The sequence below is a fragment of the Diabrotica undecimpunctata genome, chromosome 5 (assembly GCF_040954645.1).
Source record: "Diabrotica undecimpunctata isolate CICGRU chromosome 5, icDiaUnde3, whole genome shotgun sequence".
NCBI classification, from domain to species: domain Eukaryota; kingdom Metazoa; phylum Arthropoda; class Insecta; order Coleoptera; family Chrysomelidae; genus Diabrotica; species Diabrotica undecimpunctata.
This window is the reverse complement of record NC_092807.1, coordinates 82,427,227-82,493,807: the sequence shown is the minus strand read 5'-3', so window position 1 is coordinate 82,493,807 and position 66,581 is coordinate 82,427,227. Positions and strand designations below refer to the sequence as shown.

The window sequence follows — 66,581 nt, the reverse complement described above, 5'->3', positions numbered from 1 at the left end:
AGAAGTGAGCAAAATTTATAAATGTGCATTGAAATTAAAAGGAAAATATACAAACAAAAATGCACAAATTGAACCTTACAAAGAACCTTGCAAAGAGCAGTTGAAAGAAAGGGACAGAAAATTAAACTGCTTTTAAATTCAGTTTTTTAATTTAAGTGTATAATATATAAATACAACTGTCAAATAACTGTCAAAGTGTTTGGACGCGTTTAAGAGTTCCTTGGAAAAATTTGTATATTTAAGTAGTTCTAAAGATTTTTTTTTCTCGATCTGTTGTGAAGTGCAGAAGTGTGTTTCAAGATATAATACAGAGTGTTTAGCCGATTTTGTTTGTTTTGCTTTATATTTTAAGTTCTGTTATTCTGTCAACTGTACTGTAAGTAGAAATTTTTTATATACTTTTTGTTAAACGCCGTGCCCCGTCATGTCCGCGGGCAAAAATGGCATTTCTGGGAAAGATCCACCAGATCCTGGTGTAGAGGACATTGAGTTTACAGATGGGAATGACATAATTATAACTACAAATGCTTTGCATATTAATTCTCAGGTTGACTACTCAAACAATATTAAAAACAGAATTGCTACAAGCTTGCCATCGACTTCAGCTAAAACAAATATTCAAAAAAGTCAGGAATTTAATTCATCTAATCGATTCAGTTCTAATGATTATGGTCCTTTTTTATATTTGTTCAACATATGAATTTAAATATAGGTGGTTTGCATCCAATGAAACTTGAAAAGAAACTACTTTCGTTATCTAATTATGATAAAAATATTATTGAAATTGTTAGTGTAGGTAAAAACCGTATTAAAATCCAAGTAGATTTAGGTTCTGTTGCTAATAAGTTAGTTACTGAAGATTTTTTTGAGAAAAACAATCTAATAGCATAATATATTATTTAACAGAAAAAAAGGTCTCATTCGTGGAGTGGATACTACTTTAAGTTGGAATGTACTGCTCAACACTATTAAGTCTAATATTCCTATTAAAAAAGTTTATAGAATGACTAGATTAGTTCAAAATAATGGTATATCCGAAAGAGTTCCTAGACAAATGGTAATTGTTAGCTTTGAGGGTAAATTAATTCCCCAGTATATTTACATCAATAAAGTTAGATGTCCGGTTGAAATATATGTTAGTCCGGTTATGTTATGCAATGTTTTAATTGTCTTCGATATGGTCATTCAACAACCCAATGTAAGTCAAAAAAAAAATGTAAAAATGCGGTAATGAAGGTAAAATTGGTTGCCCCGATAAATGTACTGCATTTTGCGTTTATTGTAAAAATAATAACCACGAGTCAATTTTTACAGAATGCCCCGATTACTTTAAACAAAAGAAGACTAAAGAAGCTATGCCTAACTTAAATATTTCGTTTAAAGAAGCTGAAAAAGCTATTGAAAATCCAAGTTATTCCAGTTTAGTTCAAAAAAACAAATTTGCACCCTTAACTATCTGTGGCACCGACTTCCCTCCATTAAAAAACTGTTCTTCTAAGCCTTCGAACTCTAGCACTGCTTACAAAAATAATAATACTCACAAGCACAATCCTCCCCTACAGTTAGTCCCCCCAAAAAAAGAAAAAATTGTGATACAACTCCAAATTTTCCTCCTATTCGTAGAGAATAGCAGACCAGCTTGTGTTCAGGATCTATATTTCAGTTTGGAAACCCTGAACCTCTTAATGAATTCAATAAGTCAGCTCAGTGCTTCACTCAAAAATTTGATTCAACAAAGTATCCAGGATTATTGCAATTCTTCCTCAAATATAGAATCTAATCTTAAAATTTACAAAATTGAAATAGAAAATAAAATTAAAGATATTATAGGTAACATTTTTACATAACTTTAATGGCTTCTAAAAGCATTAAATTTGTTCAATGGAATATTCGTTCGCTAAATGCAAACAAATATTCTTTAAATCAATTACTTTTTGAAGAGCGTTTTGATATAGCTCTTTTATCAGAAACTTGGTCCAAACCATGTGATACTGTTTGCTTCAATAATTTTAATGTATTTAATAAAAGTAGAAGTAAGGGATATGGAGGAGTTGCCATAATTTTAGCAAATAACATTATTTTTGAGCCCATTTCATTCGTTAACAATTTCAATCCTAATCTCGAAGTTTGTGGTGTAAATATTAATATTGACCAAAAAAATTATTCTATTGGAGTGTGTACCGTCCAGCAAAAGTTAGAGTAACTACGCAGGATTACGTTAGTCTTTTTTCTCAAATTAACAATGATTGTATTATTAGCGAAAATTTTTGATGCTCACCATGGATTATGGGGATCCAATTTATGTTCCGTCGATGGTAATATACTAGTAGAAGCCTTAGATGTATTTTCTAATCTAGTTGTTGTAAATGACGGATCGGCTACTACAGCTACTCCTCCAGGACATATCAAATCGGTTGTAGATCTTACTATTAAGCTATAAGCTTTAGTTTATGTTCAGCCTTTGCCTGGACCGTTCTTCCAGATACCTATGGATCCGGTCACTTTCCCATTAGACTTTCTGTGCAGGATATGGAATTTGAAAATACAATTTTTACATCTTCAATTAAGTGGTCGATGTCTAATGCAAATTGGGAAAAATTTAGAGATTCTGTAGAGAGCATCTTCAGATACGAATCAAATATGTACAAACAAAATCAATGAAATTATATTCTTCTTATTAGATTCTATTACAACAGCAGCCAATAAATCTTCTAAAATTGCCAAACCTTCAGCCAAATCTTTCAAAACGCCACCATGGTGGGATGATGAATGTCTTACTATTTCGAATTTGAGGAAAATTCTTTTAAAATGTATAAATCCAATCTTACCCTTTTAAACTTTATTGAATATAAGAGGAATGAAGCTATATTATGTAAACGCACTTTCGGCTTAAAAGCCAAATCTAGTTGGGCTCGATTTTGTTCCTCACTTAGTAGGCAAACTTCACCCTCAGAGCTTTGGAAAAGGGTAAACAAAATTCAAGGTAAGAAAAAGTACACCGCTAATGATGAAGACATAGTAGAAAGTCTTTTTACAAAAATCTATCCGGATTATGTCCATCTACCAGTATTTATGCCAAGCTTCTCCACTAATGATCACTTTTTACTAACCCCCATTTCAGCTGACGAAGCAAATATTAAGAGTTCTAAAAATACAGCTCATAGTATTGACGGCATTAACTATACCATGCTATTAAATTTTCCAGTAATTGCCATACATTATCTGTGCAAAATATACAACCATATTTTACTTAGAGGAGACAACTGTGATTCTCTTAAACACTGCTTGTTTATTCCTATACCCAAAGTAAACCATCGTACTGCCCTAAGACCTATCTCTTTTATGTCTTGTTTGCTTAAAACATTTGAATACATTATGAAAAGCAGATTAGAATGGTGGTGTAAAAACAAAAATATTTTCCAGTGTGTCAATTCAATTAACGACTGATATTCAGTTATCCTACTCAAATAATAATTATCTATCTGCAATATTTCTTGATATTTCAGGGGCTTATAACAACGTCAATTTAAATCTACTATTGGAAAAACTGAACCACATAGGTATTCCACCTTTGTGTTCATATGTGTTGTAAACTTATTTCTTAATAGACAGGTATTCATTCAATGTAATGATAGATTGATTAGCCCGAGAGTAGTGCATCAAAGTCTATTACAAGGCTCTGTCCTTAGCCCCTTGTTGTTTAATCTATACGCTATAGATCTTCACAGTATAGGCATTAAATGCAATATATTACAATATGCAGACGACTTTTACTTTTACTTTGTAAATAATTCATACCAACAAAGTATTAACTCAATAAAAACGATTATGTGTGACGCAAGAGTGTATTTCTTTAAAGAAGGGTTTGGACTTACTACGAAGAAATCAGCTGTGGTATTTTTTACGGGACATTGTTTACCAGTTATATCCAGCATTATGTTTAACAGCCTAAGTATACCCGTTCACAATCACTACACTTTTCTTGGTATTACATTGGACACCAAGTTAACATGGGATGAACACATTAACAAGTGCTTAATGAAATGTGAGAAAAGTTTAAATATTCTTAAAGTAGTTAATCGCTATCGATGAGGTGCCGACCCTAAGATTAACTTAATGTTTTATCGTGCGCACACCAAATCCATTCTCGACTATGGAAGCTTTCTATACGGATCTGCCGCAAACAGTCGTCTAAAAAAAACTAGACCGCTTTCAGTATAAGGCTCTGCGATTAGTTCTACAGAGAATCTTCTAGCCGAATCTATGGAATCTCCCTTAAATTTAAGACGACTATTTTTAGCTAAAAAATTTATTCTCAAATGCCAGTCTTACAATCAAAATGAGCTACTTAAAAAAATATGTGATATTTCTGTTTTTTCATCTAGTCGACAAATAGTGGCATAACAGGAATTCTCCTATCCTGGCAGAGGCATATCCTAACGTTTCTCAGCATCTAAACACTCTGTGTGACTTAACTTTCTTTCAATCAAATTCCAATATTTCTTATCCCAAAGTCAATATTTGGTATCCCAATTTTGACAGTGAGAATCCAGTTGATTTTCAGAATCAGATAGCCAAGTTTAATAATCCATGCAAAATGTTCACGGATGGTTCTAAATCAAGATTAGGAGTCGGTTGTTCTCCTATATGTATATTATATTTCGGATCACAAAGAACCCTTATGTTCAAGTTAGATAAATAATGCTCTATATACTCTGCAGAAATGTTCGCAATTCATAAAGCTCTAGAATGGGCTGTCAACAAAAAAATTTCTAACCACCAAATTGTAATTATGTCAGATTCAATGTCTGCCTTATTAGTTTTAAAAAACTCACGTAAACATTTATATATAAAAATAGTCTTGTCGTTAAAATTTTAGAAAACCAACTAAAGCTGCTGGAAGAACATACTACTGTTAATTTCGTTTGGGTAAATGGACACTTTGGTATTTCCTGTAATCTTAAAGCAGATTTTTATACTAAAGAGGCAATCTCAAAACAATCAGAAAAAACTTGGCTAGATAGAAGCGATCTATCAGCCACTTGCAAGAAAAGTCTAAAACAAAATTGGCAAATTGAATGGTATTCTTTCTGTAATCGAAGCAATAATCTGTATACAAAAATTCATCCAGTTTTACCTACTGAGCCGTTTACCGTAAGAAGTTACCCCAATAGAAATATTTATTCCATGTTTGTTAGATGTCTCTTTAACCATGCCACTGTCAAGACATACCTCTATAGACTAAATCTATCCGAATCAGAAATTTGTGATTACAATGGCTATGTTGATGATAGTAATCATTGGCTGTTTGGATGCAAGCATAATGATGATGCAATTTGATGCACACTCTGGCTCAAGAACAAATACCTTTACCACAAAATAAAATTTCTCTCTTATACTTGTTTCAAAGAAACTATAAAATACAACAAATTATTTGGGAATTTTTAAAAAGGACTAAGTGAAAAATCTAACTTGTATGAATAAGTCGGCTTGAATGTGTTTAGCAATTATTATTTTTCGTGTTTATTCTTATGTAATATTAATTACCTCCCTGTAAAATATGAAAATTGTTATTTAAAAAAAAGAAAAAAATATGCATATAAAAAGAAAAAAATATTTAAAAAAAAACGAAAAAAAAGGAAAAACAGAGAAAAAAGAAAAAAGAAAGGAAAAAATAAAAAATATATATATAAATAAAATTTAAAAAAAATATATATATATAAATAAAATATTAAAAAAAAGTCGTATTAAAAATAATTTAAAAAAAGAAAAAAAAACATTCACAAAGAAGGCCTAAACCTCCGAGGTGTTGAACCGGGTTTATGTCTTAGCGCTATGAAAAAAGATTACTATTTATTAGTATTTAGTATTAGTATTTAGTATTAGCATTTAGTATTATTTGTATATTTCTTATTTAAGTTGGTTAGGGCCCTGCATGAAGAGTATAAATAGAGGTCAATTTATTGTTTCCACTTCCTTTTTGTATTTTTTTTATTTTTATTTAACAGTACCTTTATAATATGTATGTGCGTGCATAAGTGTGTATATGTGCGCATAGGTATAATATAGTATCCGTATATTTAATATTGTAGCAAACAGTATTTATTATATATCGTGGCTGAATGGATCAATAATCCAAAGCCATTAAAATATATACATATATATATATATATATATATATATATATATATATAAATATATATATATATATACATATATATATATATATATATATATATATATATATATGTAAATATATATATATATATGTATATATATATATATTTATATATATATATATATATATATATATATATATATAAATATATATATATATATATATACATATATATATATATATATATATATATATATATATATATATATATGTAAATATATATATGCATATATATACATACATATATATATATATATATATATATATATATATATATATATATATATATATATATATATATATATATATATATATGTATATATATATATATATATATATATATATATATATATATATATATATATAGATACTTTAATTTTATCAGGTTACTGTTTAGCCGAAATCCAATCTACTTAAAGTGAGAGCTTAAATAGATAAAGCGCACTCTGTCCTGAAGTAAATATATTTTCTGATGTGCATGTAGTATTTAACATTTAATATTTAGTATTATATACCTGCTTCTTCTTTTAGTCGTGTCTACACAAAAAGAAGAAGAAGATGAAAAAGAAGAAAGAAGAGGAAGAAGGTGTTATATGTGGTATATTTATTTATTTAAATACTCGAAGAATTTCATCAGAGCTGTTACAAGAATCTTAAGAAGAGCAATTGAAAGAAAGGGACAGACAATTTAACTGCTTCTAAATTCAGTCTTTTAGTTTAGGTGTATAATATATAGATACTTTAATTTCATTAGGTTTTTGTTTAGAAGTTTAGAATTATCTACCTAATATTTGGGGCTGATTGAATATTGTTATCAACTCATTATATTAAGTAAATTATACCATTATATTAAGTAAATTATTTTTTTCTCGTCCAAAGTATGTGTTCTTTTCGGCAAAAACACAGGAGCAACTCTTTTCAAGATAAAATTCTCCTAAATTAACTTAGCTGCACCGTACTGATGGCAAACAGTCAGAAATACTTATTTACGGTTACCTTCCATCTTGTATACATATTTGATTACTTTTTTTCCTTATTAAGAGCTATGCCGATATTTTCTAAATTTATTTTATTATGAACTCGCATTACCCTTTTCTTGTTACTTTAAACGTTCTAAACGTTTGGAATTCTTTTTTTCAGGTAGCTGCGGATATGTTAGTAGTTAATGGTGCATAAATATATTAAAACATAATACATATTCAGTCGGGTGAGAACAATTTCGAGGTACTACAGAAGTAATTTTAAATGAATGGTAAATATGATATTTGGCGCATTAAGGTAGATTTTCACAGGTCCGATATCCGACGGTACGATGATACCATATAAATTTAAGCGAATTTCATTGGTTAAAAAATTACAGGTGGGATTTTCGTACGAAATTAAAAGTCATCGGAAGAAGTTAAAAATATTTTAACTTTTGCACGAAAGTCGGATGAATTTTGACGTTGTTTACATTCTAACTTGAACCTTAACCTTACTTTTGTGGAGTGTTTATGTTTACTATTTGAAATATATTTAAATCGAACAAAGACCTAATTATTATATAAATACCATGAATAAAGCGTTGCTTTTGGGTCTTCTACACTATGTGAGACAAAAAAGACGAGAACGTAGCTCAATATTATATATATATATATATATATATATATATATATATATATATATATATATATATATATATATATATATATATATATATATATATATATATATATATATATATTGTTGTGATCTGCTTTATGATGTTTTATTATTGATTAAGACTAATTTACTTAATCCAATTATTTAATTAATTAGTTCACTAATTTATGCAGAGTCATACAATTCAATTACTATTAAAAATTCTCAGGGTGCCTTTTTAATTTTACTTTAATCAGTTTACTTTATATATCTCTTTTAGTGGGTTCAGTATCTTCTAGTTGTATGGATGCATCAGTTTGTAGTATGAAAGGCAAATTGTACATGGGATGATATATTTTCGTTCCTTTCGAGAATTCCTCTTTTAAAATTTGAAAAGCTTTCTCTTGTTCTTCTTTCCAATTCCATTTAACACCCTTCTTCAATAATTTGATCAGAGGAATTTCCTTCTGGCTTAAATCAGGAATTAGTTTTTTAAAATACTTGATCGTCCCGAGAAAACCTCTCAATGTTTTTAAATTCGTTGGTCTTGGGTATTCATCTATGAGTTTTACCCGGTCCTCGGCTAAACTAACTGTTTGTGTGTCCAATTTAAATCCCAAATATATCACTTCTTTTTGAAAAAATTGACATTTTTCAATATTCAGTTTTAATCCGGCCTTGTCCAATTCTCCCAAAATAATCTTTATGTGTTCCAAATGTGATGTGATGTATCTGGTGAAAAAATGAGTAAGTCGTCGATGTAGTGCACTATGAAATCTTCATATTTATTTAATATTGTATGGAGAGCTCTTACCAATGCTGCACACGCACTTTGTAATCCAAAAGGTACTACTTTAAAACGGTATACAATACCATCGATTGAGAAAGCGGTGTAATTTCTACATCTCTCTGTGATTTGATCTTCTAACATTTTTTTAATTTCTCCTTTCACCTCCTGTCGGTATTTATATGGGATCGGATGAGTTTTCGATCGAAAATTTCCTAAGTCTTTAACCTCAAATGAATGTTCATACTTTTTGGCTACTCTGTTTTCTTCATTTATTAAATCTTCATACTTTCTCAATATTACACGCAATTCCTTTTGCTTTTCTTCTCCACACATCAATTTTCTTTCTTTTTCCTCAATTTCTTTGCACATATTTATCTTGTATTCTGCCTCCTCCATTTCGCATACCTCTTCAAATACCACTGTTTCAATTGTACCTCTTTCGTCTTCTTTTGTTAATCTTTCTTCTTTTTCTTCTTCTGGGCTCATCTCTTCTTTTGAGGACACCCACTTTTCACTTTCATTTGCCAATCTCCTCTTTGTTCTCTGTCCTTGCTTCATTGCCAAATTCATTTCCACCGTTTGTTCTTTATCTAAATCAATTTTCCGTTTCTTATTTTCCTTTTCCATTTCCTTACTGTCCTGTTCTTCTTCTTTTTCCTCTGTGATTTTCATCGTGTTATTTTTGAAATCTATCACCACATGTTTTTCTGACAACTCATCCACTCCTACGATCATATCATGCAACATGTTTGGCATCACAACACATTGTAGTGCATAAAATTTCTTATCCAATCGTACTTTTATTCGTATTCCTTCATTTATCGTTGCCAAAGTCCGTTTATTTGCGCCCACTAAATTTACCTTGGGAATTTTGTAAATCAAATTCGTTAAATTAACTTCCTCTATTAGTTTTCTGTTGATCAGTGTAATTTCCGATCCAGTATCAATCATAATTTTAATCGGTGTCTCGTTGATAAAACCATCTGCAAATTTCAGATTTGCTCCACTTGTTTTGTCCTTATTTTCTGCCAATTTAATAAATTCCTTCGGGTGACAAAAAATTCCTGTTTGTTTCTTTGTCTTTAGTGAGCGCCTTTCGTGAAAAGACGCTTGCTGTTCTTGTTCGCTTCTACTTTGGTCGCTTTGTCTCTCATCCTCACATTCCTCTATGTGTGTGTTGTTGACCGCTCTTCTATTTTCTCTTGGTCTCTCGGACCCGTATCGGTTTCCGCGATTTTCCGGTTCATTCGTTCTATTATTATTTCGGTTTTACTGATATGTGCGAGTGTTGTTTCTATTCTGGTTCTCTCGATATCTGTTTTCGTTCCATTGCCGATTTCTTTGTTCATAGTTTACTCTTCCGTTGTCTCTACTTTCGTTTTCCCTCCTCGGGACAAATTCTCTTCTCGTGTACTCTCTCCTAAAGTTTTGTCCTCTATCTCTATAGTCTTGATTTTCTCGTTGTCTATAATTTTCTTGCGTTCTCCTCATTTTTCTTTCTCTTAATTTTGCTTCTCGTATTTGTAAGAATTGACATAAACTGTCAATATCTTTGTAAATTTTTGTTCAAATGTTTGCCAATTTTGCAATTCTTCTTCTTTGCTATCAAACCATAAACTTGCCTCATCTTTAAGATGGTTCCTTATCGTTTCCTTTGCTGTTTCGAAATTACCGATATGTCGTACTTTCTTTTTTAAATTGTTGATGAAAATTACTGGGTGTAATTTTTTTACGTCCCCGCCAAACTGTATTTTTACCTCGCTTGTTCCATGGATAACCATTTCCCTTCTTTCCCCGGAATTTTGTTCCTTCTTGATTTCCTCCATTTTTCTTTCTATTTCTCGCATATCTTCTTGTAACGCGTTTTCAAATTTTGTTTCTAATTTCTCTAGTTCCTTTTTCTGGCAATTTCGTATCTCCTTCATTGTATTTTGGATATCTTTAATCTCTGTCTCTTGTTTTGCATTGTTTAGGGTTATTTCTTCTATCTGTTGTATCAGTTCTTTCTTTATCCCCTCAACACATCCTTTAATTTCCTGTTCATAGTTTTCCAGACGCTGCTCTATATTCCTGTTGTTTTCTTCCATTGTTTGTTTTGTATCTTGTTGATTTCTATCCATTTTATCCATTTTCTTTGATGTTTCATTCATTGTTTGTGTCTGTATTTGCATCATTGCTAATAATTTTTCTAACATCCCTGTTTCTTTTCTTTCCTCCCTTATTGTAGCATTTCCTTCATTATCCGATCCTTCTTCAACAATTGTTTCTTCTAATCTGTTATCCTCGTTTCTTTCTTGCATTTTGCTTTGACTCCTTGTGGTCGACATGTTGTTTCTTTTTGTTACTGTTTTTTTGTCCCCGCCAAATGTGAAATTTTACAACACTCTCTATGTTGCAGAACACGACAAATATTTCTCCCCCAAATATTATCAATTTATCACATAAATTTTAAATTCATCAAAAAATTAAATCAATCAAAAATAGAATAAATGTAAAATTGTACCTAGATAAATTAACTCAAATAATTTCATAAATTTTCAAATAAATATATCAAATTCTTTCCGACGGGCAAATAAATTCTCTCAATCACCTGTTTTCCGTTTCTGATCCTTCAAATTCATAACTAGAGATACTTTTAAGCCCCACGTTGGCTCGCCATGTTGTTGTGATCTGCTTTATGATGTTTTATTATTGATTAAGACTAATTTAATTAATCCAATTATTTAATTAATTAGTTCACTAATTTATGCAGAGTCATACAATTCAATTACTATTAAAAATTCTCAGGGTGCCATTTTAATTTTACTTTAATCAGTTTACTTTATATATCTCTTTTAGTGGGTTCAGTATCTTCTAGTTGCTCATAATCGGGATAGAACAGGAAACGGAACTAACATTAAAACAACATAAATATGCACACAAATTATTATTTATTTTTAATAAGCAATACGGTGAATGTTAATAAATAACTTTTTGTGGGCAATTATCTTTCCCAACAAATTCCTATACTCTAAATTTAATTTTAATTAACAAACTATTTATTGATCTGTTTTATAATAATATCTACTAAAAAATTTACCATATAAAAAATATAATTTATTCACAAAAAAATAACTCTTTAAAACTTGGAATCTTAGTTCGTATGCTTATATTTGATTTTATCTTTAGAATGTCTTAAAGTTTTCTTTCATTCAAATTATTTGACTGACCTTTATTTTTTTTACACCAATGATGTCTCCTCTCGATCAAACCACAGTTCCTTCCTTGATTGATTATGTCCGGCTACCATCAAATCTTTTCCGTTCCCAGCATCGATCCAAACCGCATACCAGCAAACTACTCCTCCGAAAACACAAGCCCAAGCCTCTTTTGACCGGTACTCTTTATTCACAAATTCTCCTTTCTTTCTCAATTAGATCTCGTGGACTATGCAGACTCAAAAGAGGTATTAATCTTCTCGTTTTTGATTTGCTCTCAGCTTCCACCTTTTTCACTAACGAACGAAAAACACTCTTACTCCGATTGACTACACAAAAAAAAACACGTCTTCTCTTCTGGTCTGCCGGTAACATAATACCCTTTTCAATCTCCCCAGACAACCTTCTCAAACTCTCTCATCCCCCATCATTCCTTTTTAACCAATCATAAGCATTCATCTTTCCCACTAATTTTCGATTCAGAAAATTTCCAACATAATATTTAAAATAAATAAACTAATTTCACTCAAATTACTTTTCAGAAACCATTAACAATTTTGCCTTTTTCAACCGAAATAAGCTTCCAAATTCTTGTTATCTCATATCTAAATCTAATTCTTATTTACTTTCGAAAAATGTCCACCGCAAAATACAATTACAAAGTTTATTCCTTAAATATATAATTACACGAATTCCATTGTCCTTTCACTATTCACTTAGTCCTTCAAGGAAAAACTAGTCCGTCACGGAAACAATGCCTTTTCTTATGCTAACGATTACAAATAAGTACAGGGTTGTATTTTAACTTATATGCCCGCTATATATTAAAATAATAAAAAAAACTCTTTATTCTATTTTTGATCGATAAACTGATCCATAACAATATATATATATATATATATATATATATATATATATATATATATATATATATATATATATATATATCAATCCAGTTTTACAACCGACAACTTCAAAGAACAAAATAAAGTGCTCATAATTGTCCTGCAAAAAAAATAGATACACACAACACTCTTATAGTACTTGCACAAAAGCAATATGAAAAGAACACTGGAAAAACAACATTGGTTTGTTGGTAAATCTAAATTACTGCAAAAAACTTAAGTTACTTATATTACAAATATAATAGATTGTGCTTAATCTAATATTGTTTACTTTTGACTAAACCTTCGAAAACTAGCCCACATAGCTCAAATTTATAAGGCCATTATTGATTTTATACTTACTTTATTTAGATCTTAGACCTGAAAATATCATTTTTATGCTGACTGTAATTTTCACAAAGTGAGAAAAAATATCTACACGGTACCTATGGCGTAACGTAACTTAATGGGGCCTATTCCGGTTTAATGATATTTGCATATTTTCTCTTTGTTTTGTGATTATCCCATTTTTTTTATTCAAACATAAAAACTGGCGCCTTTTTTTTAAGAGTTGTTCTGTTCCCTATTTATTCTTTTTTATATATTATTTCTTTTGTTTCTTACGTCTATAAACGACCCCACCCCTCAACTACTAAGAATGAGCAACGGTGCATTTGAGCATAGTGACTCAGTGTTCTAAGTTTGATTCTTGATAGTCTAGTTCACTTATATACTACAGTCCCATTATAGTCTTTTATTTTGTGATTCGGGATTTGATTGACTCCATAACAACCTAAATTGGTAATCATCTATACGTACATAATTTTTTAAACAAGATATTTCTAAATCCGGCTAATACATTACATATATTCAATACATTCAAATGAAAAACTGACTGGGTTTCTGATACGACTTTTTTCATTCAATCTTGTCAGCATGCGCTCATCATTACTTGTAAACCTTTAATTTATACTTTTAACTAGTATATATATATATATAAATATATATATATATATATATATATATATATATATATATATATATATATATATATATATAGTATTTAATCCTTTAATCCTACACGTTAAAACTTTGTTTGTACAAATCATAATACACATACATCTTTTATAGCAAAATGAATTGTATAGGGACCAACTTGTCATAGTTAACTGTACAAACTAGTTGAACAAATATGTTACTACGTTTAGGGGCCCCTTTATTTACACAGCATAGAAATTCTAGTTTTACGGCACTGAAAAAGTTATATTTCAATTATACATTAAAAACTGTAGAATTTCAATTTACATAGTCAAATGATATAAAACAAACATACTAGATCGAGATGGATGCGAACAGTCCAGGTAAAAGAACGATGGAGGAAAGGTAGAGGGCGTATGTCCAAAATAGCAGCTTTGGATTAATTACATGGATAAATATAAACAAATTTATTGGTATATAAATTATATCTCTTGCAGGTACTATTTTTATTAAATCTAATTTATTGTCTTTATTTATCATTAAAGGTTCTACACTTATAAGTTTATTTAAAGTCTTTATTTGTACAATATAACTAATTTATTTCACATTAATAATTATATAATTTACTTACATTTAAAAATTGCGTTACATTTTAAAAATTCGACGCGATGTTCAAAACTAACTGACCGTCCTCAACAAAATTCCCTCTTTAAATATAAAATGCCGTTAATCGAGAATTCCGGCGATTCCCTTCGAACAGACAGATGTTGACCTGAATTGGGTCAAACACCATGGAGGAAGACCAGTGTCATCGTGGCTCGCAGAGGTGTTGATCTCTCTCGAAGAAAAGGGGGTGCCAGACTGGTTTTAGAGAATCTACGAGAACATTCTTGTTAGAATAATAACACGTTTACAGGTTAAATATGAAAACATAATTTATCGTAGCACTCTTATAAAACTAAAAATAGTAAGTTCTGTCTCTAAAAAAATACTAAAATATTCTGATATATATGTATATATATATATATATATATATATATATATATATATATATATATTTATATATATTTATATATATATATATATATATATATATATTTATATATATATATATATATATATATATATATATATATATATATAAATATATATATATATATATATATATATATATATATATATATATATATATATATATATATATATATATATATTTATATATGTGACTTTACACTAAAAAGATGAAATAAACAAAATGGCTAACAAAAAAGCGTTAATTATTCTTCGGGCTATGTCTTCATATAGGAATAAAACTCAAATAATTAGAAATTGTAAAGATAATCTGTGAAAAACAAAAGCCAAGGAAGAAAACTACATAGATACCATAGATAACCTATATTACATTAATTTCGTTAATTTACCTGGAACAGAACCAAGAACCAATATTCTGATTTTTAGCGGGCTCTCATAATAAAAAAAACTTTTTAGAAACTGGGACAAACAAAAATTAAAAGTCATTGCATTCTTTATGATATATTTAGTATTCTATTTTTTTATTATTAGAATAATTCATTTTTATATCGAGGAAAGATAGACGCACCAAAAATAAAATATGTATTAAACCTTTCCAATATATCAAGATATTGAAGATGTTCTAATAAAAAAGATAAGATTTAGTTCGTAATATATACAGTGTGTCCGTAAAGTATGCAATAAATTTGACATTTCGTAAATAAAAAGGCTTTTTAAAAAAATCTAAAACACGACATTTTACAATAAAATTTCGTTATAAAAGATGATACACGGCTCTTTTTTAAAGGTAACACCCTGTATTTTAGGACATTTTTAGATCGATAAAAATGAGCTGATTTCAAAAAGATATAATACTCGGGTCTAATGGATATAATTTGAAAGATATACGCTTAGAAAATAAATTATTTATTATCAATTGCAAAAAAGTAGCCTAATTCTAGTTTTTGATAAACTGTAATTATTTTTAGTAACGTTCAATAACACTTAAGTAGTGCAATAAGTGTATTAATTCGTGAATGTTCTGTATTATTGCTTAGAATTAATTTTAAGTAGAAATGAATTTGAGTGTAAAGCAAAGAACTGATATACTTCTGATGATTGGGTATGGAGACAAATCGCGAACTCAGATGGAAGTGTGTAATTTATTTAATGATAAATATCCAGAAATACCCATCACGCTGTCAACAGTAAGTAAGATTGAAAAGAAATTTCGAGAAAGTGGTACGGTTGAAAACCTCAAATCAGGTCGTCCCTCTGTAAATTATGTTACAACATTAGATGTTCTACTTGCTTTTGAAGAAGATGTGCACACTTCTGTTCTTAAGGTAAGTAGTGATTCCGATGTTTGCAAAACAACGATACACAAAGTACGTAAAAGTAAGTAAAGTAAGTAAAATGCACAGTTGTATAGGAACTAAACCAGGATGATCCAGATAAAAGAATACAATTTTGCGAAATAATGTTAACAGCCACCGAAACCCTCTCTTGGTTCAAAATATTTTTTTCCTGATGTGGCTACATTCAAATTAAATGGCGAGGTCAACCGTCAGAATTGTAGATACTGGGCAAAAGAAAACTCCAACTAGATGCCGGAACATCATACACAATACCCGCAAAAGGTAAACGTATGCGCTGGCATTGTAAGAAATAAAATGATTGGACCCTACTTTTTCGAAGGAAATTTAAACGGGCCAGCATACCTTTAGTTTTTAAGTGGGTATGTCGTACCTACTTTAGTTAATTTATTCCCCAATTAATATATATCATCAATACAATTAATCTTGGAGGTTTTGATAAAAGTTTATGCTTTAGATGTTCGAAGGTACCTAAATGAAATTTTTCCGAACAGGTGGATTGGAAGACGTGGACATATTGAATGGCCAGCGAGGTCGCCAGACCTCAATCCTTTGGATTATTTTATGTGGGGTCATTTAAAGAATTTAAACCTGCAAATATTGGAGACTTAGAAACAAGAATTTGTAAAGAAATAAACAATCTTTCTCAAGAAAGCATAAACAAGGTTCTACCAGAATTTGTACAACGTTTGGGTTACTGTCAAATACAACAAGGGCTACAATTGGAACATTTAAGATTAAGTCATGTATTAATTACTGGATTACTTTCAAGTTATTTATTATAATTTATTTATAATTTATTAATATTTTAATTCAATAAAAATTAATTTTCTAAGCGCATATCTTTCAAATTATATCCGTTAGACTTCAGTATTATACTTTTTATGAATCAACTTATTTTTATCGATCTAAAAATGTTCTAAAATACAGGGTGTTACATTTAAAAAAAGAGCCGATGACGTCATCACTGTAATGTGTATCACCTTGTATAATGAAATTTTATTGTAAAATGTAGAACATTAAATTTAAAAATCGACGTGTTTTAGATTTTTTAAAAAAGCTTTTCATTTAGGAAATATCAAATTTATTCCATACTTTACGGACACACTGTATATATCAGCTGTAAAGGGGACTAGATGAAGATTTTCGCTGGTCACGATGTCCTTCAGTTTACAGCCGTAATAAAATATATTTTTATATTTAACTACATAATTTGGTAATATTTTTTCAAGAAACATATAAACATTAATTATAAATTAATTTGTTATAAATTGATTATTATTCTATTATTTGTGTCACTACGAAATAATATATTTTGTTTATTTGATACATTTTAAATGTTACTGATTATCGAGTCGTCGGCAATTCTTTCCTAATCATATCGTAAAGGTCACCGCAAGGTTGGTCTTATAAAGTCTTGTAACGTAAAAATAATTGAAATTTTTATTTTTAATGTTAATATTGAAGTTGTATTTAAGACTGTGGAATCATGACACTAGGGTTGCCATTTTATCTATTTTTAGGTACGTTTTTTTATGTTCTTCTTTTCTTGATATATATATATATATATATATATATATATATATATATATATATATATATATATATATATATATATATATTGTGATGATGTATTATTTGTGAATGATGTTTTAATGAGCAATGAGTGTTTTTTAATAATATATTTATATAGGGTTTTTATCGCGGTTCTCAAAGAATTAGTTTGTAAGCACTTTTTGGAATTATCTTTATTATATCTATTATGAAGCACACATATATATTTAACATAGCCAGTGTTAATTTAAAATAAACTATCTTTAAATTGAAATTCTTATGAAACTAATTAAATTATGTAGACAATGTAAATTTTAAACAAACTATCTTTAAAATTGAAATTGTTATGACACTAACTAAATTAAATTAACAAAATTTTGTACCTTTCTGTCACAGAATGCCTAAATGAATATGTTCTCCACTATATAGATTTTAATTACCACCCAATGTCTTCATTCTCAGCTTCGGTTATCCTTGTTTTTGTGAAATTACTTTTACCAATTATCAGCTTCCACCAATTTAAGATATTTTTCTTCTTAATAGCATTTATATTTATTCTTCTCTTTAATACGCCAATATCCAATCACCATATAATTATTATAAGTTGATTTATACTAATCTCCAATCATAATATAATTTTTAATTTCTTCCAATATCCAACCAATATTCGTCTAATATACTTTCTAATACTATCAAATTTTAATACTAAATCACTGATTATTGCATACTTTATACTTTCTTCCTAATTGTGACTGATCAATTTTGAACTTACTGAACAACTGGCTTCACTAACTGTAACTAACTGTGTCTGTCTTCTTAATAACTAACTGTCTGACCTTATATTGACTTTATAGTAATTGACCTGCTGACTGACTGGACTCGATTGACTGAACCATAATGATTTCATTCTAACTGTAACTGCCTGACTGGCCTGCTGACTGAACTACTTGAATCCAAATCACCGAGTATTTATAACTTTTCAATGTTCCAGAACCATATAGCAAGAAATCCTATTCCAATTTTTCTATATATGAATGTTCTCGAAAAAGTATATCTTGAATCCACAGACATAACCATATTCGAGAAAGTTCTTCCGTAAACAAAGGTTAAATTCTGTGTTCTAGAGAAATCTTTACTTTTCTATCTAGAATTTTGTTGACATTTAGGCTTTTCAGATCAGAATGTAAACTTATATGTAATTTAAACAATCTAAATTAATAAATTACACTACCTCAAATCCGTAACTACATATATGTAAACTAAACATTTTAAATAACAAATAACCCCACTTTATATTCGCAACTATTATTTAAATGTCTGTCACTTTCAGAATATGTATAACTGGTTGCCTATGCACATGGCTCACCTAAATATATTTACAATATTATAATTATTAAGAAAAAACTTTTTACACTTATTATATGCTAATTTCTTAAAAACGCCCTCACATAAATAATTTTTATAATATTCCCTAGTACATATCATATTAAAATAACCAAATACTTTTTATATCTAATATTATCTAGTGTGTAACTTATAAATTATTTTTAATCACTATTTTTCTTTCTCCTATATAAAATATCATTTCAATTTATATATATATATATATATATATATATATATATATATATATATATATATATATATATAAATAAGTATATACAATGTATATCATATTTACTATATTTAGTTTTAATATTATTAGTTTTTGGCAACCTTCACTGTTACTATTTAATATTCACAAAATATTTTCATTCCTGCAATCTTCAGTTGTTTTTTATTCACTACTCAGTGATTAGTGCCAAACATAATTTATGTTCTTTTGAGAGACTGAAATTAAGAAATTTATAGACTAATCAATTTAAAAGCCTGAATGGAGAGTTATTAAAGGCAAGAAAAGTCGAAATAAATTGATGGGTGGAATATTTTAGGTAAGGATTTCATATAGAAGACGAAGAAGAAAATGTTGAAGATAAAAAAGATAATCTTTCGAGGTAACTGTATAAATATTGCACAATATAACACAATAGTGGTGCTTAAATAACTTTTAAATGAAATATGGAGACAAAGATCGCTGCATTGTAATTGGATTGTTCGAACAGTTCCCAAAATATAGAAGAAAAAAGATAATTATAAATGTTTTCTCCAATTATATTGTGTCGCTGTATGGACATAACCTAACTTAACATTTGTAGAAATAGTTATTGGGAAATGCCAGATTGGCTTCATAATATGGTAAATTTTATGGGCTAATGCTTAAATTATATAAGGGTCTACAATATTTAAACAGTAAAGCGATATTTAGGGCACTGAACATAAGTAACCTATAAACACCAAATCAGTTGGTTATTTTACCTTGAAAAGTTGAATTTTGATCTAGGGGACCTCTCTGAACCTTTTTATATAAAAAAAACAGACTACGTGAAGTCTTCTTTCTGCTGTATAAAGGGTGTAGAACGTAGCACGGACGTTGAAAATTACAATCAAATTCAAAGTATATAACCAAATAATCTAAATACGCCATACTGATGACATCGATATTATAAGAGAACTGAAAAAAGTGTACGAAAGACGTACACTACAAAAAATAAGCTTAATAAAAAACACCAATAAAAAAAATACATGAAGATAAACACATAACGCCGAATACTATAATCCTCATTATATAAGCAGTCGTCACCGAAGGACGCTTAAGCTAGCGGGGACAAATGAGCGGAATCCAATTTAACCTACGTAATATTTTTTCACCCATTTTTTACTAATTTATTGCCACCCTAATAATTTTTAACCACCAAACCAACCTTAAGGTGAGCGACTTAAGGTTCAAGCTAGCATAATTGAAAAAAAAAACTTTTCGCCGATGGCATATTTTTTACCCAATTTTTACTAATTTATTACTATTCTAATAATATTTCACCACCAAACCACCCTAATGGGAGCAATTCTGCTGACTTAAGGTTCAAGCTAGCAGAATTCAGAAAAAAAACTTTTTGCCTATAGCATATTTTTTTACCCATTTTTCACAAATTGATTACCACCCTAATAACTTTTTACCACCAAACCACCCTTAAGGGGAGCTATTCTGCTGGCTTACGGTTAAAACTAGTAGAATTAAAAAAAATAGTTATGGTATAAGACAGTGCTCTGCTAGGTTTTTACGAATTTATTACCCCACTAGTAATTATTGACCCTCAACTACTCCCTATGAGAAGTGAATAATTCTATTGAGTTAGTATTTAAGGTGATAAAAAATCTATTTTTACAATTATTTTACTGTACTCTACTGTAACTGAAAATATAAATTGCTTGCCAGGTTTTTACTGAATTTTATTCACCATTTTTGACCCCCTAAGCCACAGTTAATGGGAAACATTCAACAAGCTACGCATCCACGCTACCTAAATGCGAAATCTTTTTGGAAATACAAAAGTGCTCTGCTAGATTTTTATTATGTTTTTACCAGACTAGTCATTGTTTTTACTACTCTACCCCAATTTAAAACATTTTGAAATGTTACTCTGTGCTAACTAATATTTATTTTTTAAATGTTTAAATATTGAAAATATAATAATATGTACGTTATTACAAAAATTATAAAATTTAACAGTTTTAAAAAATTGACTCTGATTATAATAGTGAGTACCTGGCTAAGAAAAACCGAATCGTGAGTCCCTTTTATGAATATAAAATAACTGAAATCAAGTTGAGTATTAGTAAATACAATGTAATTGTTATATTTCACAGAATAATTACCAGGTGAAAAATATTCCAATTAAAACAATTTTATTATGTCTATTACATTAATTACCTAATCGTACAGGAGGGTCGGGACACCTTGCACACCTATTGTTAAAAGAGTAAAAGATTTGTATTTATTGGGTACATCCAAAGACCTGAGCGAAGTGTACCGCCAATCAAGAAGTGGGGGCTGCAGTCTTAATCGGATATTAGATTGATAGCGCCCTCTTCACTATTATTTAACTTTGGCAATAAATTGAAAATATAGCGCCTTTATACTGTCCCTAAGTATGTTTCATGCTGAGTACAAAAGTTTTTGAGTAATTTTTAATACACAGTAAACACCAGTGCACATTCATCTACGCACGATCACGTCTATAGTAAATTTTTAACTCTTGAAATGTGAAAACGTGCATTTTTTTATTTTTTTATACCAGACGAAAAAATACGACCTAGCCGAACATTGTAGTAGGTATATTATAAATAAATAAATATATATATATATATATATATATTAGTTCTGCTAGTTTTAACCGTAAGTCAGCAGAATCGATCCCTTAAGGGTGGTTTGGTGGTGAATTTTTTTTAGGGTGGTAATAAATTAGTAAAACATGGCTGAAAAAATATGCCACCGGCAAAAAGATTTTTTTTAATTTCTCTAGCTTGAACAGTAAGCCAGCAGAATTGCTCCCATTAAGGGTGGTTTCGTGGTGAAAAATTAATAGGGTGGTAATATATTAGTAAAAAATGGGTATAAAAATATGCCATCGGCAAAAAGTTTTTTTCTGAATTCTGCTAGCTTGAACTTTAAGCCAGCAAAATCGCCCCCTTTAAGGCTAGTTTGTTGGTTAAAAAATATCAGGGTGGTAATAAATTAGTAAAAAATGTGTAAAAGGTTATTACTTAGGTTAAATTGGATTCCGCTCATTTGTCCCCACTAGCTTAAGGGTCTTCGTTACCGAAGCAGTTAACGAATTTGTATACGTAGGTGACCTTATTACCAGTGGAATAGACTCACTGCAAAGAAAAACGGCATAATTTTCACGACCTATAAGCAAAAACAAAACTAAAAAAAGTTTTGCTACAAAACAATAATACTCCATCCTAAAGCCGAAACAATGCAGAACGTGAATTGGTGTTCTTCATCGGTGAAGAGAAATGGAGATAATTATTAGAAAAAGGCAAAATCTAATAATCAACGTGGAATACCGTTTTTTTTTAATAATAATGATTTACGATCTCTGGGATATGGCAAAACTGTCTATTTACGATGGACGCCTGCTGTCTCGTTAGCTGTTGGTAAATCAACACGGTTAGAAGTAATCTTGGAAGCTGATGCATAGCACGTAGGTACTTACCCCTCCTACCCTTCTGAGGCGAGTAAGGTCTGGTACGATGAGTAGTGAGTGTAGTGGTAATCAGTATGGAGTGGTCTAGCGAAGTTGTGTTGGAAGGGTGAACAAAACCGAACTAAACACTCGATCTTGGGAGGAAACGCTCCATGGGGGTAGTTATCAAACAGTAAAATGTTTATTTATTTCACAGTTACCTGGCGAGCCAATTGTACTTTTTTTCCTTTGCGGAATTATCTATTTTCTATTTCTCTATAAATAAACAAGCAGTGTGATCGGGACTTGACAGAACGTGTGCAGGCGCTCTTCGCCATTTCACCTTGGCGAAGAGAAATTAGAAAATAGATAATAGTGAAAAGAAAAGAGATATAGGTTGGCCCGCCAGGTTACTCTGAAATTAATAAATATTTACTTTTTGATAACTGCCATAATACAGCATGTCCCTTTCAGATCGAGGGTTTAGTTTAGTTTTGTCCTTCAGTTAGGGCATTAAAAATGTCAGTAATTTGGATAATTTATACAATGATATACCTTTCAAAAGAGGTTACACCATCTCAGTGGAATAAAGCTGTTATAGTAGTCATACACAAAAAGGTAGATATAATAGAGCTAAAGAACTATAGACCTATTAGCTTGTTATCTCACATTTATAAGTTGTTTCTGAAGATAATAACTAATAGGTTGAAATCAAAACTAGACTTCTATCAACCTTTCGAGCAAGCAGGATTTAGAGCTAGATACGGAACAAATGATCATTTGCAAACCATTAAGTCGTTGATTGAAAAAACCGTTAAATATAATAGACCCCTGATACTTGTCTTCATCGACTTCAAAAAAGCATTTGATACGGTCGATCAAAGTGAAATGCTCCAAGCTCTAACACATATTTAAAAGAGATCACCGATACATATCCCCCATCAGATACATTTATCAGCATGCTACAGCCTGTGTAAGACTTAATGAAGATACTGGGACCTTTTGTATTGAAAGAGGCGTTCGGTAAGGAGACAACATGTCTCCTAAATTATTTACAATTTTGCTAAAATACGCTTGTAAAACAATAGATTGGAACGAAAGGGGCATCAATGTAGATGGCAAACTTTTAAATAACTTTAAATTTGGAGATAATATCATTCTTATTGCAGACAGCTTTGATCAGGCACAGATAATGCTCCAAGAACTCCATACTGCCACAAAAAGAGTTGGTCTTAAAATAAATTTTTCAAAAACACAATTTATGACAAATTTAGTCCACAACAAAAACATCTCAGTAGAAGACAAAGATATTAAGCCAGTTGACTCATATAAATACTTGGACCATGAGATCAGAATAAGTCGAGACAACCAAACAATCGAGCTGAAAAGAAGAATAAACCCAGCATGGGCTGCATTTGGAAAGATAAAGGATATTTTTACGTCTAAGATTCCAATATGTCTGAAAAGAAAATTATTTAATCAGTGTATTTTGCCAGTGATGGCCTACGGCGCAGAAACCCTAGCAGTCACAAAAACAACAGTAAGTAAACTACAAGTTGCGGAAAGGTCAATGGGGAGAATTTCTCTACGAGATAGAATACCTAATGCTACTATACGCAAAAGATCAGGAGTAGCAGACGTTATTGAAAGGATAACAACACTAAAGTGTAACTGGGCAGGTCATGTAGCAAGATCAGTTGATGACCGGTGAACAAAAAGAATTTTGGAATGGAGACCCCGAATAAAAGCTAACAGAAATAGAGATCGACCCCCCCCCCCCAACGAGATGGACAGATGACATAAAAAAAAGACTACAAATTGTATTCAGATGACGCAAAATCGCACTAAGTGAAAAAGCATGCGGGAGGCCTATGTTCAGCAGTGGACGTTAGAGGCTAGTTGATGATGATGACACAATGATAAAAATTCCAAAATAACTTCGTTAGACCGCTTCATGGTAAAATTAGCACTACACTCATCTAACCAGACCCTAGCCCAATCGGAAGGGTATTGGGGGTAAGGCCGTACTATTCATCACTTCATTCTTCCTAGTTTTCTTTGAACCGTGTTGATTTACCGACAAACGACGGAACAGCATGCGACCACCGTAAATAAACATTTTTGCCTTATCCTATACCAAATATTGAGGAGAAAACGGTGTTTTACGTTGCGTTGGTTCCCGTCTTTAAATTTTGTCTATTATGTATTTTATATTTCTCTTTGCCAATCAAGAACGCCGCTCCATGTTCTATCGGATCTTGGCTTTAGATGGTCATATAACGGAAGTTCGTTTAGAACATACTGAAAGATAAGTCGTGTCTGTGTCCGCGGCAGAAGCCCATATATGTTTTGGCCTAAGACAGCGGTTGTTCTGCAGATATCAAACATTTGACATACTTTAGGACCTTACATTGGGAAGATATTATAAGTCTGATTGATATTCAACGGAATTATCTGGATAGAGTGAGAATTATCCAGGCATAGTGTTAAAACTATATTATTCTGTTTAAATAAATAACCATTTCTAATTTAAAGAAAAACTGAATATGATATTTATCGCTGTTTTAGTTATTTTAAGTTCTCAATGCTTAGGTATATCTTTTGTAAAATAATTCTGTAGTAGATTTTTACCGGAATAATATTAACCGGAATAAATCAAGAAGTTATCAATTTCATTTGCCTTTTATCCAACTAATTTAAATAATACACAACGTATCCAGGTAAAACTAGTTTTATCCAATTTCGCAGGTTTCGTCAAATATATAAATTTTTATCATAAATTAGCGTAACAATATTGTAAAAATTTGGATTTCGTAACTTTTCTTTTTAACTCAAATTCGAAGAAAAACACAAACCTTTTTTTCTTATTTATAGGACTGGTTCACCATTTTTATCTATTAGATAATCTAGTAGTTTTAAACAGGCATAATTGTGATATCAAGAGAATAAATGTGAGTATACGGATTTACACATTTCTAAAGATATTAAAAAATTTTCTCTGTTTAGGTTTTTATATTCGCAAGGTAATAATAATATACAATAAATTGCTTACATCTTTAGGGATACGAAAAATATCTTTAAAAAAATCTCACAAGCACAAACTTTTTTAACTATTTTTATGAAAAAATACGCACACAAGCACTCGTAGCGTAATTTTTGGTAGTTTTATCTGCTGGTACCAAAAGATGACGCAAGAAAAATATTGATCAATATTTTAGATGTGTTTAATTTGTTAGGGACAGACGAAATGCTGTAAACCATTTTCACATGGAATAATATAAATATTAGTTGACATACATATTGATAAGTTACGGGAGTATATATTGTAGATTGAATATTTGAAAGATATTATATTGTCTCGTAGACTTTTCCACACTATTAAAGATATTTTATTCCCTACATCTATAAATCAGTCCAAAACTCTTGACTTTGCCCATTTTGCCTGGAGAAACTTTTTTTCAGCATGTTTTACTGATTTTTTTGTACCATCAATGTATTTCGTTTCTGGCACAAATATAAAAATTACTTTGTTGTATTTTGCGAATTATTGTAAATACTGCTTGCAGTTCCAAATTATTACAGACTCATAAGTTGTAGATATTATATATGTATTAAGCACACTATTGGGCACAGAAATCTTTTGTAATAAGTTTGACTTAAAATCTTGCAGGATTATTTCCAAAGGTTCTTCCAAAGTTTCTCTGGTAGAACCAGAAACCTTATTCCTACTTCCTTCTTTAATTCTGGCCGAATGAGAATTATAAGTGGGAGTATGTTTTATGCTTAGAGCGAGTTTCACATTTTTTATGATGGTATTTGGTGTGCGTTAAAAGTCTTGTTTTACGAAGATAGCTGTAGGCATACTTATGAATAACGTTGTTCTATCCTTTAAAATCCCCATATTTTCAGTCAGATCTCTGAGTTTTAAACGCTAAGCCCGTTTAACAATAAACGCACTTAAAGACCGGTCCTTCTTATATGAATATGCAGACGAGGTATATTATTTGCTCTAAGACTACAGTGAGACACAGTACCATTGCGCATGCTACTGTTCTACCAAAACAGTTCTGTTAATTTAATTTCTTTCTATTATTCAATCAAATAAGGATCGCTTTAGTGGGATTTAAGGAACGTTGTTTTTCTAAACACTGAAACTGGGTTTTAGGCATTAGGGTTTTATAGCATCAGCAATAATATTGTCTTACTTATGTTTAACCAGTATAACCAAGCCGTCGGCATGGAACACGAAAACCTTCGATTTGAAGCTTTTCTAAAAGATTTTTAACCATCATGGAACACAGCACAGGTGATCATACATTTCCTGGAGGACATTTTACTGATAGACTGATAAGTGTCGACTAATTACCGAATCAGATGGCTATATTTCTAATAGCTAGCATGTACTTACTCCAGTTATTGATGGATAGTAATATATCTACGTTTATCAGCTGCGATATTTTCATTATACTATTACTAAACTACTTTTTCCTACTTTTTCAAAAAATGAAGTTTAAGATAATATGCATATCCAACTATAATTCCTATCGAGGAATCAATGACGTATCATCATTATGTTTGAATATAGCTTAAGATCTAATTCGTATTGAACTTGGATATAAATGTAATAAATCGATAGAAACGATTAGAAGAAAATTGATAAGCAAAGAAAGCAAAATATCCGAAAATCAGTTTGTATTTATGGAAGCCAGATTAACAACAGATGCAATTTTCATTATAAGACAGCTGATGAAAAGCTACAAGAATAAAGAAACACATGTTCGTAGGGTATTTATTGATATTCAGAAAGCATATGATAGAATTCCTCGAGATGTGTTGTGATAGCTCAAAAAGAAAAAAATTGCCGGTGACCGTTTGCATATGAAAACAGATTTGACTCAGGTATCAGATAACAGTGAATCTGCAGCGTAAGAATCGCTGATGCTTAATGTATGCTGTATGTTTATGATGCAGTATTTTTAAAAAAAATACTAAAAAAGATTCTGAAGAGAATCCGACACAGTAAATATAAACTCTCGAAGAAAAAGGTTTAAAACTTGGCGGTTCAAAAATAATGACTTGTTTATTTAAAAATGGAGTTACTGCTACAAATATAATCATAGCTTCGATCACCAAAGTGGTTTTAATAATAATTTTAAGTACCTAGGATCTATAATAAAGAGTAATGACAAAATATATGGAGATGCATGACGTAGAATCAGCGTGGGATATATGAAATTGACGGAGGTGAATAGTGTATTGTATGAGAGAAATATTTCAGTAAAACTAAAAGAAAAATTGTATAAAACTTAGATGGATGAACGGAGAAACAAAAAAGAAAAAAATAGAAATGGAGAATTGAAGAAATGGAGTTGTTTCAATTAACTTGAGTGTTTCTTAGTTTTAATAAACATAGAGAGAATTAATAAATATTTAATAAAATGTAGTATATATTCAGAATAATTAACAAAATATTAGAGGACAGGACCTGAAATAATACAAATATAAAACCTTATAACATACTGCTTCTCTGTTATAAGAATGTAAAAACTATCAATGACGCAAAAATGACTCTTGTATTTATTATTAGCGAAGGGGAATTTTTTATAAAAGTAAAGAGCATAAGAAAAAGGGATAGACAGAAATAAAGAAATAAATGAGAAAACGTTAAAACAACATGAAACAACCTAAAGGAATAGGTAAAAATCGACTAACCAATCAAATACTTAATTTTAATGTGAATGCGAGTAGAGGCGTAAGGCTCTCCATATAAAGATAAATCAAACTTTGATGCCAAAACATGCAATAAATGACTTAAAAATGGAATGATCAATAATTAAAAATTAAACAAAATTATATAACAATCACAACTATGGTTCATCTGCTGAGTATTTTTAAAACATTGTGTTTTTTTCTTATATGGATTTATGTACTATATTATCTTTAGCAATTCATAAACAGACTGTCAATATTATTAATGTCTTCTAGAGCATCCTCGAGATATTTTTGAGCACTGACAAACAAAACGAAAAAGATTATTTGTAGAAATTTTGTGAAATCACATTTTAAGATGACATTTATTTTAGGAATCCAAAACCAATCTGGACATTTGTCTTAGACCTGAATACGATTATACTCAGATCAATTTTCTTGTTCATGGCCCAAAAGATGATCCATACACCTTTGTCCAACAAAGATGTTCTTTAAAATCTGTTTTAGATAATTGCCTACATAAAACTGTTGATTATTTGTCAGTTTGTTTTAATGATACCATGAACCAAGGTTTAGAAGTTTGGAAAAAGATTGATAACAATATGGTTGAATATGTATGTAGGGATAACGCCGAAGTAGCACTGGGTATGTATGGCAAAATATTTAATTTGCTGATTTTATAATTTTGTGTATTCTGCTATTATTGCCACGTTTATTAAACATTGAATTATATGCACTAACAAAATTGTTAAATATATAATATGTAATATCCTCTATAGAAATTTTAAAATATTCACAAAATATCATTAAAAGTCAAAAGATTTAATCCAGAATATCTCAAAACTGAGAAAATTTATCTTAAACATTTTTAAGCTAGTAAATTTAAATTAGTTTGTTGACAAATTAAACTCCTAAAAAAGATGGCTTAAATTTTTTATCTACACAGGTACTATATTCGCTCTGTGCGTAACTGACGCGACACCTACCGCCTTCATCTGACAGTTTTGGAGTCTACCAATTTTCAGGTTAAACATATGACATTAATGACATATCTTTGACATTGTTAAATACAGGCGAAATTGACAATTATTAATAATTAACTTTTTAACTATATTTTTTCAGTTTATGTACAAAATAAATGTAGTATTAAAAACTGGGTTTCTCAAAATTCATCATAATATATCTTTTTAAACCCAAACAGAAAAGAAAAGTTAAAAATCTAGTACTGGCAAATCAAGTTTTTCACGTGAAAGAGCATATAATTAAAAACAGTAATAGTAAAAGTTATGATATAAAAGCTAAAGTCATCAGGCACTCTGCAGTTAGCTTGAAGCCTTATAAAATATCATTTAAGGTAAATTATTTAAATATTTCCTATTTTAATTGCATAAAAATGATGTTATGTGATATTTACTTTTTCATATTAATCGCACGGATCCATATTTTTCTTTTCTCTAATTTATATGTAATCTTTGGAAACCTATAAAAACTACACTTGCTATTTTTGCTATTATTAGCACAATTAAATACGCAATATGTATTTGCACACATTTTTGATAAAATTTATGCGTATAAAGACTCCAATTGTGTCATATTTCGCCGCTACGCACGCTGGCATCGTTTCAAGGTACCCCTACCATGGTCACGCACGGAGCGAATAGGATTATCATTCTGTACTTAGGTATGTTAAATATTAAAATGTATGTGTCGATAGCAATTAGAGTAAATTGTATACTCACGCTTTATCTAGCCTTTAAGAGCGATGCTGGGAATATTATTTATATTCCACTGTGCATCAACAATTTACCCATATAAATTACCATCATTCTTGGACTCATTGCGTCGAGTAAGGACGATAAATATACGAAAATGGTTGCGTTTCAATTTAATTTGAGTCTTTTACCACTCCCTAACACGTGTTCTGGGTCTACCCGTCATCAAAGAGAGTTTGTAAGAACACTCAAACCAAATCAAAACGCACCGACTACTCTGGCAATTATAGAAAAAATAATTAGTAGAGTATGCTACTAGAGACATCTAGTGAGGAAAGATGAAGTTAAATGTTTCGATAGCAATTAAAGTAAATTGTATACTCACGCTTAATCAAGCCTTTAAGAGCGATGCTGGGAATATTATTTATATTCCACTATGCATCAACAATTTACCCATATAAATTACCATCATTCTTGTACTCATTGCGTCGAGTAAGGACGATAAATATACGAAAATGGTTGCGTTTCAATTTAATTTGAATCTCTTACCACTCCCTAACACGTGTTTCTGGGTCTACCCGTCATCAGAGAAAGTTTGTAAGAACACTCAAACCAAATCAAAACGCTGGAGTAACTGAGAGTTACATCGCATTAACAGGACAATATTTAACCGAAAATTTAGAATTTAAAACGGTTTTATTAGGCTGCTGTCAGTTTTCTAGAAACCATAATTTCTCTAGAAAAGTAAATTTTGCAGTAACTGATAATGCCTAAAATATGGTCAAAGCTATTAAAGATGTTTTGGAATGAAAACATTTAAATTGTTTTGCTCATACGTTAAATTTATTGGTGGAGGATGCACTTAAATGGTGTCGTGTACAAAGAGATAAAATAAAAAGTCTTTTTTTCGACAATTCCGCAAAAAACACATTTCAAAAAAAGTACCTTATCTTCAGAAAGGCTTCTAAAGTATCAATTATAACATAATAAAGTTCCCAAACGGCAAATCCAAGACGTGAAAACTAGGTAGAACTTCACCTATTACATGTTAAAAAGAATAACCGAGTTAGAAGAGGCAATCCGTTCCACATTGGTATTAGTTAATACAGACGTAGACTTAGACCAAATCTAAATAATAAAGACTGGAATATTTGTTTTCAACTTTTCCATATTTTACGGCCTTTTAAAGAAATAACAAGTACATCAAGTGGCCAAAAATATTGAAGGGTAGTTCAGTGATTGTTATGGTACGCTGCCAGCAAGAATCTTACAATAAAATTTTAGCAAACGGTAACCTTACGTCCATAGTATCCCATGTAGTACAATTACTAATATCGGGTTTAGTAAAAATATCTAGAGGGATAGAACAGAGTGGCACATTGTCATTATGTACATTTATGGATACACGATTTAAAGTGCAGGTATTTTCTGATAAAAATTCAGGTAAAAAAACAAAAGAAAAAGTTAAGAAGCTGGTGACTTCTATAAAAAAAGAAAAAGTCCATGGTGTATTTTTGATCAATTAATTAAAAATGACTAATCTAAACGTACACCTGTATCGAGAGTCCATTACAATGGTGGAAAAATCATCGCCAAGTATATCCGAACTTAACCACAATAAATTTATATTTAAATGGGAATAAGCCACAATTAAAGGTTAAAATACGTTTATTGACGTTTCAATTTCCACTTCGGAAATCGTTCTCAAAATACAAACTAATGTTTGTATTTTGAGAACGATTTCCGAAGTGGAAATTGAAACGTCAATAAACGTATTTTAACCTTTAATTGTGGCTTATTCCCATTTAAATATAAATTAATTTAAAATGCCACAATAAAATAGCTTCAGAACAATATTAACCACTATATTCAAAAAGTAAATGTGAACACATGTTCAAAATCTGGTTTAATTTTTAATAAAAGGACAAGACGGTTAACAAGAAGTGAAGTAGAAGAACTTATGTTTTTAAATGTCAATTTAGACGATTCGCGATTTAATAATAATGTGTAATGTAAATGTAAGTACGATTTACTATTTGCATTGCTTAGTTTATTTTTGGGTTGCCGAGATGAAAATCCTACGAACAATAGTGGGCAAAACAAGAAGAGACAGCGTGAGAAATACAAACGTTAGAGAGCAGTGCAAAATTCAAGATATTGTAAGATTTGGAAGGCAGTGTAAAAGGATGTGGTACAGTCATGTAAGACGAATGGATGAGAATCGACTCCCAAAAATTGCCCTAAAAAATAACCCGCCCGGTTCAAGACCTCCAGAAAGACGACCTAAAAGGTGGAGGGATAGTTGGCAATCTACCTCCCAGAAAATTAACCAGAGGCAGCTTCAGAATTAAACAGACCGAAAGATCTCCAAAAATAAGAAGAAGAGTTTATTTTTCAAGTTATAATAAATATATCCTTCATTAGTTTCTTCCACTTCAATAAATATACACATAAACGATAATAGCCATTATGTTTGTTTATGTAGGTATTCTCTTACTTGAAACTACTGTTAAACAATTATAGTTACTTGTTTACGAAAATCGGTTTTAAGAGCGTAGGCGCAAAATTTCGGGCCAATGCTTTTTAAATGCATTCATTTTTTTGAATCCTGAGAAAACTAACAAATATTTTTGAAAAATTTAAATGCAGAATAAAAGATTACATTATTACCGAGGGCCGAATGTCCCTTAGAATAAACAGAAAGTTTTTTTAAATAAGATATTTGAAATTCAAAATCACACTAAATTTTCTCTTTTTTTTTCCTGTAACTTATTAAAATAAACATTATAGAAGTTTACGGGGACTTTCGGCCCTCTGTAATAATGTATTCTTTCATTCTGCGTTTAAATTTTTCAAAAATATTTTTTAGTTTTCTTAGAATTCGAAAACAACAAAATGCATTTAAAAAGCATTAGCCCGAAATTTTGCGCCTACGCTCTTAACGATAAAACCGTCAACGACCCACCACTACTCTTACCTGTGTCCCTACTTTGATTTGGTGCTTTGACCACGCGACATGAGATGTTGCCAAATAATTTTGTATGAAGTTTTTTCGATTGTGGCGTTATACGCAGTTTATTATTTTTATTGGAAATAAGGCACAATCTGACTTAAAAATAAGCTTATTTTGATGTTTAGATTTTTAATTCGGAAATCGTACTTAAAATACGAATCAATAATACATTTCATTTATATAAAACGATTTCCAAAATGGAAATGAAAATCTTATATTACACTTATTGAAAAGTAAAATTGTGGCATATTCCCAATAAAAAACAGTAAGCTGCCATTTAAAACAATTTCGCCCAAATTTGATTATCTTAGAACATTGTTCAAATGCTAAAAAGAGAAAAAATAAAGACAGTCAAATAAAGCCAATAAGTTTGGCAACGTTACATTTCCCCTTTTTATTATATCCACTCATGCATGTTTGGCGATTTAAAGGGCAGACCTAATATGTCTCTCTCTTTTTAAACAGGTTTTTCTCACTCCATCTCAGATAAGGTTCATACCGACCATAAACTTTTACCTATACTGTATATATATATATATATATATATATATATATATATATATATATATATATATATCTATATATATATATATATATATATATATATATATATATATATATATATATATAAGGATTACTGTGGTGGTGGTGATCACTCTGTTTTTCGGTCAAAAGATGGAGAAAAAAGACAAAGAAGTTGGCTACTTCATCTATTTATTTAAAGACGTTTCACTCTCTAATCAGAAAGCATCATCAGTTCATCTAAAAAGCGCAATATGAAAAACCAAACATCCATTGAAATGTCAATATAAATGTGTTACCTTAAAAAGACATGTGGCAGTCAATGGTGTAAAATGTAAAGAAGCTTAAAACACTAGACATTAAATAGTTAGGTTGTATAAACAATCAATTGAAACTAAATACAGTTTACAATGTCTTTCAAACATAGCACAGCAAAAGATCATGTGGTTATAGTACATGTAATTTAAAAAAATATGTAAAAAAACTTATGTAAAAAATAAGTATTTGCCGCGAACTAACAAGATCATAGGATCACACTTCCAACAGTATGATATTAATTTATTTTATTTTTACTTTAGGTAACACTATTGAGTTTATTATAGTAATATTATAAAATGTGTAATGAATTATAACAAAATCTTCCAATGCTTACAGCAGACACCTGGCAAATGGGAGCACATTTCAGATCCACATAGCTATCACGTGAAAAGGCAGTGTCCTTGAAGTCAAAACATGACACACAACGAGGCGAGTTACCAACCGCTAATGTAATAAGGCGGTAAGTTTAAAAAATATATAAAAAAGAAGGTGAAAACCTTGTCTGTACGAACCATTAAATGAAATAAAAAGATGTTTAAAAACACCATCTTCCCTATAGGTTCTGGCTCGGAGAAAAGGAACAAACAAGTGAGGTCAATCTCTAAATATCATATAAGTGTCTAAGTTATAACTGGTTAGCCAGTCACAGGTGCAGATTCAATTCAACTTTCAACAGTCCAAGTTTCATAATAATGTGGAACTGAGAAATTAATGAGAATTCTATGAATCAAATTCATTTAAAAATTTGATTTAACTATTTCATCAAAAATTGTTATATATATATATATATATATATATATATATATATATATATTTATATATATATATATATATATATATATATATATATATATATATATATGTATATATATGTATATATATATATATATTTATATATATATATATATATATATATATATATATATATATGTATATATATATATGTATATATATATATATATATATATATATATATATATGTATATATTAAGAATAGTATGTTATTTTATTTTATTTGAATTTATTTAAATAGTGAAAATTTATGTAAACAAACACCCTAGGAGACAATTTTATTTAGAGCGTTAGTGTGTTTAATTATTGAACACATTTCCAAAAACTGCCTTTTTACGAGATTGCGTTTATTACCAAGAATCTTAACTTCATTAAAGTCAACCTTGTGATTAGTGTTAATAGCATGTTGAGCAAGAGCGCAAGCATGCTTGGATAAGTTAATATCACTACAGTGTGTAGTAAGACACCCTCGCATTGATCTCCCTGTCTGACCGATGTAGCATGAGTCACACTCAGCACAAGGTATGTGATAGATGACATTGACTTGTTCCAAAAGGGACAAGGCTGTTTTAGTTTTTGATAATAAGTTTCTGACAGTCTTGGCATTGTTATTGCTTACTGCAATTTTAACAGGTATATTATAATAAGGTAAAAGAAATAATAAGTTAGACTTACTCACAATCAATTTAATTTAACTAATCGGACGACCGGTTTCGCTTTCTATAATATGCAAAGCATCCTTAGGTCACGATACAAAGTTAAAATGGTGAAAATAATAATCCCATATTAGGGTGTTGTCTAATAAAGATAAAACAAAGGTAGGTGATATAAATTATATAAATTACAGTAATTATGCCAATATTACATGTCTGTGGTTTTATAAATGAATAAAATGTTTAAGCAGACAAGGTAAGACCCACAAATTGGTAAAATAGTCTATTAAACTGTAATGAATTAATAAATAAACAAATAAATAAAACATTACTTACATGCCGGTACTCTATTAATTGATGGTTGAAAGAACATGGTTCAAACTATCTTGTATTGTTGATTGGAGAACTCAGGTCAACTATTGTAATTGTTTAACAGTAAACGGGGAAGTTCTTGAGGAGACAGATTTTATCCAATGAAGTAGAGATAGGTGAAATGTAATTGTTTGTTTGATGAAAGTAATGTTCTATACCATTAGGTTCCATACTATAAATATAAATAACTTTAAAGAACTTTTTTATATATTATATATATATATATATATATATATATATATATATATATATATGTATATTTTATTTTATTTTTATTTAAATTTATTATATAAAAATGTGATAAGAAAAAACCCATTGTGGGACAAAATTTAAAGTAAACAACATATCAGGCCTAATTCTGCAAAATTAATGCATGATAAATTTGGCTCAAATTACTAATGTCGGTTCTCTTATTAAGGGTATTTGGATGTTTTAATATTGAACACATTTCTAAAAACTGTCTTTTAACGAGATTGCGTTCAGTGCCAAGAATTTTAACTTCATTAAAGTTTACTTCATGCTTAGTGCTAATAGCATGTTGGGCAAGAGCACAAGTATGTTTAGATAAATTAATATCACTGCGGTGTGTCGTAAGACGTCCTCTCAGTGATCTCCCTGTCTGACCGATGTAACATGAGTCACACTCAGCACAAGGTATATGATATATTACATTAACTTGTTCCAGAAGGGACAGAGGTGTTTTAGTTTTAGAAAACAAATTCCTGACAGTCTTAGCATTCTTAATTGCAATTTTAACCGGTACGTTATGTTTGTACAGTTTAACGAGTTTCTCAGTAACTTGAGGAAAATAAGGTAACGGTGAGTAATGGGTAGTAGGATTCCCAAGTACAGTATTAGGCAGAACAGTGTTGTTAATTGAATTATTTGATATTATTCTAAGTTGGTCACCATTGGGTATGTCATTTAAAGAAGAACCATAGCTTTGAACGAAAAGGTATTTATTAATAAGGGAGGATGGATAGGAATTCTCAATCAGAATATTCTTAAGTAATTGAAGGGATTCCCTTCGATTAATCGGATGTGTCAGTCTATTTAGCCTGCAGCTTAAAGCTTTAATAAGGTTTAATTTATATTTAAAGGGGTGACAAGAGTGGTAGTTGAGAAACCTATTAGAGGCCATTGGTTTCCTGTACCAACTTGTAGTTAGGGTGTTACCTCCCATTCTACTGACACGCATGTCTAAGAAGGGAATACTATTTGTGTTGGAGTCCTCAAGTTCAACAGTGAACTGTAAATGAGGATCAAACTTATTGAATAAAGACAAGGTGGCCTGAATCTTGTCTGGAGTTAAGGCTAGTAATAAGTCATCAACATACCGTTTAATAAAAGGGATTTGGAAATCTAAAAGACCCAAACAGTCAGATACTAAATTATCCAGTACATAATTAACCAGGATGGGAGAGATTGAGGAACCCATAGGTGTCCCAAACATTTGAAGGTAATATTTGTCGTTGAAGACCAAAAAATTAGTGTCAAATATTAATTGAAAAAGTTCTGCAAATACGTCCCAGGATACAGGACAGTTAGGTTGGATGGAGTTCCTGTGATTTCTTAAGGAGGTAATAACACTAGAAAGAGGTAAATTAGTGAAAAGAGATACCACATCAAAAATTATTAATAAATTCACTAAAATGAAAAGAATCAACAATATTAAAGTTGTTATTATAATTATAAGATGTCAGTTAAAAATTTATATATACATACATATATATATATATATATATATATATATATATATATAGATATATATATATATATATATATATATATATATATATATATATATATATATATATATATGTATAAATTTATTATAGACTGTTGATTTAAATATCAAGTGGTGTTTCTTGAGGATGTAGTCTATTTGGCCCACAAGATAAAGAAAACTCTTTCACTTACTGTCAAATTTATTTTTAATTCTTTTTCAAGACATCTGTTAACAAATAAGTATAAAAATTATAATAATTATTAATTTTCTTACTTAGTAGTCGTGAGATTACAGAATAAGTTGTACTTTACAAAACGCACCATTGTACATACATAAAAAATAAAAAAAAATTTTTTTCTGAAAATAATTAAGTATATTGTCGATATATTTGTTATTGTCGTGTTGGCTTGATTAATGTACATATATATGTGTGATGTTGCGGTGATATATATTTTTTCTTAATTTTAATATATGTGTGATGGTGCGATTTGTAAAGTAAACTTATTAAGTAAAAAAATTTATAATTATAACTACATAGTTTTTATACTTATTTGTTAAGGCATATTTTGAAAAAGAACTAAAAATAAATTCGAAAGCTTGACAGTAAGTCAAAGAGTTTTCTTTGTCTTGTGGGTCAAATAGACTGCATCCACAAGAATCACCACTTATATAAATATATATATATATATATATATATATATATATATATATATTTATATATATATATATATATATATATATATATATATACAGGTCTGTTTAAGGTAACACACATGTTATAACTTCTCTATGGATGTTTTGTTTTTCATATTGTTCTTTTTAGATGAACTGATGATGTTTTCTGAGCAGAAAGCGAAACGTCTTCAATAAATAGATGAAGTAGCCACCACAATTTTTTGAAGAGGGCACTTTAAAACCTACTTGCTTGTAACAGATTGACCACACACCCATCTCTGGTTCATATCGGACCCAATCAAAACCCCTAGCTTTCATCCCGGAAGTTTTGATCTTACGGTATAACTTGTATCCCAACTATCGAGCAAAGTCTAATTGATCCACAATTTCAGAGACCTGATGTAATTGTTTGACAAATTTTCTGCATCCCTTTTCTGGGCTGCCATTACCAAAATTGGTATAGCAAATTTGATAGATAAGCCACACTAATTTATAGTTTTTTTTTAATTTTTGTTGCAATAAAGTGTATATATCTATATGCACTGTATAAATTTGTTTTAATTATAATATTAAAATAATCATATTTTATACTCTTGCACATAAATTATTTGTGTAAAATTAAAGCGATACTTGTAATATTCAGTTTTGTAGCTACTTGATTCCCTGCTTCGGCCTTGGTTACCACATCTTTATAGTATTTGTGACATGTGTCAAACAAAATATACATATTATATTTTCGCACTTTTTTAATGAGTTATTTCTTTTTTATCAAATTAATTACGCGATAAATGTGTAACTTTGTATAACTATATAGCTCTTTAAAGCGCTAAAGACTGGCACGCTGCGACAGATCTTTCTTTGTGTGACTGGTTTAATGCTATACTGTATAATACAAGTACATCACCCGCCAGCCTTGATCAGATATCGCTACCCGCCGCGATAGATCACATTCTGTGTGTTCAAGCCTTTTCTCTCTTTGTATTTTCTGCTAACATTGGAGATTTCGCCCTTGATAGTAATAACTTTTAGGTTTGTTCCTATCGCTTCATTGGACATATACCAGTGAGCATTTACTATAATTTTGAAAAATTTACAAGTTAGAGTTACTAGCTGTACGCCATAATTGTATTCAGCAAGTTCACACGGGTTTTATTATAGATTTGTAGATAACTAGGTATATTGTGTTCTGATGTTAATTGCAATTTTCTGCCAATCATCGAGTAGAGTTTATGTAGGTTGAGTCCAAGTTGTTTTCTTTTAATACAGAAGTGCTTCTGCCAAGATAGTCTTTAATCCAAATCTAGACCTAGATATTTTGTGGAACTTACTTCCATTATTTGACATCATTTAAATAAACTAGAGGATAAGTTTTCCATCGCATTATGAATGTCTTATGGCACACGATTTGGTTTCATTTACTTTGATTTTCCATGTTTTATTATTTCTTTAAAATTTTGTTTAGATTCATTTACAAATTTTGTAATGTTTTTTTTAATTTATATGTGACGAAAGAACAGCGTGTCATCAGCATATGTGTCAGCTGTTGTTATTCTTTTAGTTGGTAAGTCATCATGCTTTTTAACAAAAAAGATATTGGATAAATGGAGGAAAAATATTTATATACATTTATATAGAAGTTCGTTGTGCCACACTTTTGTCAAAAGCAGGACTGATTTCCAAAAATAATGCGTAATAGTACCTATTTTTCTCCAGGTCATTATTTGTCTGTTTTATTAATCAATAAACTTTATATGGTACCATATTTGATGCTGAACCCAAATTAAGTGGTGGGATTAAGCTTCGCTCTAAGAAGATCAGCTCTAAACGTTTTGTGAGAAGTTTTTTAAATACTTTAGAGATCATTGGTATAAAACTTATAGGTCTGTAGGATGTCAACTTATATGCACATTTTTAGGTTTTAATATTATAAGAATTTGCGCAACTTTTCATTGGTTAAGGAAGTTATTGTGGACTAGAATTGTATTAAATATTAAATTCTTTGTTTCCTTTTCAGTAATGTTCTGTAATACTTTTGCAGTTATAAGGTTCTACTCAAGGGTCTTTCTAGGATTAATTTTCATTATTTATTTTCACATCGTCATTGTTTGTTTTTTACATTAAAGATTTCTTTACAAGTAAATTTTTGAGTAGGCAAATCCATTTGATCAGATGTTTCGAGGAATCTTTGAAATTCGTTATCTTCCTCTATTTGTACAAAGTCGTAGGATTTAAAAACATTTTTGAAATATTTCCCAAATTTATTTGCCAATTTCCTTTTATTTCTAGCTTAGAGTCCAGAGTTGTCTTTCATCATCAGGGGTATTCAGCTTCATTTTTCCTGTTGCATTCCAGAGAATATAACCTGTTGATTCTGTAGATGTTAATCTTTCCAGGTATGTTTTTATAGTTTGACTTGTAATCATGTATAAAAGTGTTTTTAATTCTGATGTGACCTTACTATAATGTCATTTATTGGCTGCTTTTCTGAATTTATGCCATTTTTTGAAAGTTTCCGATTTAAAAGTGAAGTTTCCTTTTTCTTGTAATTTTTTGTCTAACTACAATTGAGTTTTCATCCTTAAATATGTATTGTTATTACTACGTGCGTGCATATCAGGCAGTAGTTTTATTTCTTAATGTAATGTTTTCTAATGCCAGTTCTATATAATATTTTTGTCGATTGCTTTGCTTTCTAGTCGATTGCTTGGTCTAGTTTTTCTCTAAAAGCGATCCAATTTGTGTTTTTGTTGAATAAATGTGGATCTTTTGTTTTTTGCACTATCTCAGCGAAGTAGGTTGTAGAACATAATTGGAAAATAATCGGATGCAAGATTAAAGCTAAATTCTATGCGCATATGAATTTTTTTAGGATCTGAACGCCAGTAACTAGATTTACCTGTTGCTATCGAGTTTAGGCTGTTATTAGTAATAGTAATCAGTTCTCTACCTTATTTTTTATGAGAGTCTTAGTGATTTTAGAATAAGTTTCTCCGGGTTTTGGTTGCACTTTGACCTTTTTGCTCATAAGATATTTTTAGATGGGGTTAGAGAAAATGCTTAGTCTTTCTCCATTAGCATAAACTTCTCAAGAATTCACTAACTATGAGCAGGTCGTAGCATGTACATTTCCGAATTCAGATACGATTATATGTTTCTTTCACTTACCTAACAAAACTAGCAAAGAACAAAATGTTTAATAATATTTTTTTCATTATTAATTTTTAGTTAAAAGTTTTTTAGAGACCTAATATACCTGTATATAATTTAATTTTTTAGGTTTGCTTGCCAATTTTTTTACTCATAAAAACGCACTTATATGATTTAAAGTAGTTTATTGAATTGAAATTGGAATATTTGGACGGCATCAGGAATTTTTTAAAATTAGAAACAATTTTTTGGCTTATAAACAAATAGAATATCTCGGTAACTAGTTAATAAAATTAAATTCAGAAAACGGAAGCCCTAACAAAGACTAGTCAAGACTTTTTTTATAAAAGAAGTAGTGATTAATAAGATATAACCGGCCAAAGTTGACCGGCATTTGCGGCGAAGTTATATACAATAGAAAACGTATCACGTATAACGTAAACCATCTAAAAAAACGTATTACCAAATGCTAGAGATGCTTTAGTTTTGCTATAAATAAATTTATTTATTTACACTCTAGTCGTCAGAGACGAAACTGCCACTGAAACTCTAAAAATCATACGAACAAGCTGAATTTTTCTAAGAATGTTAAACCTGAGGCACCAAAAAATAGCAAAGCGTTTTAAAGGCGAATAGTGCAGCTTTCTTATGAAATTTTTGAATTTTCTCGCAATTAAAGTCAGGTTCTATAAAAGTGTTAAATAAATAAACAAATTTTTATTTTAAAATTTTTAGTAAAAGGTATAAATAAAATACCCAAACGGGCTATATCACAAATACAGAACGTTTTCGGAATGTAAATTCCATCATCAGTGTAACCTGAAAGTAATTAACTACTTTAATTAAAAAGAACGTAAGGTTTAAAATGTTGACTAAGGTTATGCAAACCTTATATATTATATATAAGGTTATAAAGTGCACATGCTATGAGCCACTATGGGTGAAAACCCTTTAAATGTTATAAATTTACAAATCTGTTACATTATATACTACTAAAAATTAGGATGTTTAAGTTACCGTTGGAATTGGTAACATGGCAACGTATGGCTCTACATCGGTTACTTGGTCCTGAGACAAAGTGTCTTCGAGGACCTGTTGATAACAACAGATAAAAATGACAATATTGACATGTAAGGACAAATGTCGGAACGAATTAGTAAGTGCAACTTACGGTAGTTGTCTAAAATAACAGAAGTCAGCATTATTTAAAATTCCAGCTAAACAAGAAAATGCAACAGATGTTACACTTAGATTAATATTAGAAAAATTAGATAAGATGGAAAAGAATTTTAATACCAGGATTACTCGTCTGGAACATAGCACCAAAGGAGCTATTCCAAAATCAAGTTATGGTCCAAGAAATTAGAATAATTGAATGGAATGCCAATGGTCTACTGAAGCATCATAGCGAGCTTCAAGCAATCCTAGATATTGAAAAGATAGATGTGTGTTTAATTTCTGAGACACACTTCACCCATCAATCATACATTAGAATTCATGGATATAAGGTATATCACACAGTACATCCGGACAATGTAGCGAAAGGAGGTAGTGCAGTGATAGTCAAAGACAACATCAAACGCCATGAAGAGATGAAGTATGTCACCGAACACATACAAGCTACCACAGTATGTATTAGGATTAAAGACGCAGAAATAAACATAACTGCAATTTATAGTCCTCCTAGACATAATATTAAAAAAGATCAATATATTGATTTTATGAAAAGTTTAGGCAATAGATATATCATTGGGGGTGATTTCAATGCGAAACACATTCAATGGGGCTCTAGGCTTACAACTACTAAAGGAAAAGAACTATTAGCAGCTGTCAAAGATCAGAAAGGAGATGTAATATCTACAGGGAAACCAACTTATTGGCCAACTGATAGGAATAAAATACCAGATTTAAGAGATTTCTTCATAATTAAAAATATCTCATCCAATTACTTGGACATTTTGTGAAGGATGGAATATGAACTCCGATCATTCACCCATAATTCTAACCATGAGTGATATGATTATTAGAAAAGAGAACAACCCAACCTTAACTAATAAGCTCACAGACTGGGAAAGTTTTAAAGTAACTCTTGAAGAAAAGATCATTTTAGCCGTGCCACTAAAGACAATTGAACAGATAGATCAAGAATTAGATTTATTTGTCAAAGATATTCAAGATTCAGCATGGGATTGCACTCCCATACTAAAAACAAAAGTTAAAGGGAATAACTACCCTAAAGAAATTCGTGAATTAATAAAAGAAAAAAGAAAACTAAGAAGAAAATGGCAGCAAACGAGAGCCCCTCGAGACAAAACTAACCTAAACAATGGCAGCCAGCAACTTAAAAGAGAAATCCAGAAAATTAAGAATGAATCTATTAAATCTTATCTGGAAGAGTTAACAAACGACAGCAGCACAGAGTATTCGCTTTGGAAAGCTACAAAAAGAATTAAAAGACCAATATTACATTCTCCTCCAATAAAACTGGAAGACGGTAGTTGGGCCAGAAATAATCAGCAGAAGGCAGAGAGATTTGTCACTCATCTAGAGAACACATTTAAGTTGCAAGATGACCAAGACGATGACCAGGATTGGCCTGAACCAAAGCAAATAGATGAGAATATCAAGCCAACTTCCCCAAAAGAAGTAGCTGAGTTAATTAAAGAACAAATCGACCCAAATAAAGCACCAGGTTATGACCTCATTACCGAAAGACTGCTAAAAAATCTACCAAGAAAAGCTATCGTAAAATTAACAAATTTAATAAATGCTGTCTTTAGACTACAATATGTTCCAGATTTATGGAAGATAGCTGAGGTGATCATGATACCAAAGCCTGGGAAACCCCCCAATGAGGTGACATCATATAGACCAATATCACTCCTACCTATGATGTCCAAGGTGTTGGACCTCCTCCTGCGAAGAATCCTACCAATAATTGAAGAAAAGAAAATAATTCCAGATCATCAATTTGGATTTAGAAATAAGCATTCGACAATTGACCAGGTGCATAGAATAACTGATATAATTGAAAGATCATTAGAGAAAAGAAAAGTCTGTTCTGCAACCTTCCTAGATGTGGCACAGGCGTTCGATAAAGTCTGGCATAAGGGTTTGATACATAAACTTAAATCATTCATGCCTAAACAATATTCAAATATATTACAATCATATCTAGCGAACAGACATTTTAGAGTTAAACAAGAAGATGCATACACTGATCTCAAGGATATTGAAGCAGGTGTTCCACAAGGGAGTGTATTGGGTCCAGTCCTATATTTAATATACACCTGTGATATTCCTGAACTAGAAGACGACACCATAGCTACCTTCGCAGATGACACTGCTGTCTTAGCGGTAAGTGACACCGTCGAAGAAGCTACAGAAAAACTACAAAATTCAATAAATAAAATCCATGAATGGACCAAAAAATGGAAAATTAAACTGAATGAGAATAAATCAGTCCATATAAATTTTACCGATAAGAGAATTAATAATATTCCTATTAGAATAAATGATGTCCAAGTGCCTATTGCAACATCAGCAAAGTACATGGGGATCACTCTTGATGCGAAACTTCGCTGGAAAGCTCACGTGAAGAAGAAAAGAGGAGAACTAGGCATCCGATACAAGAAAATGTATTAGTTAATGGGAAGACATTCCTCTCTATCCATAAATAATAAACTCCTAGTCTATAAACAAATACTGAGACCAGTATGGACCTATGGCTGCCAACTCTGGGGCTGTGCCAAGCCTAGTAACATCAAAGCAATCCAGATATTCCAGAATAAAGTACTGAGGAACATCGTAGATGCGCCTTGGTACGTTAGGAACAACGACCTTCACCGGGACCTCAAGATGGAAGACGTCAATCAGATAATCAAGAAATTTGCAGGGAGCCATGAACAACGACTCCATCATCATGTAAACGTCGAGGCTATCCAGCTCCTCGACAATACGAACCTAGAAAGAAGGCTCAAAAGAACAAAGCCTTTTGAACTGGTATAATGAGTGAGTGAAAAGCAGAGTAAAGTGTTGTGCGAGTATGCATGCTAAATTTAATGCTAGTCATTAGAAATAATAGGAAAGATACTAGTGAGTAGACACCTAATTTTAAGATTTCATTAGTAATTTAAGTTAGAAACAAATTGATAATTGGTCTTACTGACCAGATTTTAATGTAAGTACACTTCTGTGTCTTTAGTAAAAAAAAAAAATTGAAAAATTACAATTGTAATAATATAACAGTATACACTATGCCATCATGATGTAGTCTGTAATGTGAATTTGTCCTATATTTATGTTAAAAAACATTGAAAAATTTGTTTTATAAATTAATTTAGGTAAACTGGAGTACATGAAATTTTGTAGGTATCAATAGGCAACCAACTATACATGTGTCTAAATTTGATTGTTCTTAAGTAAAGATTTTAACAACAGGTCCTGTATGTTATAAAACATTTGGGACCTAGGAAATAGTGAAAAAGACATATGTAGGAAGATGGTACTATAAAATTTATTGTTGAGGAGTGATATAGTAAATGATGTTTGAATTTATTGTTGAAGATGAGAGTTGAATATGAAAAGAATGTTTTCGTAATATGATGTTCATGTATTGCTTAACTTACAACTAAAGCATGGAAGGCCCTCTATGTCAGAAAACAACATTTGGTACATGGTAAATGTAATAGATTTTTTAAGTTATCAGTTCATGAACATAAATTACTGGTTCGGTTTGAAGGGCAAAGATGGTAATTTGTTTTGTGTGTTGACCAGTATGCAATATAAACAGAAAATTGATGGCTGAAAGGTGGTTTGGAATTGTATTGTTTAGACATTGCTCAAGTTATAACTTACGAAAAAGAAAAAGGCCCTACATGTTAAAAGAAACATTTGGTACCTGAGAAATATAAAAAGGATGAGTTATAAGTTTGAGTTTAAGGTAGGTAGATGAAGTTAATAGGCTTTTGGTGTGTATTGTAACGATACGTAAAACTGCAAGAGTAGATGGGTTTTAAGGTGGCTTTGTTAAACTTACTAAAGTTATGTGATGTTTTAATATTATTAAGAAAGGGGAAAAGACTCTACAAGAGGCTGAAGTCTCCAAAGATCCGAAACCAAACCTTGAGGGAAAGTGGATAAGTAAAATAAGGTGTAGTGAAAACAGTATGAAAATGTGATATGTGGTTAAGTAGATAAAGATGTATGGTAATGAGAAAATTTTTGAAGGGGAAGTGGAATAATCAGCTCTGAATTTAGTTGGTAGAAAAGGAACATGGAGAATATTGGGTGTGACAAGAACAACGAAAAATCTAATACTAATGAAGAAGTAAAGTAAGAATATGGGTTATGAGAATAGTTGACGATGGAGCAGAAGGAAGTCTCGATTGAATGAGACATGGCGATTAACACAATTTGGACTTCTCTGTTTTTCTTTAATAATTTCTAGGTTATCATATAAGTCTAGTTTAAAAAAGTTTTTTTGAGGGATATTATGAATAAGTTGCTCCAACTGATCATGCAAGGAAAGATCCAAGGAAAGAGAAGCATAGGGAGGCGTAGAATGTCATGGCTGCGCAACCTGAGAGAGTGGTACGGATGTACATCAAATGAACTTTTCAGAGCAGCCGTCTCAAAAGTTCGAATAGCTATGATGATTGCCGACCTTCGCTGCGGAGATGGCACTTGAAGAAGAAGATGAATAAGTGAAACGTCTTCTGGGATATTAAGGGTGTGGTTATGTTTTTTAAGATGTTGAGAAAAAGTGGAAGTGTTTTCTCATTTTGTGTGCTCTAGAGAGCGTGAAGACATTACAATCAGAAAATTTGAGTCTATAACCACCACTACGGTTCATATAATTGATGGGGTCTTTGAAATTGGATATATACTGACCCAAGTTATTGAGCACAATAAAAGAAACATGAAAATTTTCAACTGAACGTTTGATTAGATTTCGAATATCTCCAGAAAGACTCTCATGATAGTATGGAAGTGAAACGTAATTGGGTTTGGTGGTAGGATCTCTTGGAAACGCAGTCTTCTGCAGGTTCTTAAGACGTCTTCTATGGATAAGTTTATTGACGATGTTGTGATCATAACCGTTGTTGACTGCTATTTGTTTAATAATGAGTTGAGTTCTTTTTTGTAGTTTGAGTGAGAAAGTGGAATGGTTTCCAGGCGATGGATGTAACTATGAAAAGCTGCATATTTATGGGACATGGGATGGTTAGATGAGAATGGTATTACATGGTCAGTCTGTGTGGGTTTCCTATAGATACTGAAATTAAAGTGGTCATTTAATCTGGTAATGGTGAGATCAAGAAAATTGGTTGACATGGATGATTCTAGTTCCATGGTGAACTTGATGTTGGGTGGATTTGATTAATTTTAGAAAGTAATAGTTCGGCTGAATTAGAGTTACCTGAAATGAAGACTAAACAGTCGTCAACATATCGAAACCAATAGAGTATTTTAGGGTGCTTCATAATCTGTGTGGATTCTAAATGATCCATAAATACATCAGCTAATAGAGGGGAGAGACAGTTACCCATTGCTAAGCCGTCAGGTTGTCTATATTATTTGTTGTTAAAAACAAAGAAATCTTGGTCTAAGCAAAGTTGCAATGGTTGCAAGGTATGTCACTTCGTCTATATTTCTTCGTCGTTGTTGTTTCCTTTCTTTACTCAATGTTAAAAAGCTCTTTTGTGGTAAGTCTAAGACGAGGTGTTTGTTAAAAACAGAATTTTTGTTGGGATTAAGGATCATTAAAGTTTATTTGGCATATGAATATGTACATAGAGGTAAGCTCATATGATTTAGACAAAGCAAATTTGTAAAATTGGGTTGATTTGGTCAATAATGTTGACTTGTCACCTTACATGGCAAGCTGTCCCAAATTTATTTATTCTAACTTTTAAAGGAGTCAATAGTAGAGTAAATTTACGTAAATTTGCGTCAGACGCCATCTTGATTTTAAAGGAGAACCGTTTTTGCTCAATAAATATTTAAAGTCGTAGGTTCATTTATTGCTTGATGCTGATGACGTCATCGTCCACAATTCGTTAGTGTTAGAACCTTAAACATTGAGTTTAATAAAAAAATCAGCTAAATTAAAAGTGTATAAAATATAATTCTCTCCATTTTTGTTTATGTACATTCATGTCTTAAAGTTAATAACAAACGAGATTGTAGGAAATCGCAATTGCAGCAATTTAAGTCCTTACGATTTTGTTGAAAATAGCCGAGATATTGGATATAAACAATTCCTATAAAATTATTCCCAGCAAGGTTTTACAGTCGCGCTTTTAGCGCATACGTACGACCTCAAATATTAATTTCAGCAAAAAATGAAAGGGGCCAAAATTATACAAAATACTATTGTATTAACTCGCAAAATATCTACTGCAGGAAAAATATTATAAAAAAGTAATTGTAGCAAATCGTATTTACGACAATTTCAGTCGTTATCATTTTTGTCGAAAAGTTATAAATGGCGAAATTATCGAGCAACAATGGTTCTCCTTTTTCGTTGGACGATTAAATTTAGTCGCAATTTTAAATTTATACTACTATTGACCCCTCTCAAAAGTTAGAATAATAAAATTAGAAACAACTTGCCATGCAAGAGATTTTTCATCAAATATCTAAGAATGCAATGAATTAGGTTTTCCCTTATTTAAACAAGATTGCACTAGTTAGTTAATGACTGAAAGTTTTTTATTAATCACCGATATACGAAGGGGAAATACTCTTCATTTCATCTTAACAGCACTTCTAAAATGCTAAGAATAGCGAAACACGTGCCACAGCATTGCAGATTTGACGGGATGTGAACATACCTTTTTGTATATTATTTATACATAATTTTGTGGAAACTTGGTTTCCAACAGGGACAAAGGTTTCTTTGTCCCTCTTGGAATATTTGCGAATAGTTGTTGTTGAAAAGACAATTTGTTTTGACCTAGAGAATCACCTATTTTTTTTTAATAATTGATGGATTCAACCGTTACTTGATGAAAATTCATTTTATGTAAAAATAAAACACTGAAAACTTAATTTTCGAAACTTTCACAAAATTTATTATAAGGCAAGGCGCTCACCAACGTGGCAACCAAATGGCGTGGCAATGGCGAGCGAGTGCTGTGGTGTCCTAGTGGCAGATAGAATTGTTAAACCTTTATAAACATAATGTAGTCGCACGTATCGAAAGGTCGCACGTGCGACTACATATGTTTATACATTTTACCTGCCACTGGGACACTACAACACTTGTTCGCCATTGCCACGCCATTTGGTTGCCACGTTGGTGAGCGCCTTGCCTAACACTTATCATTACAGCTATTTCGGCAGAGTGCCTTTCTCTCAAGTGATCTATTTTTGGCATGCATTTACACTTTATTGTCTTTAATGAAATAAGTTGATGGGAGAAGAACTGTTTGTCTCAAGTTGGTCATTCAGAATTATATCTATGTTTTTTAATTTGTTAATTTCCATAGATTCTAACAGAGATAGCTTAAGGCCTTTATTTTGAGTGTGAAGAATTTGAAATTCATCATTAAAAGAATGATTATGATCTAGAAGCTGAAGTGCATATGTAGAATCGGTTTTTCTATTATTGAAAGCCCTTTTATGTTCTGCTATTAGTTTATTAAAATTTCTACCAGTTTGACCGATGTAAGTTTTTGGGCAGTCGCCACATTTAAGTTTATATACTCCACTGTGTAAGTGCTTTATATTTTGTTTCGGTTGTTTTTAATATATTTGCCTAAGTTGTTGTTTGTTCTAAAAGCTGGTGTTAGTCCTTTCTTTTTATGGGTTTGGCTATTTTTGTCTGTATGTGTAATCGAGCAGAAGGTACTGGGTTTTTGTCTGGTGGTGAAAATACTAATTTCGGGGCTTTCTTGTGTAGTTTTTGATATAAAAATTTATTCAATGTTTGTTCATTGTATCCATTGTTTACTGCTATTTGCTTAATGATATTTAATTCTCTCTCAAAGTTGTATTTTGACATCGGAATTTCTGTTAATCTATGCAACTTACTATGATAGGCTGCCAGTTTATGTTGCGTGGGATGGGATGATGAATTTTGTATAGTCGTGTCAGTATAGGTAGGTTTATGAAATATGGAGTTTGGTTTTAAGTCTGATAATTTTTAATAATGTTAAATAATTTTTTCCCTATTATTGATTCCCTTGCTGAGTAATTTATCAATCTGTCTACTTTGCAAGTTTTAGAAAGTACAGTGGTAAAGACTTAAATTTAGTTTCGACAATATTGTTAAACTTAGTATTGTTCTGAAGCTATTTTCTTGTGGCATTTTGGAGTAGTTACTATTTAAATGGGAATAAGCCAAAATGAAAGGTTAAAGTACGTTTATTGACGTTTCAATTTCCATTTCGGACATCGTTCTCAAAATACAAACATTAGTATAAGTACTAATTATATTATTAGTACAAATTATATGATTAGTACTAATTATATTTTTAGTACTAATTAGTACATGTTAAAATTCATAATGACCTAAAGCTAATTTTCAAGCAACAACAGTATCATACCTGGCAAACCCACTGGAACACAATCAAGAGTGCATTACATGAGATCCGGCAGACTGTTGAAAAATTTGAACTTCTGACTATCTCTATAACCGAAAAAGCTGTCATCCGAAGGTTGAGAATAGGACATACCCGATTCACCCATGAATACTTAATGAAGTCCAAGCCGATGCCCAATTGACAAATCTGCTTAGGTGACTGTGAAACACATCCTGATTGAGTGTCCCCGTTACGCAAAACACAGAGTGAAACATAAACTTGTCTTATATCAAAGACGTTTTAAACTCACCCGATCAAGTCTTTAACCTAATTGGTTTTTTAAAAGACATTTAGTTGTTCAACAGAATATGACCCCTTGTTTTCCATGTAGTTTACTTATATTATTTAGTCATACATTCTAAGCTTATAGATTAACTGTAGCAATTAGTTACATGTGCTTATTGTAATTATTGTACACAATATTGTTTGTGTCAATGGTCATTGCAGCCAAGACACATTAATTTAAATAAAAAAAAATTTCTTTGGTCTCAAAAATTTTTACATTTAGTGTTTACAGTTATGTATGAAACTATTTTTTTCTGGCTTTTCCTTTGATTATATTTATAATTTCTCGAGTGGCTATTAAATTTTAGAAATTTTCTGGATTTTTATGGTCCCAAAAATGGAAGCATTGAAACTTTAATAAAATTATAAAGTTCATTAACTTTGGTACAATAGAAAGATCCTTGTTAATATTAAATAATCGCTTTGGATGCTGGTGCAATACTTATAAAAGGTACTTTAAAATAATAAGAAATCGTTTCAGATTATACAGGACAATGATTACATTAGTAATTACGTACACAATGGAAACAAAAACATTAACAAAGAATGACGAAAGATTTAAGAATATTGGAAAAAAATATTAGGATCAATTCTTGGAAAAATGATAACTAATAAAAGAAAAATAAGTATAAGATAGGATAAGAAAATAGAACAAGAAATTGGAGACAAAACTCTAGTAAAACATATAAAAGCACGGCGACTAGAAGGGGTGGCACATAATGAGAAGAACACCGACAGAAATGGTAAAAAGAACTACAAGACGGATCCCATTGGGACCAAGAAATAGAGGAAAACCTAAAAAGAGATGGTGGGATCAGATAGACATGGACATAAGCACAATGAATGTAATAGACTGGAAGACAAAATGCAGAAATAAAAGAGAGTGGAAAAAAATAACTACCGTTGCAAAGACACTTTGTGATTAATAAGAAATAAAGTAAAGCGGAGTAGTCCGCCTCAAAAAAGAATTAATATATGCCTCTGGCATTGACACAATCCGACAGTATTGATTATTAATAGTGATGATGATAAAGGGCTAGTATAGTAAAACACATAAAAGCAAGGCGACTAGAATGGGTGGGACACATAATGAAGAGAATACCTATAGAAATAATAAAAATATTTACAAAATGGATCCCACTGGGACACCAAAATTGAGAAAGACCCAGAAATAGATATTGGGATCAGATAGAAGAGCACATAAGCACAATGAACATAACAGACTGGAGACCAAATGCAGAAACAGAAAAGAATGGAAAAAAGTAACTACCGTTGCAAAGACACATAGTGATTTATAAGGAATAAAGTAAAGAGGAGTAATCCGTCTCAGAAAAAAAATTGATATATGCCTCTGGCATTATGTGTTTTTTGATTATTGTTCAATGATGACCATACGGTACAAAGTAATAGGCAGAAAGTATCTTTAAGTTTAAACATTAGCCTACGAAGAGGGATGGTGTACAGGAAACACACAATCTAGGTTTTGTAAACGAAAGATGTACAATAAAAAACACTAATTTTCTATCATACATACTCCGAACGTATTCCGAGTTGGTATTCCAAGACATATACTGAGCTACCGATGTACTTGAAAAATTTATAAGGTGTCACTTATCTTGGTAAAGATATTTGAAATTAAATAGCATCATTAGAAAGTGAACAATGATAACAAGAGCTTTAACAAATGCCACAGTATCGATTTTAACGACGATGTTAATTAGTACAAATGTTAATTAGTACAAATTAAACATGTCTGTGACATTACATAATATGTATTATATAGGCACATCAAAGGCTTTATTTTAATATATATTTAGAGTTACTTTTACTTAAAATTAGAAATTAAACAAAAAGATAATTTTTGCCTTTTAAACTCATGAATGCCTTTCGATCATAAATACTTGCCTTTTTATTTAAATAGCTTTCATAAATTAATATTGTTTTGCCAATCTTATAGTTTTGTTATATCTTTCAAGGTTATCCTAATTATGTTAATGGTTATTGATCACGTAATATTATATCATGGACGTAAACGTTCGGTTTCTTTTGAAATTTAGAATGAAACATGAGTTTAATCCTAAATTTAAATTAAATATAAAAAACAATTCTCTGAACGTGCTGATTTTATTAATTAAACAGTAGTTTTAAAGTCACGGTATAAATTAAATCTAACAAAGACCCAACAATAAATGTTAATAATAGTACAGGTGATTTTTAATTTTTGATTTTGTTCTATTTAATTACATACTTGTTAGGTATTACTAGCGGATAGAATTTGTTTGAATGTGGAATTATCATCACCATATATTGTCTTATTACTAAGTTTGAATAATAAGATTAATGTGAAGGGGTAAGTTATAACCTGCCATAACATGGTAACAATTTGTTGGTTGTACACATTTTTCGCACATATTTTTAAAACGGATTTCCGGAGTGGAAATCGAAACGAGAAACAGTAACTAAAAATGTAATTTTCATTACAATCAATTGCGGATTATTCCCATATTTAAAATGTACAACTACACACACCGGACGCGAAAGTTCTTTATACAAAATATTTGATACATCCTAATTAAATGCAAAGTTATTGATATAGTACGTATCTAGATCAACTAATTAAATTTTTTTTCTCTTGTGCTAAATTGTGTTTTTGCAAAATTAAAAAAAAATGTATGGCTTAGATTTGACAAAAAAATCTTTATTTAAGACATGTCTATTGTCTGAGCTTACAGTAATCAGTTAAAATGACAGTCATTAATTGCATAAGACAGGCTTTAAAATTAAAATAGCAAGTGTACTTACAGAAATTTTCTTGAAAAATTTGATTTTATATAATGTTTACAAAGTTTTGTAAAAAACTTACAATAAAATGTATTTGACTATATTATTATAAAAAATTTGGTTTGACTGGTAACTTTGGTTTGGCCTAGACGTGACCGCCATTTTTGAGTAGGGCCTCAGCTTGTTCCCTTTTATTTAAAATTCATAATCACTGAAATAATAGTTTATAGAAAAACCAAAGCTTTTTAAAACGTTTATACGAAAACATTTTAAAATTTTGTAATCATTTTGGTTGTTTGTTTCTGTCAGCTTCTAACCTATAGAGTTTTTAACCATTTGAAATTTTTCCTTTATAAGTAAAATGTAACAAAATTGTTTTAGAGTTGTTCAACAAAACAAGTAGTAAATGCTGGGAAACAACGGTAACTCAGGCTATACACGAATGTACCCGGTCACTTGATTTCAGTGTTCCCTTATACGATGCCCAAGGACTAAGTAGAAGTTGCAGGTGTGTATTTTTATTAAAATATACTTTGATAAATAATTTTGAAAACGAATCTCAGAACTAAAGATTTAAGATATTCTGTTTGTCTTCTTCTTCTTCATGTGCCATCTCCTCTAAGAAGGTTGGCAACCATCATGGCAATTCACACTTTCATTACCGCTGCTCTAAAGAGGTCAGCAGAAGTGCAGTTAAACCAAGTAGACCAGGGAAATAAGCAAAAAAAGTACCCTGTTTTTGACACTCGTCCGGCCAGGCAAACGACAGATGTTATGAGTAGTATGGACCTCTGTAACAAAAACCTATATGTTTCCTGCAGTCGATTTTTTGGACTTAATTAGTTATTAACAAAATAAGGTCAAAAAACGGAAAAATTTTGCTTTTTTCGACTATCGACAAAAAGTGAAGCATTTTAAACAAATTTTACAAGAGAAGAAACTTTTAAGTCATATAAAAACCTTCAAAATGGCGTTTACTAAATGTTTCTATCCTTATTTGTTGCTTAGGAAATTGCAAAATAGGTCAAAAATTTCGGTTTTTTATAAATGTTAATAACTTTTTTGAAAATAAACTTATAACATTTATATTTTATAGAATGCTGTGTCTATGAGTACTTAAAATATTGTTGAAATTTCAAAGTGATCGGTCAAATAGTTTAAGAGTTATTTTATTTGTTTATCCCAAATTAATTTTTTTTGCAACAATATAAGTCAGAAAATTATATAGTTTTAGTAATTGTAATGATAGTTTCTTGAAGAAGAAGACTTGTTCTATTATTAACATTAAAAAAAAATTAAGAAAATTAATTTTAACTATTGCAAAATAATTTTGCAAAAACATGTCGATTTTTTGCTTATAAACAATTAGAATAACTTTTTAGCCATTGCCTGTAAGAACATTATTTTTTCATATTTAAAAAGCCTAAATTTTTTTACAAATTTAAAAGAAAAAAAATTTGTCCTAAAATAATTTGGGACAAAGTTAGCCTCTTTTTTTATTTAATTCATAGCAGTTTTGTTTATAACAATTAAGAAATCTCAGTAGATCTGTTATAGTAAGAATTACAAAAAAAAGTTGTTGACAAAAATTGTAGGCAGCTTTAAACTCCACATTTTAAAATTAGTTACAATCTTACAGGGTGTTCCATGATGGTGGCAGACCAAACTTATGTTTTTTTAAATGGAACACCCTGTATTTTATTTTAAATTTGGAATCTGCTTTACTTCCACATCACAACAATGTAAAGTTTTATTATGTTATACCAGGTATTTAAAAAGTTATAACCAATATTATCTGAAAATCGTATCAAGTTTAACTCCCTGTATAATTACAAAGAAGTATAGGAACATTGATCTATTGCAACCATAGTTTTTTAATAATTGTTAAAACTTATAAAACATATTCGTTTTTATAATATTTGTTAAATCAAATACAGGGTAAGTCAAAATGCAAGTACATTATTTTCTTGGTAATTTTAAATAGAACACCCTGTATTTTATATCACTATCAAAAAGTACTAATATCGTACTTCAAATTTTATAAAGTACTCCCTATACCTAAAGTTATCAGTTTTCTAGATATTTTTATTTTTCTATCAAAGTATTAATTTGGTAGATATTTTAACGTTTACCAATAATAATTATTAATTCAGTAACGAAATAGCGACACATAAAAGAAAACAATTTATTTGAAATAAAATTTATAAAAAATAATGGTAATTTTAACTTATCTTACTTAAGTAAGGTGTTCAAAATGACCTCCCAAAACATCTGTGCATACTTGAAAGCGGTCATTGAAAGAGTTACTTACATTACCTACTAAGCATTTGTAAAGAAATATTTTGAAATGCAATTCGGATTCTATTTTTCATAATCTCTTCTTGTTGGTGGTATTTTATATACTTCGTTCTTAATGTAACCCCCGAAAAATGAGTCCATTTTATTGAATTCCGGTGACCTTGGGACCACCTTATCAGTGCGGTTAAATCGATCTTTCAATTTTTCAAATGTATTTTGTCTAAGTTGCCGCCTATCTAAAAACCATTCTTGATAAGTTCTAGCTGATAGTAATGAATTTTTATTGCAATCCCCCAATATCCAGATCATATCTACCATTTCATCAGTAGTAAAATTCATTATTGCTAATTTAAATTGAATTAATTACTGAATTACTAAATAATAATTGTTGCTAATTTACGGTGTATCCCAATACTGAATTAATAAACAATAATGTCAAACTGTCAGTTTCTGACAAATCAATCATGGCCGACTCAAAATAAATATTGGTAAACGTTAAAATATCTACCAAATTAATACTTTGATAGAAAAATAAAAATATCTAGAAAACTGATAACTTTAGGTATAGGGAGTACTTTATAAAATTTGAAGTACGATATTAGTACTTTTTGATAGTGATATAAAATACAGGGTGTTCTATTTAAAATTACCAAGAAAATAATGTACTTGCATTTTGACTTACCCTGTATTTGATTTAACCAATATTATAAAAACGAATATGTTTTATAATTTTTAACAATTATTAAAAAACTATGGTTGCAATATATCAATGTTCCTATACTCCTTTTTAATTATACAGGGAGTTAAACTTGATACGATTTTCAGGTTATATTGGTTAGAACTTTTTAAATCCCCGGTATAATATAATAAAACTTTACATTGTTGTGATGGGGAAGTGAAGCAGAAAAAAACAAAAGTTTGGTCTGCCACCATCTTATGGAACAGCCTGTAAGATTGTAACTAATTTTAAAACTAATCCTTACACTAATCAATCACCCTGTATATATATATATATATATACATATATGTTAGTTTTGATATTTCCGCGGGAGCTGTATGTTATATCAATGGTATTCCGGGTTTGACTCCGCGTTAAATGTTGTTGGTTTTGATAAAAACCATTTTGACGACGTTTCGGCAAGATCTCACTTGCCATTTTCAAGTCTCTCTGGATGGTCTGCTTCTTGTCGATGTTCGAGTGGAAGTGACGCTACGGGTGTTAGGCAGCTGGCTTTTATAGTTACTGCGTGTTGCGCGCGCTCTTGTAATTGGTCCGGTGCGCAGGTCAGTGGGCGGGGTCTTGGTCGATTCCGTTCTTGCGTTATTCTTCGGGATAATTGTTTTCCATGTTTTTGGCAATCTTTGGGCATCGTCTCGAGAATTTAAATTATTTTCTTGTTTTTCTATTTCTATTGCTTCTCTGATAATTCGTTTTCTCTTGTTTTCGACATTCGCTAACATTACCGTATGTTTGAGGTCAATTTTGTGTCCTGTAGCTAAGGAATGCTGGGCTAGGGATGACGTCGTTTCTTTTCGTTCGATGGCATTGCGATGTTCTTCTTGTCTTACTTGGATCCTTCTATTTGTCTGTCCAATATAGGCTCTATCGCATTCTCCACAGGGAATTTTGTATACTCCTTGGTTTTCTAGGGGAATCTTTGTCTTGGCAGATGGTAATATGTTTGCGATTTTTCTGTCGGTGTTGAAGACAGTCTCTATTTTGTGTTTTCTCAGGACCCTGCTTATCTTCTCTGTTGTGCCTTTAATATACGGTAGAATGGTTTTGGCAATCGGTTTTTCGTCTTCTTTTATTTCTTTTGTTGTTTTTTGTGGTCTTCGTGCCTTTTCGATTCTGTGTGTGGAAAAGCCGTTGTTTTTTAACGCTTTTGTAACTTTCTGCATTTCTTCTTTCTTGTGTTCTTCGTCTGTTAGTCGTTCAGATCTTATAGTCAAAGTTTTTATGACTGAATTCAATTGTGCAGGATGGTGGTGTGAATCTGCATGTAGGTATCTGTCAGTGTGAATTGGTTTTCGATACACTGTATATCCAATGTTGCCGTTTTCTTTTTTTTTATTATTAAGACGTCTAGGAAAGGTAGTTGTTGATTACTTTCTAATTCCATCGTAAACTTGATCTTGGGATGGATACTGTTAATGTATTCTAGAAATGCAGTAAGTTTGTCTACTCCATGTGTCCATATGATGAAAGTGTCGTCCACATATCTAAGCCATAGTTTGGGTTTATATTCTGCTGTTCTTATTGCCCGTTCCTCTATGTCTTGCATAAAAAGATTTGCTATCACGGGAGATAGCGGTGAACCCATCGGTGCCCCTTCAACTTGTTTGTACCGTTGATCACCATATGGTGATATATATATATATATATATATATATATATATATATATATAAACATATATTTTAAAGTAGATGACTTTAAAATTATATTGCCAATATTACTGAGTTGCATTCTTGGGACGACTTTATTGTAGGATAGTTCATTCGATAACATGAAATTAATTCTAACTTAAAAAGAATAATAATAAAATAATAAAGAATAGACATTAGAAAAATTATTTTAATTAATATTTCCAAAGCAATACTATTTTTAGAAACAATTGAATAGGATAATTTGTTGTTTTCATAAAATCTATTATAAATAAATTATTTACAATTTTATTAAAGAGGTATAAATTAATTATAAATATTTATGTTTTTAAATAAAAATTATCTCAAATATTACAATAAAAATTGAAAAAAAAAATTGAAGCAAATTAGATAGTTTATTTAACAATTTATTGAAATAATGCATATTCGTAATGTACGCAAACAGTACATACAAATTAAAAAAAGGAACGTTGAAACCCATAAATAAGAACAAGCGATACAGCTAACAGCTCCTTCCCCCTCCCTTCGGCTTCCGAGAGTTTCGAAGCCAGCCGATTTTAAGGACCACATTTTGAAGCTTTGTGGACGATTTCGTTGAAGGGCAATCTTTTTAGAATTTGGTACGTTAAAACTATAAAGTATTTTCTTTTAAATAACGCTAATTAGATTTATTAATTATTATAAACAAAGCTGCTATGAATAAAATAAAAAAAGAGGCTAACTTTGTCCCAAATTATTTTAGGACAATTTTTTTTTCTTTTAAATTTGTGAAAAAATTCAAAATTCTTAAATATAAAAAAATAATATTCTTGCAGGCAATGGTTAAAAAGTTATTCTAATTGTTTATAAGCAAAAAAGCGACATGTTTTTGCAAAATTATTTTGCAATATTTAAAATTAATTTTCTTAATTTTTTTTTAATGTTAATAATAGAACAAGTCTTCTTCTTCCAGAAACTACCCTTACAATTACTAAAACTATATAATTTTCTGACTTATATTGTTGCAAAAAAAATTAATTTGGGATAAACAAATAAAATAACTTTTAAACTATTTGACTGATCACTTTGAAATTTTAACCATATTTTAAGCACTACAAGGCACAGCATTCCATGAAATATAAATGGTATAAGTTTATTTTCAAAAAAGTTATTAACATTTACAAAAAACCGAAATTTTTGACTTATTTTGCAACTTTCCAAGCAACAAATAAGGATAGAAACATTTAGAAAACGCCATTTTAAAGGTTTTTATATGACTTATAAGTTTCTTTTCTTCTAAAATTTTTCTAAAATGCTTCACTTTTTGCTGATGGACGAAAAAAGCAAAAATTTTCCGTTTTTTGACCTTAATTTGTTAATAACTAATTAAGTCCAAAAAATCGACTGCAGGAAACATATAGGTTTTTGTTACAGAGAACCATACTACTCAAAACAACTGTCGTTTGCCTGGCCGGACGAGTGTCATGAAAAAATGCTTATTTCCCTGGGCTAAAGCTCTCAAATTGTTTAACTAGGAGATGCGTCTTTTCCGCGACTCCTTCTACCCTGTATTATTAATTGCAACAAGTTATTACGCTGGCTCTTCATGACATGTCCCATACATTGTAGTTTTCTGACTTTAATTGTATGTGTATTCTGTTTGTGCTAAACATAAAAACAAAGAAATATTATTACAAAAAAATATTCAGAATCTTTCATTATAACTAGATTAAGTATCTTTTTCTTTTAAATTTCAAGTATTATCAAGTCTTATTAATCGGTTTCTTTTGTACTATCTTCCTTTTGGCGTATATAGATCTTCTCATGAAGTATAAGCATCACTGTTGCATTGTTTTACATTCACAATATATTTGTATATTATATTCATATGTATTTATTTAATTATACTAATAGAATATTTTTTTTAGCAAATCTGAAGAAATGATATCATGTTTTAAATCACATCTGGCAAGACACTGTCCAGATAAAGTAGTTGCTATTGGGACAACTATAGTACACATTATCAAGAACGAATTCTGTAATAACTAAGAAAAATTAAATTAAATTAAGTTGATAGTAGCCTATTTGTAATTGAATATTACTATTATGGCGTAAAAAGATGTTTATATAATTATTTTTGCCAAAAAACTTGTTTTCTATTTATTTTATACTAAGAATATTGATCAAGTTTATTGATAAACTTCGTATTTTTTATGGTATATTACCTTTAACCAAATATTTCATTGACCATATATCACAAATTATAAAATAAACTCTGTTAATTTATTTGGATATGGAAACCAAAATTTTAAACAAGGAGTATTATAGAACGATGCAGACTTTATAATTTGTGATTTATTCTTCCAATGTGATTTTACTTACAAAGTTACGTAGACCCATTTCACTTATTGATACAGAACAATTTTTATAAAACTGGTATTTTTAAGCACATATCCGCTGTCATTTTATAACTATATATATATATATATATATATATATATATATATATATATATATATATATATATATATATATATATATATATATAGATATATATATATATATATATATATATAATCAAAAACTTTTCTACTATATAATGGTCTAAAGTTTAATTTACTTCTTAACATATTTCTTCAATTCTTTTGGGTTTCGTGTCAAATATCTTATCTGTCCATGTCACTACTCTTCTCTCAAATATCTTTCCGATTACTTTATCCCACGTCTATCTTGGTCTTCTCTTTTTAATCATCTCAAATTAACTAAACATTCCTGTAATATTATTAACTTTTTTTATTTAAAAAAGAGATATTAACTGGTATGGCTGATTAAATGTAGATCACGAATATATTAACTTTTCTTTGAATTTGATTTTCAGAAAGCTTCTTCTATAATCGTAATTTCATCTGAAGCAGTTGCTTTACTAGATCTTTTAAAAGCTTTTAGTCTATCCTTAACCATTAACTAAACGTGTAACGAGATGGTAAGTACCAATATTTATTCCATAAAATCAACTATTTAATTATAAGAACAAAATAACGTCTTATTGACAATAAAATAAAAATTACAAAAGCAAGTCGAAAATATATTCCTTGTCTATAATTTTAACTTACCTATTAGCAGAATCATCGTAAAAAATTTTTCACACCGCAATATTTTCATGTACAAACCCACTTATTTTTACTATTATATGTCTATTTTTCAATATAAAAAATTACTAGTTGAGATAAGACCATATTTAATAAGTAAATGTTATTATTTAAGACCAGCGAAGGTAAATTATATGGAGATTAGAGAGTAAAAAGCATAAATGTAAATATGTTTGGCGCAGTTTAAGAGCTAACGCGCAGTACAGCCGCTCCAGTCACGACCACTGGTCGGACCTTTGTCGCATCGAGTCCGACTTACAATGCGACCAGCAGTGCGGCCAGCAACATGCTGCTTCTACGTTGGCCGCACTTCCGGCCAGGTTTTCCATGTAAATTTTTCTTTTTAATTACGAGATAAATGTGATGGAGCTAACCGTTGATGTGTATAGGTATATTCGTATTATAATATAGAAGAAAAAAAATTGGGTAAATCCAATTTTTAAATAGTGCTATACAACACAAAGTATACAATACACGTCCAGAGCACGTTTTGTTGGAAGCTGGTCAGCTTGCTGCAACGGCCACGTGTGCGTTGACTTATTACAACCTATGTAAAATAGGCGGGATGCGATTAGCTTTTACTCTTGTCGTCAGAGGCGAAAATGCCACTCAGCTTTTAAAAATCATAAGAACAAGCTAAATTTTGCAGAGAATATTAATTTTAGGACCCCAAAAAAGATGCAAAATAGTTTACCACTTTTACCTCCGGGCTCCCCCCTAAATTCACCCTCGTAGGGAGGTAAAAACACAAAAAAATCGATTTATTAAGAATTTGTACGCCGTCGAAAAAAATATTTTTAATAAAAAATGTAGCTGAGTTAATTTTAAACAAAAAGGGTTTATTATCATTTTTTGTGTAGAATAAACCGTTTTATCAGAAACTACATTTAAAGCGACCGTCGATTTTGAATGTCAGTTATGTGTGCGAAATCAATGTTCAATAAAATTTGTATCAGCTCAACGGGAAACTTCGATATTTTTTTATCTAAGTGTCCTATCGACAAAAATCAAGTTGCGTTTTAAATGTAAGAAACTTAGCTTTCGGATGCAAGTTTTATGTTTTACAGCAAGTAAACTTAGATTTTATAAAGGTGTTAAATAAATAAACAAGGCGCGATTTTTACCATTTTTATGATTTTCATGAGATCAATACAATCGATTTCTTTTATTAACTGGCCACTATAAAGTTTCGATTACTAGAGCCTATCCTTCATAAAATATAGCATAAAATTTTAATTTTAAGTTTTGGCAACAAATGTGACGCATTTGAAATATGCTTAAAAAGCACAGGATTTAAACTTTCACATAACAAACAATTTAAAACATTTAAAACTATGTTTTTAATTAAACTAGTACGTTTTTGAAAAGAACCAAATTTTTGCTATAAACTACTCCCAAAACAGTCTTCTTGGAGTGGCCATAACTCAAAATTGAAATTTCAAGTCATAGGTTTCAAAGATTAATCTCTAAAAATGGAAATTTTCGTCACGTTTATTTATTTAACAATTTTATAAAAACTGAGTGTATTCGCGGCAAAATACAAGAACTGCATACGACAGATGCACTCTCTAACTTTAAAACGAATCTATGAAAATATATGGAATTTTGACCGTCGAGCTGATACAAATTTTATTGAACATTGATTTCGCGCACGTAACTGACATTCAAAATCCACGGTCGCTTTAAGCATTTTTCTGAGAGAACGCCAGAACACCAGTATTGGTGGGAAAGAAATAGAACTCGTAGATAGACATAAATACCTGGGACATAAAATTATGATTGGCAGGGATAACCAGACTCATGAACTGAAGAGAAGAATCGGCCTTGGGTGGGCAGCATTTGGAAAACTGAGAGAAACTTTTAAAAGTGAGCTGCCCACATGCCTAAAGAGAAAGGTATTTGATCAGTGCATCCTCCCAGTGTTGACGTACGGAGCAGAAACACTTACCTTAACAAAAGCAGCAGCTACCAAACTGAGAGTCACGCAGAGAAGAATGAAGCGGTCCATGTTAGGAATAACTCTGCGAGACAGAATAACCAACGAAGACATCAGGAGAAGAACCGGAGTGACTGACATCATCGAGAAGATAGCCAGACTAAAATGGAGATGGGCAGGACACATAGCCAGAATGACAGATGGGCGATGGACAAAGAGGTTATTGGAATGAAGGCCAAGGGAAGACAAGAGAAGCGTCGGTCGACCACCTACAAGATGGACTAACAATTTAAGAAGACTCAATAAAAACTGGTTAAGAGCGGCGCAAGATAGACGGGGTTGGAAACATAAGGAAGAGGCCTATGTTCAGCAGTGGACTCTTGAGGCTGGATGATGATGATGATGATACCTCTGTTTTAGGTGTCTTTACGAGCAGTTTTGATTTAAGTGGCGTCACTAGCGAATAATACTCTCTATTTCCTGCCATGATTCTAGCTACTAAGTCTTTTTCATAACTATTTTCGACTGTTTTCATTTCTTCCAACTATTTGAGTTTTTTGTCGACATTGTACCTATTCATTTCTTGAAATGTTTTGTCTAATTCTTAGTCTTGAATTTTTAGTAACTACCATGTACTTGGTCTTAACCTCGTTGACTTTAAGACCCATTAAATAAGTGTTGCTTCCTTCATATAAAACATAAATAATTGTACTAGTCATTCACTATTCTAAGATGCACAATTTTACTATGAGAGACTATACTTTGTTTAAAATACCTTCAAAAAAGCTTGAATCAGAATTTCCTGGGTTAATTAAAATAGGTTCTGTATAAAAGGCTGTAAAAACACTATATTTTTATGAACTTATCTAAACAGTTCGAATATCCAACTGATGAGCTTAATCGCTTCAAAAGGGTCGAATCAATACATCTTGGGTTTCTAGAATTAAAATCAGTAGTAAAGTCAGTCAAAACCATTTTTGATCACTGGGCCTTTAAAAATAAATTTGAATGTCGGATTTGATTTTTAAATGATGAGCTCACAAATCTCTTCAAAAAGCTACAATCAAAACTTCCTACGTTAGTAAAATTAGGATATCTAGAAAAATCTATAAAAGAACAACATTTAATAACTTTATAACTAAATTTGAATGTAAAAAAATTTCGGGTGTAATTGAATTTATTCACGTTGTAAACAAAGTAGAATACATATGTTCTACTTGCAACAAAATATTTAACATGTGTCTAAAATAGTTACACAAAAGTAAGTAGTGTTATTTATCAGTATTAATAATACAGAGTTGTTAGTTTTCTTCTTCTGCTAGTGCCTATCCTCTATGCATGTTGGCTACCACAATAGCCCATCGTATTTTATTAGCAGCTGTTCGAAATAGGTCTGTGGTGGTCATACCACTGTCTCAAATTCTTAAGCCAGAATATTCGGCGGCATCCTGGTCCTCTATTTACGTCTATTTTCCCTTCTAATATCAAAAGTAGGATTCTGTATTAATTTTTATTTTTCACTATATGTCCGAAGTATGCTAACTTTCTTTCTTTAATGGATTTCAAGACTTCAGGTTCTTTTTGTAAACGTTGCATTACTGCGTCGTTAGTTATATGATGTACATATGATATTCTGAGCATGAGACGATAGCACCACACCTCGAAAGACTGCAACCGTCTGCAAGACGCATCAGTGAGTGTCCATGCCTCTGCTCCATACATAAGAACAGAAAACACATAACAATTAAGGATTTTGAGTCGGAGATGTAATGTGTTGGAAGGCACTCCTTGCTTTTTCGATCCTACATTTAATCTCGTATGACTGATTTCAGCTGTCTGTGATGTTGCATCTTAGGTATGTTATTTTTTCTGTTTTATCCAATACCTCATTGTCTGCCATAAACTTTGCATCTGTATCTTGGTTTTTGCTTATGATCATAATTTTCGTCTTCTTATTATTAAGTTTTATTCCATATTTTCTACCGATGTTATCTACTTGATCTATTAGTCTTTGTAATCCTTCAGCACTATCCGCAACAAGGACAGTATCGTCTGCATATCTTAGATTATTTATTACTTTAACGTTAACAATCACGCCATCAGTCGTTTCTCCCAAAGCTTCTCGAAATAGATATTCAGAGTACGCATTAAACAGCAAAGGCGAGAATATGCAACCTTGTCCTACTCCTCTTTGTATTGGGACTTCATCGGATAATTGATTGTCTACTCGAATCTTGGCTACTTGTTTCCTATAGAGATTGACTATTATTCTTATATCCTTGTCATCGATGTTTGCGATTCGCAAAGTTTCAATAAGCCTCTCATGCTGTACTTTGTCAAATGCGTTTTCGAAGTCAATGAAACAGGCAAAGACATCTGTATTAACATCTTTTGCTCATTGTATCAATACTAGTATGCTAAAGTGTTTCTCTTGTGCAAAGACCGCTGCGAAATCCAAATTGTACATCAGCAATACTCTCCTCCAATTTCTTGTATATGCGAGCATGGATAATGTTTAAGAATATTTTGAGTTAGTGGTTCATGAGGCTAATGATTCGGTGCTCTTCACATTTCTTAGTATTTGCTTTTTTTGGCAGTGGTATAAATATGGACATATGGACATATAATATTATTAGTTTTACACACCGTTTTCTCAATTTGTTTACTTTAAACTGTTGTTTACTTTCGGTAAGAAAAAATAATTACCTATTCGAGTATGGCAAACACGTAACGATTAATTTTATTTATTAAAATAATAAAAGTGTCTGGAACAATTTAAAATTTGTTTTTAAACAATAATATAATGTTTACTATAAAGTATATAATTAATAAAATTGTAGCTTTATCATCATCTCACAGCTGATCAAAGTTGAATGAATTA

The 66,581-nt window shown here is 30.5% G+C and overlaps 1 protein-coding gene across 1 annotated transcript; it reads left to right on the top strand.

Moving 5' to 3' along the window:
* Positions 1–17,387: 17,387 nt before the first annotated feature.
* LOC140441422 (uncharacterized) lies at positions 17,388–61,025 on the top strand. The gene is made up of 5 exons (XM_072532144.1): positions 17,388–17,557; positions 25,529–25,605; positions 28,738–29,008; positions 54,334–54,460; positions 60,544–61,025. The coding sequence occupies exons 1-5, from the start codon at positions 17,524–17,526 to the stop codon at positions 60,662–60,664; spliced, it is 630 nt and encodes a 209-aa protein (XP_072388245.1). The 5' UTR covers positions 17,388–17,523; the 3' UTR covers positions 60,665–61,025.
* The last annotated feature ends 5,556 nt before the right edge of the window (positions 61,026–66,581 follow it).

Coding starts and splice junctions, on each gene's coding strand:
- LOC140441422 (XM_072532144.1), top strand. CDS start 17,524: ATGACACTAGGGTTGCCATTTTATCTATTTTTAG. Junction 17,558..25,528: donor GCCATTTTATCTATTTTTAG/GTACGTTTTTTT, acceptor TCTTATTTATAG/GACTGGTTCACCATTTTTAT. Junction 29,009..54,333: donor TAACGCCGAAGTAGCACTGG/GTATGTATGGCA, acceptor AAATTGTTTTAG/AGTTGTTCAACAAAACAAGT.